This window comes from Rattus norvegicus, chromosome 6, assembly GCF_021556685.1.
Source record: "Rattus norvegicus strain SHRSP/BbbUtx chromosome 6, alternate assembly SHRSP_T2T, whole genome shotgun sequence".
In the NCBI taxonomy this organism is placed as follows: domain Eukaryota; kingdom Metazoa; phylum Chordata; class Mammalia; order Rodentia; family Muridae; genus Rattus; species Rattus norvegicus.
Genome location: NC_141539.1, coordinates 81,848,441 through 81,920,529, shown reverse-complemented (window position 1 = coordinate 81,920,529; position 72,089 = coordinate 81,848,441). Strand labels below are relative to the sequence as shown.

Here is a 72,089-nt window from a genome sequence, read left to right as displayed (position 1 = left end):
ACTAGCTCAATGACTGAGCATTTCCAAGCCTCCCCGCAGCTAGCACACACTCCCGTCCGGTGTTCCTGAGTGAACACTTTCTAAATCTGTGTTTTACCTGTGCTGCCCTGCTTCCTTCTGGGCAGCCCTCCCATGGCCGCTTTCCGTTTGCACCCTCCACTTCAGTCATCTCACTGTGAGAAGGGCATCCTTGTGCCTAAGCCACCCAACTGGTATTGGAGCCATGTGCTAATTCATTCGACCTTGTCCTTTACCCTGGCTTTCAATTTCTCCTTTTAACAGTAACACATGTCAGGGTTCATATCCTAACTACTCATGTTCTCTGATTAAAAGTGGCCTGTGATACTGTCATCAAACTCATAGTTTGCGGGTAATTATTCAGAGTGTCCATGTAGTGACTTTGGAAACTTTGCTTGGAAATCCTATAAAAATGATTCAACTGGATTCGATTCCTCTTTTTAAATTGCCAATTAGAAGCTGACTTTAGCTGGTTTCTTTTACAAAGCTTCTGGGTGCTTTTTCCTTATTCGGGCACCTTATGTAACAAACAGCTAATTAGAGCTATCTCACTCTTCTACAGAACGGTAGTACATGGCCGAGCTGGTTGTACAATTGCATTTAGCCTTACTAAACAAAACTTAACTTTGTCTCTTAACGTTCCCCACGAGGCTGTTCAATTACCTCCTGACTTATGTTCTGGATTTGTGCCGTCTGTGGAGGTGTACTGAGGCCCCTCGGATAGCTTATCCTCTGGGACACTCTAGCTGCTACCCTTTCTACATTGTCCCTTTTGTCGGCTCAAAGAGAAATCTGTACCCCAAACTCAAGGCAATTAAGGTAACCTCTTAAGGGGCGGATCCCACTACACCCAACTCATCCCTCTTCCTCTGGGCATTGTTTCAGGACTCAGAACTAAAACAACTAGACAGTAACTACCTTCTCTGTCTCACCAGACTTCAAAAACCTTAAAGAAATTTCAGATCACATCAGCATCCTTCAGGACCAAGTGAATTCTTTGTGCTACAGTGCACTAAGATTTAACCTGACCACACTAAGGATGTGATTTGGGTCTTCCTCCATGAGCAAAGTGCTTCTGCACCAACATATTTTTGTGCCCTCCTCTGAGGAAGGTGCTTCTTCCACACCAACAAGTTCTAACTTGTTTGAGAAGGGGCCCAAAGATACAGGGACTCGATGAAAACCACAGCCTTTTTCTGTGACTGGGCTTTTAGCTCCCTCCCACTCCAGCTTCTCTGCTGGATCATGCCTTCCCTGCTTATCACTCATTTTCACCCTGGCTTTTAAATGTTTTACTTACTGAACTTCCCCCACTATCCAAGCAGAAGGTTTTACATAAGCTCTTCCCACGACTCTTGACATACAACAGTCTCCCGAGCAACTGCGTGAGGCTCCAACAAGTAAAACGTAACCAACTCCATCAGAGTAATGGAGACTTGCTCTTGGTACAACAAAGATAGTCACCCAACAAAATCAAATAGATCACTGGGCTAAAGTGGTCCTCCAAAATGGCTGTAGGCTAGACTTAATGCCTGCTTGAAAGGAACCTGTGCCTTCCTAAAATGAAGAACTCTTTTTTTTAATGCAAAGCAATCTGGTCTAGAATGGAAAAATATGAAACAATTATTAGAAAGATTTAAAAGCTGAAAGGATAGACAGTACTCTCTGGAAGGATGCCTGTGTGGTTGGGGACCGTGGATTACCCCCTTTGCAGTCCAAATCACTATGATTGTACAAGCTTTACTCTTTGGTCCTTGCCTTTTCCGCTGTCTCACAAGTTCTGTCAACAAAGACTATTAACTTTAACTACCCAGAGAGTCACTGAATTCTTCATAACCAAATCCTACCAGCCGGGAAAAGACCTCAATATGCCCCTTTCACCATCGGAACTGCCACCCTGACCTCTGTCCTCCAGCAGGGAAGCAGCGTCTACAAAAGGGCCCCTCCATGACCCACCCTCCTTTTCTTCTTATCCTTCCAGAGTTGGGATATGATGGGTAATAACCTCAGGTCATGAGAAATTGAGTCAGGGAGTCAGGTTATACTAGGCAATAGCCCCTAGTCATAAAAAAAAAAAAGTCATATCCCCAGGCTAACAGTTCTGCTCCGTCTGCAGAAACAATATGCCCTGATGTCGAAAACAACCCACCCTGCTCCGAGTCAAACCACAAAAATAAAAAATAAATAAATAAATAAATAAAAATAAACCTGTAACTTCCTGCTGGCTGGCTAGCTATGTATGCCTACACATCCCCGCCCCGCCCCCGCCGGCCCCTCTATTGTGCCCGACCTTCATCCAGTGGAAAGGCTGGGGCCACTCACTGTTCCAATAAAGCAGTCTCAGCCTATTGAAATGGAGTCTGCCTCTCCACCACATTTTTCTTACAGTCTCTGTTTATTTGAGACACGAGATTAATAAAATGTATTCTTAGAGGTTTCCTATTCACACGCGTTCCATTATCTCAAAATCTTGATGAAGGAAACACCACACACCTCAATTCTTTCATGCCCTTTTCTCCGTGTCACTTGTCAAACCGTTATTGGAAATGAGCCTCTGACCTTTTTTTCTCCTGCACAATTTCTAGCAAAGATGCTGCCACATGGCCGTATCCTAGTAACGAGGTTTTACACTGAGAAGCATGATTAAGAAAGAGGCCAATATAGCCTGGGTCTCCCCATCAGCAAAGGTGATTTTTTTTTGCCTTGCTCTCTTTCTCAGTTTCCTTAATTTAGATGAATAACTGATCTAAATTTAATGTCCTTTATGATGAAAAAATACTGTCCTTTAGGCCCAAATTAGCAGCTTTGCTTTTGATTACCTTGCAGAATTCTATTTGCTCTTTTCTTAAGCATATAATAATTCATGTAAGGTTCCCGAGGAATGAAACCACCCTGTGCCCGAACACCCCCAGTTCCCCTGCTAAGGTTAAACTGCAGGCTTCAAGGAATTTTTAAAATAAATAATCGAAAGTGATACTTCATCTTGTCTCTGAACTGCTGCATAAGCAGTGCCTTAGCCATCCTAACGGCAAAGACGTGAAGAATCAGCACTGGCAGCACTCACACGAGCCGTGCTAGACACCAGGCAGACTCTCACCAAAGAGCAGAGACAGGAACTACCACAGAGGTGCTTGAGACTGGGAACCCTCTACTTTCAGTGCAGTAGCTGGCCAACAGGAAAGCACAAACTCACAGGGGAAAATCTGCAAACGTCTAGGTAGAGCCCAAGTTTGAGGGGAAGACAGGGGAGTACACAGCGCCCTAAAGAAAGGCGCCCTTGGAGTAGTCTGCATGGTAGAACAGGGAAGGGCTGCATAGCAAGCAGGAATGGCTTCACTTATTTCCACAATAGGACATGATTTTTTGCTTCCTGGGTCACAGAGGAAGCCAGGAGCCCACTGTGGAGCATCCTTACCTCATCTCTGCCTAAGCATGACACTCGTCGTCACCTGAGGTATGGATGCATATTCAGGCAGAACCCCGGAAGCGTTAGAATGTGAGCGCAAAAGGAGCCATTTTAGGGTATGACTTCCTGCCACCGGATACCTTTCCTAACTCAAGCGTGTTTAGTCACAGTGACCCACTGAGAGGTCAAAGCTGTAGGAGTGTCGTCAGGTGGGCAGTTAGATTTGCTGAGCACAGGAATTGTATTTCTCCAAAGCACTGATCACTTTAATGTAAATTTAACTCTGCAGAAACGCAGCGAGTCCTTCTAGAGGTGTGTGTATTCACATCTATGGGGTGAGCCAACTGAAAATGATGTATTTTTTTTAATGCTTTGGGTGTGTACATGTTTGTTACTGTGTGCACCTGTGTGGGGCGTATACATGCATGTGTGTGTGTGGAAGCCAGAGGTCAATCATTCACCACTTTATAGTTTGAAGTAGGGTGTCTCACTGATCATGGGGCTCGTGGAGATTGGTTTGACGGCAAATCCCAGGAATTCTGTTTCTGCCTCCCCAGTTCTGGGATTGCAGGCATACATTGCCTCTCTAGACAGTGGAAGGGACTCAGGTCCTCCTGGTGTGGCACGCTCTACTGACTGAGTCATTATTCCAAGACACTTATTTTAAAGAATTTGTAATTTCGCTGTATTGAACAGGTTCAGGCATTTTTGTGTCACACTTACCTAAGTAATATAATTGTTTCTATAAGTTTATATTGTACTAGATATCACGGATAATATAAAACTTATTTCCAACATCAGCGGATGTGCCTAGGTTATATGCAAATATCGCAGTGTTGTGAGTGATGAGCTTGAGCACCGAGCCATTTGATATCTGTATGGGCCCTGGAGTCAACTGAAAAGCAAGTGTACATTTTAGTCCTGTGTCACATTGTTCTTTCCATGACTCCAACCCGACCTTTGATTTACAAAACTCAGAGCTGTGAACAACAGTACACTGGCCAGCATTCCAGCTATAGTAGGGTTTCTTTCCTAAATACACGAAGCATCTGCTTCCTTCTTTCTCCCCCCCCCCACCTCTTTTTTGACGCTAAAGGACTCCATATGTCTTACTCCATCACTGTGTGTTCACAGCCAACACTAGGTTAAACAATGCCGGCTGAGAACCAAATGGTGAAATATGAAAATCCTAGTGGAATTTCTTTTCAATTTATCCCCGCATGGATCACCAGCACAGCTTTCCATGTCTACCTTTCACTGGTGGTATTTAATAGCTTTGCCTGAGTTGATACGTAATTTTTGCATCATTAATTAATTAATATCAAAGAAAGGACTACCCATGTAGCCAATCACCGTAGATTAAAAACAGAATAAATTATATAATCACTAAGATAAAGTTTCATTGCCCCTGAAAATCATTTTGCAAATCTAAAGCAGATTCTACATTTTGAAAATGTCTTTTATAGAAGTTTATCCTTCAGATATGTCTCCAACTTCTAGACGTTCATTTCACAAAGTTATACAAAATTGTCAAATTTGCCATAATCGAACTCAGTTTTAAAATGTGAAAATACCTACTGGCTCCAAGAAAGTGGAATTCCATTTTGAAAATGGGAAAACAGCCTATATCTATCTGGCTTTAAGAAATATAATCCTAAAGAGATCCTAAAGTTAATTTCCTTTGAGAACCTTATTTAATATTGGCTTTGCTTTTTGATCCTTTTTGTGTCCACATGTGTGTGGTTTTGTGTGTGTTTGTGTGTGTGTACGTGTGTATGTGTGTGTGTCTCCACATGTACACGAGTGCATGTCCATGTGTACTCACCGGCTAGCCTGCTCTAGGAGTGCCCTGGCTTCATTTTCCAACTCTCTCATTTGCAAAGCAAGTGCTCTAACTACGAAGTCAGCCCTACCCACCACCACCTCATATATTTCCCACAGGTTATGTGACTTTTCCATAGTCCTGTGGGTTAGGAGTTTAAAGCACCCAAGGTTTTCCATTGCAGTTCTTGTGGTTAAGACTCTGCTTACCTGCCCCTAAGGGTTATCCTTATAATTCCTGGATTTTCATTCCTCTACGATTGTGCAAATTTTAATATATTTTAAATAACTGAATCCTGAAATTTTTTCAATAAATACTTGTTTACTTGAGAATTTCATAAAATGAATTTTGATCACATTTACCTCAACTCCTCCCTTTTTATGTCCCCAACTTCATGTTGTCTCTTTTATAAAAAAAAATAAAATAAAATTTAATCCATTACATGCAGTTTGTGCTCTCAACATATTTCTGGGTGTGGGACCATCCATTATTAAGAACCATACTTTTAAATTAAACTGACTCTCCCTCCCCTAGAAGCCATCAGCTGTTCATGGGTCATTAGTTACAGGTAGGAGCTTGTGAACTCCCCATTGCATTCTGGGATGTTGAATGACTTGGCCTTGTGTGGGTCTGTACACAGCTGTCATGAGCTCATGAGTATAATGGTCTTGTCATACCCAGGAGACACTGTTCTGCTCTGTCCTCCCTGACCTCTAGACCTTACAATCTTTCTTTCCCTCCCCCTGCACAATGGCTTCTGAGCGGAAACTTATATAACATGACATTTTTTATTTGGTAAGGCAAATTACTTTGCACAGTGTAATAAGGATATCTATAAATCTGGCTCCTTTCATCATTGGCCACCCTGACAATCTATAAAGATATATTTAAATAACTATTACACAAAACTCCACAGAAGAGAAATAAAATGAATTATGTAAACATTTAATTAGGATTAAATGTCATAATAGTTTTTCACTGATGAAATTGTAATCATTTAAAGCAAATGCTGAGTTTGCACTGCAGACAGCTTTAAAACATGGTGTCACAATGGCTAGTATGCATCAAACACTACACAAATTGAAGCTGAAAATAGTTTTCTGTAAATTCCTCATGCTTCTATGAATATTACGTTTTCAATTCTAAATTTACTATATGAGCACTTTTCTCTGACAGAGAAGGAATAAACATTTCTCTCCCTTCATCATTCCACTCCTTTTCTCATCTCATCTCATTTGTCAGAGGCAGTTATTAGAAACATTCCATGTACATATGCTCATCAGTAAAAGTCTGGTGTGTGTGTGTGTGTGTGTGTGTGTGTGTGTGTGTGCGTGCGTGCGTGCGTGCGTGCGTGCGTGCGTGCGTGCGTGCCTGCCTGCCTGTCTGTCTGTCTGTCTGTGTTACTTTTACCTCTAGGCAAATAGAATTCCCAAATATTCACACTGCCACTACTTTGAGTAGTTTTTCTTGATATTAGACACCTTTTCATGCCATCACACGAACGTTTTCTAGCCTCTTTCAATGGCAACAGTGCTCCACTGAATGTAGAATCAACTATCGACGTCAGGAGTTAGCCATGGTTTTTTCCTCCAAAAGCTCACATGGTAAATTTCTCATTCTTTCTTAATTACATTGTTTCTGTCAACTACTCTTCTCAGCCATAGCCAGTATGTTACTGATCAGTGTGACTGTATTCTAATAAAACAGGAGAGAGGTAGGCTTCAGGCTGGGCCCATAAATCATAGTTTACTAACCCCTGATCCATATAATCAACCATGTATGGATGAAGATGCAGGTTATTCCTGGTTGCCATCGTAAGACACAGTGCTATGGAGTCCTGGGATTGTGTTCCTTTGCTGGAGCAAGGGAGAGCAAAGCGACCATCAGGTGCTTGAAATGCTTCATTGACAGGGAGGACATAGACATGCATCATGACTTCCTTACATCAAGTCCTTATTTACATGGACTAGTGGATATCCTGTATCCTGTATCAACTATTCCATACTCAGATGTAGCTCTTTTCTACCCTAATAGGAGTAAAAGAAAAAATTCAGACTTAAACAATTCAAGAAAAGTTGGAGAGTTGAAGGAAATGTTGGCCCTTTCTGTGTACCACCTTTGCCTACCACCCACACCCGCCCCCATTATGTATTCATTTTATTATTGCTGCTGTTGTTTGGCTTTTTGTTAGTTGTGAGACAGGATCTTACACATTATGCAGCCCAGGCTGGTTGAAACTCACGTTCCCAACTCTACCTGCAAAGTGCTGGGAAGCTAGGCATGTGCGTGGATTCTCTTCTGCAGTTCTCTAATATTCTTCGTGGAAAATAGACCAAACAATGGCAAGTTTCTGAATCAGCTTTTCGCTATCCGCCACTTGCAATACAACAGAAGTGGATGCATCGGATCATCCCCTTGTATGTTTTCAGAGGATTGGACGTGGTTTCCTTCACCTCCTCCCATGTTAACTGTTTATACTTTTTTATGTCTACCAAGACATACAGATGTGGATCTACGCAGGATCCAGCGCCTCTACATTTGTAGAGGCCTCAAGATTAGATCCTGCAGACACACAACTCACTTTTGCTTCCTTTATGTCTAACATGCTCATTGGGACGTCATTACTATCCAGAGGACCTTCATGTCTCATTTTACTAGTACTTAAAAATATAAAGTCCCTTGTCCTTGATCCATCATTTTCCCAGCAGATTTTCAGGCTGAATTTCTTGAACAAATATCTTTGTGCTTGAGATTTATTGATTTTATGACTGAATGCCTTGTCTTCAGAAGGGAGCACTTATCACCTGGATGAGGGTCCCAAAGTAGCAAAGGAGCTATAAACCCATGAAGACTTACTGATCTGGCAGTTAATATTAATCTGGGTTCAAGATTCAGCTAGACGGAAATCTAATCAGGCTCACTGGACTCTGGCTGTCATGGACGTGTGGTTGAGGTTTTTTTCATAGCTAGCTCAATCTAAGCAGTAGCACCAGCCACATCTCACCCCATCAAATAAGGCTATGTTCAAACTAACATTCAAATTAATCTACACTCTTACTTATCTGGAGAAAGTCTTTTTCTTTTACTTGCATATTTCTTGCTTTCTTTTCATAACGGCCAAGGGTATTTTCTCAAATGAACAGGGTCAGGCCCAGCTATTTGTGGTTCAGAAAAAAGAAAGAAAAGAAAAAAAAGAACCAAAAACAAACCAAACAAAGAAATCAGAAAGCTATATCAATCTCCCCAAAATCATCCTTCTAAAGTATATTTGAGTATAAGAGTCTAGCAGTGGTGCAGACATAAGCTATTAGAGTAAGTATCTGCTTCCTCGGGGGGAGGGGAGGGGTGGTAGACAGACAGAAAGATAGATCATCGATAAATAGAATTTAAGAAGAAAAGGTCTTCCTTAGCATGGCTCCTGGGATTAGAAGTCTCTCTAGGAAACTGAACTACAACCCTGAAACAGGCTTGGGGAAGGGAATGAATCTTGTCTGTCAAATTAGTCTAACAAAAGAAAAGAGTGGGCAGTTTGTTCAGCCTGAAGCAGAACATCCCAAGGTTCCTGCACCTCAGGGGTCCCGTTGGCACTAACTTCAGCTTGAAACAGGGAAGTGATTGCTTAGACAAACATAAAAGAACTTTTGCTAAGTCCCCATGTTGACTCAAGAAATCAGTTTTGGGTATAGACTAGAAACATGTACTCTGACAGTGGTTTCGCGCTTCTCACACACATACACTCACAGAAGTCCTCATCTATTATGTATAACCTGTGCTGGACTTGATATTACCTGAAACTACAAGGGATAAAAGCATGCTGCCCAGCTGCTGTCCACAGTCAAAGAAGCCTGCCATCAAAGGAACGACAGCAACACATCACCCTCAGGGCATTGCTGGGGCTTGACAGGTGACAAATTGTATAACTAAGATACCCCCCCAAATTACAATTTTGTCTCTTCATCACTTGCATGTACACACACGCACACACGCGCGCACGCGCGCACACACACACACACACACACACACACACACACACGAGAGAGAGAGAGAGAGAGAGAGAGAGAGAGAGAGAGAGAGAGAGAGAGAGAACATCCTGATGGCAGAATTCAGACCTTTCGGTGAATTTCAAGCAGGTCTAACCCTAACAGACCTGATCAAACTTAATTATTTTCCAGATTTATCAGGAAGTGGTCAGGAGCAGCAGCACCATGGTCAGCACAAAGGGTTTGTGCCTCTTTTGTCCTGTTGCCATTTTAAAGTCACTCCAGCAACTTTAAAGTGCAGACTGTAAAAACTTAGAATATTCATAGGTATAGTTCTGCCTGTTTATGTCTATTACCTAAAGACACAGAGCTATTAGACTTCCCAAACAAAGAGCTCTCCATAGTGTGCTGGAGATCTGATACCTGGGACCCTTCATGGGCACATCTCTTTCAAACCCACATGCAATTTTTTTCTAATGTGTCATCCCAAGGCTTTTCAATGTACCACAGAATTAGGTAGATATTTAACATTCCTCCCAAGTGCACGAATTACAATAGATGAAACTAGCAGAACAGAAATCAGCATCTTTGCCACTAAGAGTAGATTTGTCTTCCCCATTGAGTCAGTCATCTACTCCGTGCACCACACGGTGGTCATCAGAGCTATTGGTTGCCTTTTTATTCTTCTCTCTCTTCCTTATTATAGTTTTCTCTCACTACTTTCAGGGGCTCAAGCTGACTATGGGGGAAACAGAGGCCACTTGAAATGAACCCAACTACACAAAGGCTTATTTTATGACTAGATTGGAAGCTCTCTGTTGCATGGTGACAGTTCAAAGATCCATGGGCCAGAGCCTGCACTCAAGAAGCTTGCCCCTTGCTGCTGTGCTGCTTCAGTCTGCGTTCATCTTCATCTGGACCTTTGTTCTCTTTCATCTAGAGGGAAGTCTTAGCTGTGTCCTTCCCCCTCTCTCCCTGTACCCTTTCTTTATCACGTCTGAGTTCACCTCTACTAGTTTACCGACTTTGTCCTCAACACCTTCTCCTCAGATTTTAAAAGGTATAATCATCTACCTCCCAGAACTGCCACATCACCTCCCTCTTTACAGACAACCTCTAGAGTTCATTTACTCATTGTATTACTTCTCCACTTCTCATTCACTCTACAAACCAGTTCTATCCGGACTCACATCCACCACTGGATTATAATCTGATTTTTTTTGCACAGTGCAAAACCTTGAAAGCACAGTTGTCCTTGCATGTAGCCATTATGTGGATGATTAGGAATATAAACCCAGGCATGCATATCCGGGAGCCAGTGCTTTTAACAGAACCATTATACTTTAGGACAAATTTGTTATATCTTCCTACCATGTACCTAGAAAATAGAACTATGCTGGATGATTTCAACCTGAGCTGGGATTCTCATAGCTGTCCCTATGCCTTTTAAAAATAGGATAAAAGGAAATGTATGAGAGATAAAGAAACAAGTACTCTCTACTTGGAAATTATATGATTTTTAGGTAAGAAATTTCTACTAGTCCCTCCCTAATATGCTATGGTCAACAAGCAGGAAGAAGAAATGAGAAATCATAGTCCAGGAGACTCTCTAATCCTGTTACACTTGTACCTAAGACCAGCCCCAATTCTTTTTTTTTCTTTTATTTATTTTTTTATTACCCTGAGTATTTCTTATTTACATTTCGAATGTTATTCCCTTTCCCGGTTTCCGGGCCAACATCCCCCTAACCCCTTCCCCTCCCCTTCTATATGGGTGCTCCCCTCCCCATCCTCCCCCCATTACCACCCTCCCCCCAACTATCACGTTCACTGGGGGTTCAGTCTTAGCAGGACCAAGGGCTTCCCCTTCCACTGGTGCTCTTACTAGGCTGTTCATTGCTACCTATGAGATTGGAGCCCAGGGTCAGTCCATGTATAGTCTTTGGGTAGTGGCTTAGTCCCGGGAAGCTCTGGCTGTTTGGCATTGTTGTTCATATGGGGTCTCGAGCCCCTTCAAGCTCTTCCAGTCCTTTCTCTGATTCCTTCAACGGGGGTCCCATTCTCAGTTCAATGGTGTGCTGCTGGCATTCACCTATGTATTTGCTGAATTCTGGCTGTGTCTCTCAGGAGAGATCTACATCCAGTTCCTGTCAGCCTGCACTTCTTTGCTTCATCCATCTTGTCTAATTGGGTGGCTGTATATGTATGGGCCACATGTGGGGCAGGCTCTGAATGGGTGTTCCTTCTGCCTCTGTTTTAATCTTTGCCTCCCTATCCCCTGCCAAGGGTATTCTTGTTCCCCTTTTAAAGAAGGAGTGGAGCATTCGCATTTTGATCACCCGTCTTGAGTTTCATGTGTTCTAGGCATCTAGGGTAATTCAAGCATTTGGGCTAATAGCCACTTATCAATGAGTGCATACCATGTGTGTTTTTCTGTGATTGGGTTACCTCACTCAGGATAATATTTTCCAGTTCCCTCCATTTGCCTACGAATTTCATAAAGTCATTGTTTTTGATAGCTGAGTAATATTCCATTGTGTAGATGTACCACATTTTCTGTATCCATTCCTCTGTTGAAGGGCATCTGGGTTCTTTCCAGCTTCTGGCTATTATAAATAAGGCTGCTATGAGCATAGTGGAGCACGTGTCTTTTTTATATGTTGGGGCATCTTTTGGGTATATGCCCAAGAGAGGTATAGCTAGGTCCTCAGGCAGTTCAATGTCCAATTTTCTGAGGAACCTCCAGACTGATTTCCAGAATGGTTGTACCAGTCTGCAATCCCACCAACAATGGAGGAGTATTCCTCTTTCTCCGCATCCTTGCCAGCATTTGCTGTTCCCTGAGTTTTTGATCTTAGCCATTCTCACTGGTGTGAGGTGAAATCTCAGGGTTGTTTTGATTTGCATTTCCCTTATGACTAAAGATGTTGAACATTTCTTTAGGTGTTTCTCAGCCAGTCGGCATTCCTCAGCTGTGAATTCTTTCTTTAGCTCTGAACCCCATTTTTTAATAGGGTTATTTGTCTCCCTGTGGTCTAACTTCTTGAGTTCTTTGTATATTTTGGATATAAGGCCTCTATCTGTTGTAGGATTGGTAAAGATCTTTTCCCAATCTGTTGGTTGCTGTTTTGTCCTAACCACAGTGTCCTTTGCCTTACAGAAGCTTTGCAGTTTTATGAGATCCTATTTGTTGATTCTTGATCTTAGAGCATAAGCCATTGGTGTTTTGTTCAGGAAATTTTTTCCAGTGCCCATGTGTTCCAGATGTTTCCCTAGTTTTTCTTCTATTAGTTTGAGTGCGTCTGGTTTGATGTGGAGGTCCTTGATCCACTTGGACTTAAGCTTTGTACAGGGTGATAAGAATGGATCGATCTGCATTCTTCTACATGTTGACCTCCAGTTGAACCAGCACCATTTGCTGAAAATGCTATCTTTTTTCCATTGGATGGTTTTGGCTCCTTTGTCAAAAATCAAGTGACCATAGGTGTGTGGGTTCATTTCTGGGTCTTCAATTCTATGCCCCAACTTTTGCTTATAGTATGTTCCATGAGTTATAATTTTCCATCTTAGTTAAGACTGGTTTGATTTATCACTAAAACAAACGTGGTCCTGTTTCATAGTGACCTTTTATTCCTTCACGTGCATTAAACATTTGGAATTATTGAGTATGGCCTTTCTCTGTGAAACTCTCTTTTGTACCATTTCCACATTGGTAGCCGTTTTCTCCTTCACTGACCCATAAGCGATAGTGACTGTAAAGCCTCCACTCTAGCCCTTGGCCCTTTCATTTCTATGCCTGAGCTCTGTGTCTTGTTCATACAGAGTCAACAACAGTGAAGAGTTTAAATGTTAATGGTCCCCACGTTAACATTTATAATCTACTGTGTCCTCAGTCCCACAGACCCCTCCTGCCAAATGTTCAGAATGACCTCAGAAAGTGTGTCTTGGCCTCAAATCACATAAAAATTAATTCAAGATCTAACCTAGCCTTAAGCACAAAACCTAAAACCATAAGATTTTAAAACAGAACAGTTACTCTGTCTTCTCATTTCCTTTAAGTTGCTGTGATGAAGCATTCTGGCCAAAAGCAATTTGAAGAAAAAAACGGTCTGTTTGGCTTAGACTTCTGGGTTTATAGTCTGTCGTTGAAGGCATTAGTGCAGGAGCTCAAACTGGGACTTGAAGCAAACCCATAGAGGAGGGCTCTGTGCTAGCAAGCTCACTTGGTGGCTCATGCTTCGCCATCTTTCTCCCTCAGGCTAGGATCACGTGCCCAGGAACTGGTGCTGCCACAGTGTTCTGGGCTCTCCTTCATCAGGTAACAGTAAGTGATCCCCTGCAGACATGCCCACTGGCCAATCTTGTATCTCTCAACTGAGACTCACTTTTCCAGTCATTCTGGGCTGGGTCAAGTTGACAGTTAAACCTAAGTTGGATTCTCAGAATCCAAGATGATTTAGTCTACAAAGTCTTTGTGTGAGGATTCGTAAATAAATTAGTAACTGTTTAAAATCTTAAATATTAAACTTGATCAAAATAAATACTTCCAATCATAAAAATACGTAATTAGAACAATGAATAGAAAAAATGAATTACAATTACCTCCATACGCTGGGATAAGTGGTTATTAAAAAAAGACCAACAAATAACCACTAAGCCACTCACTGAAAAGTTGTTCCACATCCCCAGTCATATGGAGACAAAATCAAATGTTGGTGGAGATGGCATTACACATACGTGACTAAACGCAAGATCGGCCATATCAGCTAAAGATATGGTATAATCAGAAAACACTGTCTGGGAGTGACAACACACAATCTCAATTTCAAAATTCAAGAGGCTAAGGCTAGAGGGTCATGAGTTCAACCTATGCTATATGGTGAAAGTCTCCCAAAAACAATAGGGAAAAGTACAGTCAATTTGGATAATTGATTGAAAATATCTATTAAAAGTTAAGTACACATTTATCCCTTTACCTCATAATTCACTTCTATATATTTGCAAATAAAATGCTTAGCAACATATACAGGGCCTGCATGGGTCTGCAACAGATAGGGTCTTACAACAGAAAGGACTGTTCACATCTACATTATACCCCAAAATTGACATAAAGGAGAAAAGTGCCTAGTTTAGGAACATACCATCCTTACAGTATGAGTGAACTTCATCCTTACCATGTAACTTGTAGTTGGCATAAAAGGGCCCAAGGGCTAAAGTTATCAATAAGGATGAAATCAGAAGAGAAAATATCAGAACACACATGATTTGCTTACTAGACTTTCCATCCATTCTCCCCAGTCACTCCTCACCACCCCTTTTACTGTCTACTTTCCTCTCCTATTGGCCATCCAGTCCCATCATTGCTCTTGGATGACAGCCATTTAACCTTTCAAGCAAAGGCACAATCAGGAGTCAATGCATTTAGTGTCAGAGCATTTCAGTGCATATCAATCAGATCTTTATAGGGGTTGTGGAAATGTAGCAGTGGTACCCAGGGCAGGGAACAGCAATGTGAGAAAAGGAGGAAACAAAATGAGGATGACAGAATGTCGACAATTATTGAGCCTGAGTCATGGGTATCTGGAGAATAGTCATAGTGCTTGCTTATTCAGGATATGATTGGAATTCTCATTTAAATGACTTTTCAAATAGACGTTTCAAGTGGAGGGTCATAAGTACACTAGCTCTTCCTCATCATTCACTAACTGGTCATTTTAATTCAAATAAACGAGGCTTCTTCACATACTGCTCACATGTTGTGGTGGATTCCAATGCTGGGTATAAAATGAAACCATAGAGGTACATCTGCACATAGATACTGACATTTCAGATTTTTTCAATATCATTTTACTCATTTACATTTCAGATGATATCCTCCTTCCCAGTTACCTCTCCACAAACTACCCCATCCCATCCTCCCTCTCTCCCCTCTCCTTTGCCTCTGTAAGAATGTTCCACATTTTATTTTGAATTCTTTGGTAAATGTAATGAAAAATACCCACTCCTTTAATCATTCCTTCGCATTCTTTTCAGCTTTATTTCACCCAGTATTTGTTTTAGCCAAGATAAACACTTTGACCTCCAGTCTCCTCAAATGAGTTCCCATGGCCTTTACTTTCTCAGGCTTACAGATATTAACTGCCTCTGTCTAGAAGGACACCTCTATACCCCAGGTGTCTCGGTTATTTCTACTGTATCTTATCATTATAAAAGAGCACTCCAGGATATTGCTGTCTTGCCTGATTTCCACTCATTTGCCTTTTCTGATAGACTAAGATCAACTCCCAGGCTAGGACTGTCTACTCTCAGCACCATCCCAAGTTACATGTAACTCTCTACATTTAAGTATTTATTGAATCAATTGAAAAATACGTACAGAGAAAAATCTAGACATGCATGTACCGTTTGAAACAAATACCTGGTAAGACTAGGAAGTAATAGAATATCCTCTTCCAGACATTTCCTTAAATAAAAATAATTAGAGTCTAATAAGAAGCTATTTCAGAGAATACATTGGAGGTCATGAATAGCAATGGTTCCAAAATCCCACATCTTCTCTCTTATTTAGAATAAGCAAACAAATATAAAATGTAAAGTTTGGAGCAGATAAAAGGCATTGGAAGGGGACAGTATTTTAGTGAAGACTTAAAAGAAGAAGAAGAAAATCCTAGTGGGAAGCTAGGATTGGAAGACGATTAGAACAAAGAGAGTGAAAAGAGGGGAGGCTGCAGCTAACAGTGATGGGACTGGGATGACAACCCAACCACAAAACCTATAATCTTTTCTGCCTGCAAGATGTGCTAAGGTAATGAAGGACTTGTGAGTCTGGCCAACCAATAACTAGTCTAATTTGAGGCCCATACCAGTAAAGGAAATCCATGCCCAACACTGCTTTGGGTGACCAGAAACTGGAGGCTAGATAGCCCCAAGACCTGCATAGAAAATAAACCAACAAAATGATTCCCAATGATAGTTTGATATACTCATAGATCAGTGCCTAGCCAATCACCATCAGAGAGGCTTCCTCCAATGAGAGAAGATGCAGAGAACAACAACTAAAGATTAGGTGGAGAAATTAGGCCCATATTGGAGATCTCCATAAGGTCCCTCCCCTTGAAACTCACAGAACCCATGGAAGAGGGGAAGGAGAGAAGTGTAGGAGCCATATTGTCAAGAACACAGCCCACAGAATCAATTAAGCAGGGCTTATAGGATTCACAGAGACTGAAGGTGCAATCACAGAACCTACATGCATCTATGCTGGGCCCTCTACGTATGTTACAGTGGTTAGCTTGCATTCTTTATGAGACTCCTAACAGTGGGGGCAGGCGTGTCTATTATTCTTTTGCCTTTTCTTGGGAGCCTTTTCCTCACCTGGATTGCCTTGGTTAGCCCTGACATAAGGTTTCGTACCTAGTCTCATTATATCTTCTTATGCCATGTTCAGTAAACATTCCTAGAAGGCCTCTTCTTTTCTGAAGAGAAGCAAAGATCTTCTTCTTGTGGATCTGGGGGACAGGAGAGGTGGGGAGTGGAACTGTAAGGAGTGGAGAGAAAGGAAATGCTACTTGAGATGTATTGTGTGAGAGAAGAGTAGATAAGATAGATGAATTGGATAGATTATAGATAGATAATGGATAGATAGATAGATAGATAGATAGATAGATAGATAGATAGATGATAGATAGATAGATAGATAGATAGATAGATAGATAGATAGATAGATAGATAGATGAGTAGACAGACAGACAGACAGATAGACATACAATAGAGGAAAGCCTAGAATGGACAATATGGGTAGTATGAATTTTTGTCCCTAGAATGAAAAAGATAACTTTCTTTGAGTTCCCAAAACTCAGTTTTTGACTTTTCTTTTTAATTTGTTTTGTTTTTTTGTTATAAAAAAATCAAACACTGCGAAAAGTATGTTTCTGCATGCCTGTAATTTAGTAGGTGGAGACAGAAGGCTTGAACCTGGCCAACCTGGCCAATCTGGCCTTAATTTTATTTTTACAAATAAAATTAAAAATTATTAGGAGCAGTGATGTTCTGAGTAGGGATCAATTAAGAATCCCTAGGAGAAGAAACATGAATAGAAGGAAAAGGATTTCTGAGCAGGTTCCAGAAAATGAGGAGGAGGATGTACCCAGGATCCACCACTGCTACTTCCCAACTGGTCCTCAGTGGTATAGGAAAGATGCAGAAGGAGGAGGTAGTCATTACCTGCCCCTTGCTATATTATGATAGTCCCTCTCCTCTACCATTTCACCTTCTCTAAGCATCCTGTAAGCAGCACCAATGAATATAAAAACCAGGATTAGTAGGTAAACTCTGGTGCTATCAGTCACTGGACAGAAAAGAGATGAGTGAACTCTTTTTTGGCTCTGACCAAATGACCTTCCTACGATAAGACATGAAAAATGAAAATGTGGTCCTTAGGAGTCCAAGTAGCTGTTGAGTTCACCGACACCTCTCAGCAATGGCAGTAACTAACAGGATGGTCAACAATATGGGCACAGGGACCCAAAATTAGTCTGTGACAGAGAGAAAGTATGCTGATCTCTTAAACAGTTGGAGAAATCAACAGAGCAGCAAGAATCAAATAAAGATGACAGCTCTACCTAATGGCAAGGTCATAAGGACATAGAAAAACTGCACCACAGAAGGAAAATCATTCATTGTGCAGGGTGGGCAATGGTACAATTCCGACTCCTACTTGATCTCTAAGCACAAACCAAGCCTCAACACCCAGTGTCTCCTACATGAGAATCGTCTACTAATGCTCAAAGTATCTCCGGTTGCTCTGGATGTGGGCAGAAGAATCAGTCTGCATATGCTTAATCTTGATGGGCTTCTCCTTTTCCTCTGTGAAATGAGAATAAAAATAAAATATTATAGTGCTTAAAACAGAGCCTGGACCATAAAGAAATGCAGTGAGATCTGCTATTTTGACTCTATCCTTTTCACAGTCACGCTTCGCAATCCTTATTGACTGGCTCTCCCATGATGCCTAGTTTTCCTTTCTTGCTTGTTTCTTCTTCCTTAACCACTTTGCCCCATCTGCTTATCCACCTTGCCTTTCAAATCAGTCTATTCTCTTATTTTTCATTCTGTTTCTTCTGCCCTGTCTGTCAACTGGAGAGGCTTCCACTTCCTTAGCTGCTGGTGTCAAATACTCCTGCATGCTCCGCTGCCTCTAAAGTTGAGTGGGCAGGTCAAAGCCCTGACACCTCCTGAGAATAGATAGCTCAAAAATCATTCTAATAAACTGTTCCTGAGTGGATAGCAGGGGACACTTTGTAGAGGGAGCACAGAAGTGAGAGGTTATGGAGATTTACAGCAGATGCTGTTTCTGTAGTGGCCAGGAACCCTGGAATAATTCCGGAATAGTGATGAGCTCTCTCCTGAGCTCTCATCCACACATGATTGCTCAGACACTGACAACATATATGCCAGCTAGCGTTTCAAGCTAACTAAACCCATGTTCCCCTGCCTTATCTACATTTTCATCCCTTCCTGCTTACCCAGACCAGATAAACCCTGTCTCCTCAGAATGAATCTTACACACACACACACACACACACACACACACACACACACACACACACACACACATGGTTTACATACTTACACAGAGGTCCTGGCATTCTTTCTACAATTCCCCGGTCGTTGATGACATAGATCATCAAAAGTAATATTCATTCAAAATTCCTTGAAGAAATTCTCTATTTTTTACAATTAAAACATCATAAAAGCATTAATATATAATATGTTTATAAAAACATATGTATTTTTATACATACACATATATGGGTATATGTATGTGTATGGTGAATGTATATATGTATGTGTATGTCTATGTGTATATGTACACCAGAAGATTCTAAAATATAAGTCCTTGAACTTCATCCAGCATGAATTTTATTACATTTTTTTTTGCAAAAACCATGATGCATTCCGCATCACAGTTTTGTTGAGCACAGCAATGTGGAAATCTGCCTATTGACCATTCAGTACTCAGCCACACTCTGTGATGGTACACATAGTCAACACCTTACTTCAAAAACTCCAGAAATAGTTCTGGAGTGGCAGTGGAAATAAATCTTGAGTATTGGACCATTTGTCTTTAGTACCCAAGCCCTGTGTACCCAGCTCATCAACTTCTAATCTTGTGAAAGCTCAATAAAATCCCGGCCAAGGGCAATGACCCTAGTGATATAAAGACCTTTGATGATAACAGTGTACACAGGGGCTTCAAACTCAAATGTTGCTGGAGCCAAGATGTAATAAATACAAGTGGAAGGGATCAGAATTGCAAAAACACTTGAGTGCTTGTAGCCCTTCCAAGGACGGAGACGTTCTCAGTGCAGACTGATGCTCAGTGCTCAGAAACACAAGACTAAGTCGTCAGGGGCTCCTTTACTTTTTCATTCTTTATTCAAAAGAAATGAAACATGGACATAACTGTCAACCAGTAACTGGACTTTTGAAAAACATCATATAAGTTTTAAACAAAACATATTTGTAAACATGAATCATCTGACTATCCAAGGTCTAAGAACTTGGTTAGTTGTAAAATCATATCACCTTTCATTTCTATCCCTCTATCTGTAAAATGAAGCTAGCCATGACAAAACAATTTAAGAGAGTAAACAAGTTGCTACATGGTAGAAAAACACGAACTATTGGTCACATGGTAAGTATCGTTACTCAAAGGTCTATTTTATGCTTTCATGCAGTTCTATCTGAATGCAAAAGGATTCGGATGGAAATATCCTGTACCCGAGCTTTCCATATTTGATAGCATCCAATTTCAATTAAAAGCCGTGTACATCTCTCAAGTTACATGGAAAAGGAGCTATCTTTCCCTGTTGCAATTCATGACAGTCAAGAGTGTTACCCAAGAGAGTCAATGTGCTGGTAGGATTTGTCGAGTTAGCATTGACAGATAAAGGAAGTGTCTTTGTGTCAGCCCCAGAAATTCCACTAATTAGAATGGCCTCTGCTACTGCCTCACTGTGCTCAGTTCAAGATTCACCATGCTTTCACTGTATCCAAAAGACAAGGTGATCAACTTCAACCCGGAGGAAGGTTTCAGCTGTAGGCACAGTCACATTGTCCATTAGTATTCACCGTGTATCTTTGCAGCTAATTCACAAACTCCACCGGGTATTCTACAAAGCATCTTCTAAGGACGTATTTTCAGAGTGGGTCTGGCAAAGTAAACATCATAGAAAAAAAAAACTAGTCTACACCCCAGAGTCCTTCTGAATCATGGTACGCAAATGAAACATCCCCTTGTTTGTCAAAGTGTTCCCTCAAAGTGTTAGCCTTGGTGTTAATTGCAAAAAAAAAAAAGAAAAGAAAAAGGAAAAAAGAAAAAAAATTCGGAGCCTTGGACCTCACCCCAGACACTGGTTTGGAATGATTGCTACCAGGCTGTGTTCACTGAAGTTTGAGAATCAATTAGCAAATGTATCCTTCTAATTTCCTGGACTGGATATATGATCAGGAAAGGACCAGGGAGAAGATTTTACTTGTGATATCATAGAAAAGTACTTTACTGTTTGATAATTTATTCAAGGAATAAATATAAAAAGAATTTTTGAAATGTCAGAAGCCAGCCCTAGGCATACTTAAAGATTCCAAAAATGTCAAAAGAAAAATAGAAGTATTCCTGGATTCAGGCCCAACTCATTGAGAGCTGCTTTAAGATGAGACTCTGGCTTCTGGCTGATGCATTGATGTCAAACAGCTTAGCTGCTGGGACTCACTGCCGACTCCTCCGGAGAGCCAGTGAGAATAGCACTATGTTGGTATAGCAACAACATCCGAGCAAGTTGCTGAGTCCAATTGGCCAGAAAATATCTTATCACTGGCAGCCTTGCTCATCTCAAGAGACAAAAGAAGCAGGCAAGTTAGCCATACTCTGGGGGATAAAAAGAATGGAAAAGAAAATGGGGTAAAAACAAGGACAGGAAATAAAGGGAAAGAAGATAGGAAAGAAAAGGTGGAAGGGAGGAAGGGAGGAAGGGAGGAAAAATAATTTCCAGGATGTTTCCTTGTATTTCCCATTTTCATCCTTTTTTCTAGTTATTGAAAAGATTCTTGGTGCTGAGCCAACCAGGACTTAGCATACAGCAGGAGAGAGGAAATCTGCCAATGAGGCTCCTGGAGGGAGGTGAGGAGAGGCACAGCCCTTGACAAGTGGGGGCCCACATCCAAGTGAGTAAATTCTGCTCCAAGTAATTCTCTAGCTTCTTTAGAGCCCACCTAGGCAAATTCTATGCATTGGCTGAGAGCCTCCTCTTCTAACTGTAGTCAGGCAAGAGGTAGGTGGGGGATGGGCTACTGTATGGTTCACACTTCCCTGCCTCAGGCATCTCTGTCCTGCTGACAGAGCTACAAAAGAGTGACCATGCCCAGTCAGAACAGCACAAGGTTCTTGATATTAGAAGTGTATTGAAGTTCACAGAGTAAAAATAAGCTTACAAAATTAATTTCTCTACTTTCTCAAAAAGACTTAACTTTGGCTATAAATTTTCTCTTTATGAAGTAATATATTTTTGAAAATAGTACATGTGCAACACACACACACACACACACACACACCATTTGAAAAAGTCTCTTAAATAATTTATTTGGCCAGGCATGGTGGCTCATGGCATTAATCTCATCACTGAGAAGGCAGAGTCAGAAGGATTTCTATGAATTCTAAGCCAACCATGTCTATAGAGTGCAAGCCAGCAATGCCAAGCAACCAGAGCTTCCAGGGACTAAGCCACTACCCAAAGACTATACATGGACTGACCCTGGACTCTGACCTCATAGGTAGCAATGAATATCCTAGTAAGAGCACCAGTGGAAGGGGAAGCCCTTGGTCCTGCTAAGACTGAACCCCCGGTGAACTTGATTGTTGGGGAGAGGGCGGTAATAGGGGGAGGATGGGGAGGGAACACCCAGATAGAAGGGAAGGTGGAGGGGTTAGGGGGATGTTGGCCCGGAAACCGGGAAAGGGAATAACATTTGAAATGTAAATAAGAAATACTCAAGTTAATAAAAAAAAAAGAAGGAGGAGGAAGAAGATAAAAAATTATTATTCATTTGAAATGCAGCATCATGACTTAGTTCGTCTCGTCATGCTGTCTGGGCTATGGCTCAGAGCTGTCATTCTTCAAGGTCTTCAGATGTCATAAAACACATTAAAATATTTTAAATACACCTGAGTGCCCAGCACCCCATTAATTAACCTAAACCTGTAATACTAAAAATCCTAGAGAGGAAAAATCAATTAATCATGTTAATCCAGTCATTATGGGACCAGAACGGGAGTATCTGTAATGCTTGTTCATGGTGGGACAACCACAAACGGTACTTAAAACTACAATCATAACATGTTCTCAGAGTAATTTTTCATTCAATAATTGAACCTTCAGGAAAACTTCCATAGCAGGCATTGTCTCTGCACCATAAGTCATTGAAATTGAAGAAAAGCCTTTTGTCAGCTCAACAGTGACTCCGAATGCATTACCCTCTTGCAGGAAAGCCAAGCTCCTGTCTGGAAGCTAAAGAGCAGAAAGTTGAGGTCCCTGGAGAACCTCTCAAGTGTGCACCGTTGCTTCATCCGTCAGTTTTTAAAGCAACACTTTCCAGAGACTCTCTCGAAGCATGAGGAGGTGGCCTCACCCTGACCAAGAAGCTCTGGGAGCAGAAATGCTCCTTAATTCTCCCTTGTGGGTGGCTATGTCTGCTGCTTACTTTCTCTTTAATACAGACCACAGTTTGAAACCATTTTATTTTCACCTCTGTTTGTTCATTGTGAATTATCTCCCACTTCGTCCTGACTAGCCAGCAAAGGTTCCAGGAAGTTATAAATCGCAGTTTATTCCACTTTATCTTGAATGCCTAGCACAGCTTATGACAGGGCTCAACAGATAATTTTGATTAAAATTAATGAATGTTCTTCCAAAGCAAACCAGAGGAGAGGAGAAAGCAAGGCTGTGGCTAGCCTTTCAGCTTCTGCTCCACCTGTTTTATGTTCCAGCCCCTTGACTTACTCTGGTGGTTATTAACAAGTGACTGGACACCATTTCCACTCTCTAGCAAAACCCCGGAATGTAGTTCAATTACTGTGGTTGCATTTAAAGCTGTGATGTAAAATAACAGACAGGAACTACTTCTTCAAAGTACAACCCTGGGATGTATATTTTCTAAACATTCCTTGTGACTAGCATAGCTGCATTGTTAGGGAAAAGACTAAAAAAGAGCCACTCTTGGACACTGTCCTACACCCTCACAGCATGCCTTTTTTGGCACAGACTGCATTATACACTCTGGAGTATCAAGGTCAGATTTTCCAAGGGAAGCCAAAAAGTGCTGTCAGGAAACAAAGATCTCTGAGCATTGTTTACTCAGTGGTTCTAGCAGCCAGCTCAGCACCTGGCAAGATCATTGCATGCTGGGCAACTTGCCTGTTAATGAACAAATTAGAATGTGTTTTTCAACTCCTGGACATAGACCTAATTCTTAAATGTCTAAAACAGTATGCTAGAATGTTACACTTAAAATATATAAAAATGTTTTTATGGGAATAGTGGGAAATAGATAATTTAGTAAAAATAGTTGAAGTAGCATCTCTAAAAATTAAAATTAAGAACTTTTTAATTCCTGGAAGCATTAAAGTTGCAATGCCATCAAAACTATGCAAGCGAATCGGCTATACCATATGCTGTTGAAACCTTGACTTCTTATTTACTAGACCACTTAGAATAATGTTTCATATTGGACAAGACCGACTTTCTTTTTCTTTCCTGGTTTCTAAGTAAATACAAATGGTTTAGCAATTTACTTTTATTTTTATTCCTCCCTGGCTCAGGTTCTTGCTCTTGTGGGCCACGTCACTCCTATCTCCAAAGAGGAACTTCAGTATGTTCCAGAGAGCAAACTGTGGAGTCCTGCGGTTAGGACCAGTTAGCTTATTAACTGACTAGATGTAAAGAGCATAGGACGTCTTCTGCCAAGATGTTTATGCCAAATCCTACCAGTGTACTAAAAGAAAGTGTATGCTGAATAAACCGTCTAAGCACAAGGAGGGGAAGAAAAGGAGAAGATGACAATTCTCATTCCAACTTGGGGACGATGCCTGTTGAGGGGCAACGCTTGAAAGATTAAGGCTCCGAGTGAAGGATTGACTAGAGGAGCCTCCTGTTATAGCCTTGCCCTTACAGGGTTTCCTCTCTGATTTATGAAATATGCCAGTACACAGACGAGAAGCTTGATGTGGCCACATGCCCCAACACACAAATTTAGGCTACAGTGATCCAACTGATACTCATCCAGAGTCCTGAGTTCCTGGAAAACAGTTAGCATTTCTACTATAATCTGTGTGCTACTGTTTCCTTGACTATACACGAGTATAGTAGCTCCTGGGATGACTGTAGAAGTCAAACATGACCCTTACAGAAGTGTGGGAGGACATAAAAAGAGTGGTATTTGTTTATTACTGAAGTAATGGTCAGGATGGTAATTTCTTATCAATAGAAGAATGTGCTTTCATTGAAATCTGCAATGAAATATAAACCAAACTTTTTAAAATTACTAAGACATTATGTAGGTTGTATTATTAATCCAGTTCTTTACCTCTACTCTGTATTCATGTCTGACTGTTTCTACCAGTGGAATAGGTTATCAGGAGTAATACTGTCAGCTCTTTGCTAGACCCTTTTCACCCCTAACAGCATGAGAACATGCCTTAGGAAATCTTAAGAACCAAGGAAATGAGGATATACATGAAATAGAAAAATACTAAGAGTATATGTATAGCGAATGGTATCATCTAAATATACCTCAAAACCAAGTTTTCAGCACAAAGGCTATTTATTTGCCTTGTAGAGACAAAGAACAGGGAATAGGAGACAAGACAGGAGATCAAGGACAAAGGAGAAAGGCTGGGTGGGGAATGGATGAAAAGAAAGAACTGTTCCTGGTTGATGCCGCTGCAGAGAGCCCCTGGGCAGTACCCCACGAGCGAACTTGAGCCTCGGGATCACAGGTAAGACCAAATTTTCTGCTGCAAGAAAGCTGCCTGGTGAGCTTGGGACACACGGAAGCAGAATTTCTCTAGAACCGGGCACGTTCTGTGTTTACCGGAAGTCCCACACCCGCGGATCCCGGCCCGCAGCAGCTCTCTGCTCCCAGACCCGGTGAGAGAGAGACCCAACCGCCTGGTCAGGTGGGCACTCCTGAGGCTGCAGAGCGGAAGAGACCACCAACACTGCTCACCCCTGCCCACATCCCTGGCCCAAGAGGAAACTGTATAAGGCCTCTGGGCTCCCGTGGGGGAGGGCCCAGGAGCGGCAGGACCCCTGTGCCTAAGACACCACCGGACCCTGAAGGAAACAGACCGGATAAACAGTTCTCTGCACCCAAATCCCGTGGGAGGGAGAGCTGAACCTTCAGAGAGGCAGACAAGCCTGGGAAACCAGAAGAGACTGCTCTCTACACACACATCTCAGACGCCAGAGGAAAAAGCCAAAGACCATCTGGAACCCTGGTGCACTGAAGCTCCCGGAAGGGGCGGCACAGGTCTTCCTGGTTGCTGCTGCTGCAGAGAGCCCGTGGGCAGCACCCCACGAGCGAACTTGAGCCTCGGGACCACAGGTAAGACCAAATTTTCTGCTGCAAGAAAGCTGCCTGGTGAACTCAAGACACAGGCCCACAGGAACAGCTGAAGACCTGTAGAGAGGAAAAACTACACGCCCGAAAGCAGAACACTCTGTCCCCATAACTGACTGAAAGAGAGGAAAACAGGTCTACAGCACTCCTGACACACAGGCTTATAGGACAGTCTAGCCACTGTCAGAAATAGCAGAACAAAGTAACACTAGAGATAATCTGATGGCGAGAGGCAAGCGCAGGAACCCAAGCAACAGAAACCAAGACTACATGCCATCATCGGAGCCCAATTCTCCCACCAAAACAAACATGGAATATCCAAACACACCAGAAAAGCAAGATCTAGTTTCAAAATCATATTTGATCATGATGCTGGAGGACTTCAGGAAAGACCTGAACACACTTAGGGAAGCACAGGAAAACATTAATAAACAAGTAAAAGCCTACAGAGAGGAATCGCAAAAATCCCTGAAAGAATTCCAGGAAAACACAATCAAACAGTTGAAGGAATTAAAAATGGAAATAGAAGCAATCAAGAAAGAACACATGGAAACAACCCTGGATATAGAAAACCAAAAGAAGAGACAAGGAGCTGTAGATACAAGCTTCACCAACAGAATACAAGAGATGGAAGAGAGAATCTCAGGAGCAGAAGATTCCATAGAAATCATTGACTCAACTGTCAAAGATAATGTAAAGCGGAAAAAGCTACTGGTCCAAAACATACAGGAAATCCAGGACTCAATGAGAAGATCAAACCTAAGGATAATAGGTATAGAAGAGAGTGAAGACTCCCAGCTCAAAGGACCAGTAAATATCTTCAACAAAATCATAGAAGAAAACTTCCCTAACCTAAAAAAAGAGATACCCATAGACATACAGGAAGCCTACAGAACTCCAAATAGATTGGACCAGAAAAGAAACACCTCCCGTCACATAATTGTCAAATCACCAAACGCACAAAATAAAGAAAGAATATTAAAAGCAGTAAGGGAAAAAGGTCAAGTAACATATAAAGGGAGACCTATCAGAATCACACCAGACTTCTCGCCAGAAACTATGAAGGCCAGAAGATCCTGGACTGATGTTATACAGACCCTAAGAGAACACAAATGCCAGCCCAGATTACTGTATCCAGCAAAACTCTCAATTAACATTGATGGAGAAACCAAGATATTCCATGACAAAACCAAATTTACACAATATCTTTCTACAAATCCAGCACTACAAAGGATAATAAATGGTAAAGCCCAACATAAGGAGGCAAGCTATACCCTAGAAGAAGCAAGAAACTAATCGTCTTGGCAACAAAACAAAGAGAATGAAAGCACACAAACATAACCTCACATCAAATATGAATATAACGGGAAGCAATAATCACTATTCCTTAATATCTCTCAATATCAATGGCCTCAACTCCCCAATAAAAAGACATAGATTAACAAACTGGATACGCAACGAGGACCCTGCATTCTGCTGCCTACAGGAAACACACCTCAGAGACAAAGACAGACACTATCTCAGAGTGAAAGGCTGGAAAACAACTTTCCAAGCAAATGGTCAGAAGAAGCAAGCTGGAGTAGCCATTCTAATATCAAATAAAATCAATTTCCAACTAAAAGTCATCAAAAAAGATAAGGAAGGACACTTCATATTCATCAAAGGAAAAATCAACCAAGATGAACTCTCAATCCTAAATATCTATGCCCCAAATACAAGGGCACCTACATATGTAAAAGAAACCTTACTAAAGCTCAAAACACACATTGCACCTCACACAATAATAGTGGGAGATTTCAACACCCCACTCTCATCAATGGACAGATCATGGAAACAGAAATTAAACAGTGATGTAGACAGACTAAGAGAAGTCATGAGCCAAATGGACTTAACGGATATTTATAGAACATTCTATCCTAAAGCAAAAGGATATACCTTCTTCTCAGCTCCTCATGGTACTTTCTCCAAAATTGACCATATAATTGGTCAAAAAACGGGCCTCAACAGGTACAGAAAGATAGAAATAATCCCATGCGTGCTATCGGACCACCACGGCCTAAAACTGGTCTTCAATAACAATAAGGGAAGAATGCCCACATATACGTGGAAATTGAACAATGCTCTACTCAATGATAACCTGGTCAAGGAAGAAATAAAGAAAGAAATTAAAAACTTTTTAGAATTTAATGAAAATGAAGATACAACATACTCAAACTTATGGGACACAATGAAAGCTGTGCTAAGAGGAAAACTCATAGCGCTGAGTGCCTGCAGAAAGAAACAGGAAAGAGCATATGTCAGCAGCTTGACAGCACACCTAAAAGCTCTAGAACAAAAAGAAGCAAATACACCCAGGAGGAGTAGAAGGCAGGAAATAATCAAACTCAGAGCTGAAATCAACCAAGTAGAAACAAAAAGGACCATAGAAAGAATCAACAGAACCAAAAGTTGGTTCTTTGAGAAAATCAACAAGATAGATAAACCCTTAGCCAGACTAACGAGAGGACACAGAGAGTGTGTCCAAATTAACAAAATCAGAAATGAAAAGGGAGACATAACTACAGATTCGGAGGAAATTCAAAAAATCATCAGATCTTACTATAAAAACCTATATTCAACAAAATTTGAAAATCTTCAGGAAATGGACAATTTCCTAGACAGATACCAGGTATCGAAGTTAAATCAGGAACAGATAAACCAGTTAAACAACCCCATAACTCCTAAGGAAATAGAAGCAGTCATTAAAGGTCTCCCAACCAAAAAGAGCCCAGGTCCAGACGGGTTTAGTGCAGAATTCTATCAAACCTTCATAGAAGACCTCATACCAATATTATCCAAACTATTCCACAAAATTAAAACAGATGGAGCCCTACCGAATTCCTTCTATGAATCCACAATTACTCTTATACCTAAACCACACAAAGACACAACAAAGAAAGAGAACTTCAGACCAATTTCCCTTATGAATATCGACGCAAAAATACTCAATAAAATTCTGGCAAACCGAATTCAAGAGCACATCAAAACAATCATCCACCATGATCAAGTAGGCTTCATCCCAGGCATGCAGGGATGGTTTAATATACGGAAAACCATCAACGTGATCCATTATATAAACAAACTGAAAGAACAGAACCACATGATCATTTCATTAGATGCTGAGAAAGCATTTGACAAAATTCAACACCCCTTCATGATAAAAGTCCTGGAAAGAATAGGAATTCAAGGCCCATACCTAAACATAGTAAAAGCCATATACAGCAAACCAGTTGCTAACATTAAACTAAATGGAGAGAAACTTGAAGCAATCCCACTAAAATCAGGGACTAGACAAGGCTGCCCACTCTCTCCCTACTTATTCAATATAGTTCTTGAAGTTCTAGCCAGAGCAATCAGACAACAAAAGGAGATCAAAGGGATACAGATCAGAAAAGAAGAGGTCAAAATATCACTATTTGCAGATGACATGATAGTATATTTAAGTGATCCCAAAAGTTCCACCAGAGAACTACTAAAGCTGATAAACAACTTCAGCAAAGTGGCTGGGTATAAAATTAACTCAAATAAATCAGTTGCCTTCCTCTATACAAAAGAGAAACAATCCGAGAAAGAAATTAGGGAAACGACACCCTTCATAATAGACCCAAATAATATAAAGTACCTCGGTGTGACTTTAACCAAGCAAGTAAAAGATCTGTACAATAAGAACTTCAAGACACTGAGGAAAGAAATTGAAGAAGACCTCAGAAGATGGAAAGATCTCCCATGCTCATGGATTGGCAGGATTAATATGGTAAAAATGGCCATTTTACCAAAAGCAATCTACAGATTCAATGCAATCCCCATCAAAATACCAATCCAATTCTTCAAAGAGTTAGACAGAACAATTTGCAAATTCATCTGGAATAACAAAAAACCCAGGATAGCTAAAGCTATCCTCAACAATAAAAGGACTTCAGGGGGAATCACTATCCCTGAACTCAAGCAGTATTACAGAGCAATAGTGATAAAAACTGCATGGTATTGGTACAGAGACAGACAGATAGACCAATGGAATAGAATTGAAGACCCAGAAATGAACCCACACACCTATGGTCACTTGATTTTTGACAAAGGAGCCAAAACCATCCAATGGAAAAAAGATAGCATTTTCAGCAAATGGTGCTGGTTCAACTGGAGGGCAACATGTAGAAGAATGCAGATCGATCCATGCTTATCACCCTGTACAAAGCTTAAGTCCAAGTGGATCAAGGACCTCCACATCAAACCAGACACACTCAAACTAATAGAAGAAAAACTAGGGAAGCATCTGGAACACATGGGCACTGGAAAAAATTTCCTGAACAAAACACCAATGGCTTATGCTCTAAGATCAAGAATCGACAAATGGGATCTCATAAAACTGCAAAGCTTCTGTAAGGCAAAGGACACTGTGGTTAGGACAAAACGGCAACCAACAGATTGGGAAAAGATCTTTACCAATCCTACAACAGATAGAGGCCTTATTTCCAAAATATACAAAGAACTCAAGAAGTTAGACCGCAGGGAAACAAATAACCCTATTAAAAAATGGGGTTCAGAGCTAAACAAAGAATTCACAGCTGAGGAATGCCGAATGGCTGAGAAACACCTAAAGAAATGTTCAACATCTTTAGTCATAAGGGAAATGCAAATCAAAACAACCCTGAGATTTCACCTCACACCAGTGCGATTGGCTAAGATCAAAAACTCAGGTGACAGCAGATGCTGGCGAGGATGTGGAGAAAGAGGAACACTCCTCCATTGTTGGTGGGATTGCAGACTGGTAAAACCATTCTGGAAATCAGTCTGGAGGTTCCTCAGAAAATTGGACATTGAACTGCCTGAGGATCCAGCTATACCTCTCTTGGGCATATACCCAAAAGATGCCTCAACATATAAAAGAGACACGTGCTCCACTATGTTCATCGCAGCCTTATTTATAATAGCCAGAAAATGGAAAGAACCCAGATGCCCTTCAACAGAGGAATGGATACAGAAAATGTGGTACATCTACACAATGGAATATTACTCAGCTATCAAAAACAACGGCTTTATGAAATTCGTAGGCAAATGGTTGGAACTGGAAAATATCATCCTGAGTGAGCTAACCCAATCACAGAAAGACATACATGGTATGCACTCATTGATAAGTGGCTATTAGCCCAAATGCTTGAATTACCCTAGATCCCTAGAACAAACGAAACTCAAGACGGATGATCAAAATGTGAATGCTTCACTCCTTCTTTAAATGAGGAAAAAGATTACCCTTGGCAGGGAAGGGAGAGGCAAAGATTAAAACAGAGACTGAAGGAACACCCATTCAGAGCCTGCCCCACAGGTGGCCCATACATATACAGCCACCCAATTGGACAAGACGGATGAAGCAAAGAAGTGCAGACCGACAGGAGCCGGATGTAGATCGCTCCTGAGAGACACAGCCAGAATACAGCAAATATAGAGGCGAATGCCAGCAGCAAACCACTGAACTGAGAATAGGTCCCCTATTGAAGGAATCAGAGAAAGAACTGGAAGAGCTTGAAGGGGCTCGAGACCCCAAAAGTACAACAATGCCAAGCAACCAGAGCTTCCAGGGACTAAGCCACTACCTAAAGACTATACATGGACTGACCCTGGACTCTGACCCCATAGGTAGCAATGAATATCCTAGTAAGAGCACCAGTGGAAGGGGAAGCCCTGGGTCCTGCTAAGACTGAACCCCCAGTGAACTAGTCTATGGGGGGAGGGCAGCAATGGGGGGAGGGTTGGGAGGGGAACACCCATAAGGAAGGGGAGGGGGGAGGGGGATGTTTGCCCGGAAACCGGGAAAGGGAATAACACTGGAAATGTATATAAGAAATACTCAAGTTAATAAAAAAAAAAAAAAAAAAAAAGAAAGAAAGAACTGCCACTGGATAGAGAGGAAACAGATGTGGCCCATAGAGAAATGATAGTTTAGAAAGGCAAAAGGGGAAACCCCGTGTTACAATGAAATGTTTAATTTAAAATGGACATGTTAGTTAGGTGAGTTGAAGGAGACCTTGGTGGTCAGCCTCAGGAGGAAAACAAAGCCACCCAAGGGAACAGACCTCTCTGTCTAGCTTTGGGAACATAATCTAACAGTTTTTAGCACATCAGAGAGAATGGGGGAAAGGGCAAGGCCTGCTAGAGCCTTGTTTGCTGTGCGCAGGATGGCTACAGTCCCTTCAATGTGCATGTGGTAACAATCCACAGAGATTCTCTTGCACATTCTCCTGTAGCTATCTCAGCCATATCTACATAATCATGAAAAATAGATTTGAGCAATGACAGTGATACAGCCAGGACAATAAATGCAAATTGTTGTTCAGCTTTGGTTGCGTGAGTAAATTTATATGTCAGGGCTGACGACATTTTATCTTCAGAAGTAAAAAGAAACTAAATATGCTTCATCTTCAATGTGTTCACTGTGGTTGCTTAGAGTTTGTTTGGTGAGCACTCTAAAATTAAGTAAGAAAATGATTTCCAAAGTGCCTGGTCAATAATGAGCAATCAATATATATTAGTTAAAAGTTATTGAACAAAAACAAAACCAAGCAGTATTTTGTAGTTTCATTTCGCTGAATGAAATTATGCCCATACATAAATCGCTTGCCTTTGCCTATAATTAATATTATACATTATTTATTACTATACGATTTTGTAAGCAAACTTCTGTGTATATGAGAAAATGGATAGAGACTTTATTCTGGGGGTAACATATGGTCCCCAGCTGATTAATATTTAAAACCTAGGAATTCTGTTTCTGATGACATCTAGAAATATCATTTGGCATACTCAAACCCAAGTAGTTATATTATGTTCGATACTTAGAGGAAAGTCTTCCCTCTTCTTCTCAAAGCAGAACAGTAATATGGTAATGTGCTCTATTTTCTTCATTCTCCAAATGTGTAATGGGTCTAAGCATTGCTTCTTTCTCATCAAACACATGGATGTACTGTGGATATTCCCAAAGTCAAAGCTCTGTGGTGATGGAAGATTCAGAGACAGTGAACAGAATCTTGGATTTCTTTCTCATCTTTTCAGCTGGAATTTGTGCTTATGCTCTATTATTTAGATCTGATTCATACCTTAGGAATGGACTAAGAAGAAATCTGCTCACTTCTCCGGACCATTTGTTCCATGCAATCCTCACTGTTTTCTCGAGCGTATGTTTGTGAATTTACCACATCTCCATATCCTCGTGTGGCTTCTCTAAAACAGATAGTCCCAGACTGAAATCTCCTGCCTACAAACACAGTCTGACTCTCCCTGTTTTATTGGCCACGGAGAGGTCTGCTATTAAGAAAAGAGCAAGCGTTGCCATAAAGCTCTCTCTTGATGAGCACAAAGTACATTCATTTTAGTAATCCATGTTATTTCTAAAATTATATCAACTCGAATTAGCTGTTATTTCTCCTTTGTTAAAGAAAAAGAACAGAGAGGAATTTGTTCCATGTGCCTGTTTCCTTTTTAACCTGACAAAGCCTGTCCTCAAATAGCATTTGTAGGCTTTTTACCTTTCAGCCTACCACTTGCATGTGTCTCTTCATGCCTAAAACAACCTATCTTTTCAATGGAGAAAGAATTGACAACTTGAATGCACATACATATTCACAGTACTCATAGTAAGACTTAGTACAGCTTTCTCCTGATGTCCAAGTATCTGGGTAATCTTCAACAGCACTACTATTGCCAGGGAAGTAAGTAAAAATGATGGCAGATTAGAGTTCAGTGTTGCATTAGAGATATTTCCTTCCCAAATCAAGACAGTAAATTATTTTTACCTTTTGTCCCCTTCACTAATGAAGTCATGGGCCTCAGGTGCTACAATACAGTTGTAAAACCAATACACATATCTAGAGTGGAAATTTCTAGCTGTCACGTAATGCAGACTCGTGTGATGTTTTGCTGAAGAGAGATCTGTGAGAGGACACCTGATGTTTGGAGAGAGTACAAATAGGACTCAGTGGACAGTGATGAGGGACTTGTATAGCTAGCCATGCAACTCTTCCTTGGTCTCGCATCTTCACTGATCTTCACTTCACTGAGAATCATAGCAGAGAACTCCCAGCATTTTGGATGGTCCTGCTTGTTCCCTCTGACCCGTGACAATTTGGAGGCCTCTCTGTTTCTGCTGGATTGTGCCTCCATGAATTGTGCTGATTTGTGTTTGGTGAAACTTTTGAACTAGACTTCTGGTATCCTGATACTACTTTTTTAAAAAAAAAATTACTTGGCTAGATTAATTTCTAAACCTATACATTTAAGGTGCTATCTTTAGCTATCTGATTCAAATGGTACATTGCCCATTGATTTAAGTGTAAGTTAAGAATCTTTTACTGATGTTAACAAACTTGGTGTTGTTTGGTCTTTGTAATAGCCTCAATAGAAGTTTATGTGGACTATTAGTGTATACTATAAGTACTGAAAATGAGGGTCCAATGTCAAATATTCCTCTAGTTGATCTTCCTAATGCTCAGCCAGTGTGTTTTAGTTGACCAGCATTTTCCAAGTGCTCCTGTAGAAAACAAACATGTAACCTGAGAATGATGTTGCTTCTGTCTTAATGACAGGTGTACTCTAGAAGATAAATGTTAGAGCGAATTATCCAATGTGATCCTCTAGGATCAGGAATTAGGCAGACTCCTGGATAGGCAGTGGTTGCTTAAACAATAGGGCCATGACTAGGTAATAAAGATGGTCAATTTACAAGATGTCCAACTTCTCCCTCACCCTCCTAACCTGAGAAAAAAGCCTGGTACCTAAAAACAAAGGCCTTCTGGGCTTTTTCTCCAGTCAGTAGAGCCCTTGATTGCTAGATGGTTCTACAAGTTCAAGGTCAAATTAGGATATATTTACACAACAGTTGTAGGCCCATCAGCCATCTTGCCTTTCTTCAAACTAACCAACCATAAATTAGGTTTATGGAAGGTCCTTCAGAGGCTTAGAAAACCCCAGATGGAGTGAGAATTCTGGAATTTTGTGTTCTGGAAAAAACACAGAAATACTCTGAAAATGTGTTTTTGCTTTAATCTCAGGTGTGGGAATATAGGTTGCTTTGGACTGTCTGGAGATTATGATTTGCCTCATGCTCTAGCAGAAGCATGGTTTTGCTAGCTGCATACAATTTCTGCAATTGTGTGATGTTTGGAATTCTGGGAACTTTTCTTAGTGTAAATAAGTGCTGGGACCCCAAGAGGTATGGTCAGTGGTTGTTGGTTGTTTAGGAAACTTGGCAGTTTATTAATAGCCATGGTCAAAGAAGAATCAAATGAAAAGAAATTAGATTCAGAGATCTTTTTTGATTCCTCTTTCTCCTCTAATCATATTTCTCTTCTATCTGGTGTTAGTGGGTGAAACTGGGGAGATAAAAGGAGAACCCAAAAAGTAGCAAAGACTAGCTACACCCAGCCTTTGAGAAGAGACTGGACTTTTGGCTTGCCAAGTCCCCTCTCTGCTGTGAAGAGTCTTCCTCTTTGGCCCTGCTGCATGTGTGTATTTCCTCATCCCCAATAAAAGTCTTTCTTCAACTGCTGATTCCATCTGCTCCTGTCTGCTATGTTCAAGATTTATCTGCTTCTACCTGTCAAGCTCAAATTTTTTCCTGTCTATTAATTCTTTAACTGACAGAGAAAACAAACCTAGTTAAGACCCATAGATGGTACCAGCAGTATTGAGGTAAGGCTTTGGGAGCAGTAAGTTCTGAGTAACGAAGGAAGGAAGGAAGTTCAGTAGTCATGAATGGGACTCATGACATCATCGTGAAAGAGGTCTAGGGAGCTGCTTTGACTCTTCTGCCATTTGAATAGCTGTCATGAAGTGCCCATGCTGAACACAGAGAACAGCTCTCATCTAGGGTCTTGATCTTAGACTTTATGTCCTCCATAACTAGGAGTAATAAATGCCCATGTCTTTAGGATATTCTGTGTATGATATTTTGTTCTACTATCTTGGATAGACAAAGACAAGGGCTATATAAGATAGGTTCATATTTTAAGACATGCTTTAAAAGGAAGGAAATTTTAAAGCTACTTCATTCAAAGAAAATCTATACATTTAGAGAAAATATGTTCAAAGGACTCATCTGTTAAGAAGACTTTTATGCAAAATAGACAAAGAACTCTTCAAGTTCAATAATACAAGAAGAGACATGATTTTAATATATACCATAGTCCTCAACAGACATCTCACCAAAAAACTATGTTGATATCAACTAAGCATATAAAAGGATGTGACAAATCCTGCCACCAGGTAATTGAAAAGTAATCAAAATGCTACTAGATATCTGTTAGAACAGCCAAACTCCAGAGCACAGGTAGCACCATACCCTGGCAAAGATGGGGAGCAACGATAACTTTTGTTCATCATGGGTAGGAATGCCCGCCGAGGCCTAGGCTTTGGAAGAAAGCTTGGAACTTTTTTACAAAAATGGACATGTAGCTATCATGTGACCCAGCAATGCAGTTCCTTGATATGGACTTAAAGAGTTACAAAGTATATCCACACAAAACTTTCACATGAATGTTTATTTCACCTTTATTCATAATTTTCACATCTTGGAAACACTTAAATGTCCTTCCATAAGTAATGAATGATTAAACCATGGTATATGCTGACAGTGAAATATTAGCATTCGCGGTAGCACTAAAAAGACATGAGCAATCAGTTGATGAAAACCATGAAGAAAGATGCAGATGCATATCTCTAAGTGGAAGAAGGTGACCTGGAAAGACTGCATAGATAACTTTCAAATACTGGATATTCTGAAAAAAAATTAGAACCCAGAAGATAATCAAAATAGCAGAATTTTACTGGAGTCAGAGAAGATGATAGGACACGTGTCACACACCGTTGAATTAAGGTCAGTTAACTATTCTGTGAACTCAGATGTTGGATACACATTATTGTGCATTTGTCTAACCCCTTAAAATGTAAAATGCCAACAGTAAAGCCTAGACTGTGTTCTCAGGGTAATAATGGTGTGCAATTGTGAGCTCATATATTGTTACAAATGCACTGCATTATAGGGGACACAGACAGTCGGAGAGGTTGTGTTTGTTTGGGGTAACAAGTAAATGTTTCACTCTCTGTTTCACTGTGAGTCTAAAACCACTCATTTTAAAATTTGTATCCTGTAGTTGAGATTTTAATATAATTACATCATTTTTTCCTTATCTTTCCTCCTTGCAAAACCTCCTATATACCTCCTCTAGCTTGCTTTCAAATCCATGGCCTCTGTTTTTACTATTATTATATGTATATATGTATTGTATCTACATATATGTTGCTCAATACAACCTTCTCAGTGTGTAGAATGTAACTTACATGTATGTCTTCAAAGCTGGTCATAGGTGCTGGATAATGTGTCCTCTCTTTCCCTGACTCTCAGCATTCCTCGGGTGCTTGTACTTCCTTGTCTAGGCTTGAGACCTCCTGAACTTTTCTCTTAACAACAGTTAGAGGAAAAGAGGCCATGAATTAAAAGAAAGAAAAGCAAGGTGGGAGTAAATGGAGAGATTGGAGGGAGGAAAAGGGAGGGGGGAAATTATTAATTTATAATCGCAAAAACTAGACATGATTTTTAAATAAAAATAAATGCTAGCTAAAATATAAAATTCTTTAACTGAACAAAATCCATATGATACAAAATTTTTGGACTACTTTAGGGATCATGCTTTAGAACTTACTGATCAAAGGCAAGGTCTGTGTAATGGTATGGGCTAGTGCTCAAAAACTTAATATGTTGGCATGTTTACCCCCAATACATCAGGATGTGACCTGACCTCAAAAGAAGACCATTACAGACCTCTAATTAGTTAAGATAAAATCATATCAATGTAGCCTCCAGGTCAGCAAGGCCACAAATTCCTGACATAGAAACCATGCTGCATGTGGTACTGTATTACCTTAGGAAACTAACAAAGATGAGAATACAGAAGTGTAAAGATTCCTTTAACACATTCAACAAATACTTACCTAATGCCTCTCATCCCTTCTATGTGGAAAAAAGAATGTCATAAACTATTGTTTCTGTGTACATAATATTCTAGAAAGATGATACTTTAATCAAAGACAAATATTATGTATCTTTATTTTTCAGAAGAAAAGTGGACTCAGAGAGATTCAGCCAGAAAACAAAAAGCATGTCTCATCCATGAGTACAATTAGAAATTCTGTAAGGATGATTTCTGTCAGAGTAAGATTATATGCATCTAGGGTGACAATACTTTCCACTCTATGTATTGATCTTTTATCCTCAAACTTTTCTAAACTTACTATTTTAGTTTGTTTTAGTTTAGTTTAGTTTAGTTTAGTTTAGTTTAGTTTGTGCTTTCTTTGGGCTTTATTAGATTTTTGTATTTATAGGATTCCATCTGGGGTCCCCATTGGAGGAGTTAGAGAAAGGATTGAAGGAGCTGAAGGGGCTTGCAACCCCATACAAACAACAATAACAACAACCAGACCTCCCAGGGACTAAACCACCATTCAGAGAGTACACATGGACAAACCCATAGCTCCAGCTGCATATGTAGCAGAGGATGGCCTTGTTGGGCACCAATGGAAAGAGAAGTCCTTGGTCCTGCCAAGGCTTGACACCCAGTGTAAGGGAATGTCAGGGCAGGGCAGGGAGGGAGGAAAGGGGTGGGTGGATGGGTGGGAGAGCACCCTCATAGAAGAAGGGGGATGGGGGTTTATGGATAGGAAAGCAGGAAAGAGAATAACATTTGAAATGTAAATAAAAATATCCAATAAAAAAGATTCTATTGTTTTTTACTGTTGTAAACCTGAGAGTATTCTTTTTTTGTAAATTTTATTAGATATATTTCTTTACTCACATTTCAAATGTTATTCCCCTTCCCGGTTTCCTGTCCATAAGCCCCCACCCCTCCCTTCCCCCTCTCCCATATGGGTATTCCCCCTGTAAATCCCCCTTACTGACCCTCCCATATTCCCCTGCACTGGGGGTCCAACCTTGGCAGGACCAAGGGCTTTCCCTTCGACTGGTGCCCCAACAAGGCTATTCTCTGCTACATATGCAGTTGGAGCCCTGGATCAGTCCATGTATAGTGTTTCGGTAGTGGTTTAGTCTCTGGAAGCTCTGGTTGGTTGGCATTGTTGTTTTTATGGGGTTGCAAGCCTCTTCAATTCTTTCAGTACTTCCTCTAAATCCCCTCAAGGGGGTCCTGTTATCAGTTCAGTGGTTTGCTGCTAGCATTGACCTCTGTATTGGACATGCTCTAGATGTGTCTCTCAAGAGAGATCTATATCCAGTCCCTTTCAGCATGCATTTTTTTAGCTTCATCAATCTTATCTCGTTTTGGTGGTTGTAAGTATATTGGAGTAACAAAAAACCCAGGATAGCAAAAACTATACTCAACAATAAAAGAACTTCTGGGGGAATCACCATCCCTGACTTCAAGCAGTATTACAGAGCAATAGTCATAAAAACTGTGTAGTATTGGTACAGATACAGGCAGATAGATCAGTGAAATAGAACTGAAGACCCAGAAATGAACCCACACACCTATAGTCACTTGATCTTTGACAAAGGAGCTATGACCATCCAATGGAAGAAACATAGCATTTTCAACAAATGGTGCTGGTTCAATTGAAGGTCAGCATGTAGAAGAATGCAAATCGACCCATTCTTATCACCATGTATAAAGTTTAAGTCCAAGTGGATCAAGGATCTCCAGATCAAACCAGATACACTCAAACTAATAGAAGAAAAAGTGAGAAGAGTCTCAAGCACATGGGCAAAGGAGAAAATTTCCTGAACAAAACAGCAATGGCTCATGCTCTAAGATCAAGAATCGACAAATGGGATCTCATAAAACTGCAAAGCTTCTGTAAGGCAAAGGACACTGTTGTTAGGACAAAATGGCAATCAACGGATTGGGAAAAGATCTTTACCAATCCTACATCTGATATATCCAAAATATACGAAGAACTCAAGAAGTTAGTCTCCAGAGAGCCAAATAACCCTACTAAAAAATGGGGTACAGAGCTAAACAAAACATTTTCAGCTGAAGAAAATTGAATGGCTGATAAGTACCTGAAGAAATGTTTAACATTCTTAGTCATCAGGGAAATACAAATCAAAACAACCCTGAGATTCCACCTCACACCAGTCAGAATGGCTAAGACAAAAAACTCAGGTGACAGGAGATGCTGGTGAGGATGTGGAGGAAGAGGAACACTCTTCTATTGTTGGTCTGATTGCAAACTGGTACAACTACTCTGGAAATCAGTCTGGAGGTTCTTCAGAAAATTGAACATTCCACTACCTGAGGACCCAGCTCTACCTCTCCTGGGCATATACCCAAAAGATGCTCCAGCATACAACAAAGACACATGCTCCACTATGTTCATAGCAGCCTTATTCATAATAGTCAGAAGCTGGAAAGAACCCAGATGCCCTTCAACAGAGGAATGGATTCAAAAACTGTGGTACATCTACACAATGGAGTACTAGTCAGCTATCAAAAACAATGACTTCATGAAATTCATAGGCAAATGGAATGAACTAGAAAATATCATCCTGAGTGAGGTAACTCAAGCACAGAAAAATGTACTTGGTATGCACTCATTCATAAGTGGATATTAGCCCAAAAGCTCGAATTACCCAAGATGCAATCCACAGACCACAGGACACTCAAGAAGAAGGATGACCAAAATGCAGATGCTCCCACTCCTTCTTAAAAGGGGGAAAATATCCATAGGAGGGGATATGGAAGCAAAGTTTAGAGCAGTGACTCAAGGAATGGCCATTCAGAGCCTGCCCCCCCCCCAAAAAAGCTTCTATCTTAGAACAAAGTCTATTTACTTACTCTTTTCAAATCTGCATACTTTTATTCCTTTACTATTGAATAGGATAGAGCTAACAACTTTTTGGAGGAAGGGGCAAAGCGTCTCACTATGTAGTCCAAGCTGGTCTGATTTTATTATCCACCCTTAAAAGTTGTCCTTTGAAAATTTTAATACCTGAGATGTAAAGAAGTAATAAAACCTCCTTTTCAAATAACAATCATTATCCTATAACCTTAATTTCAAATGGAGCATTAGGAAAAGTTATATTATTATTGTATTATATCAAAGATTAATTTTAAAATTCAGTAACCCATATGGTACATAAAAGCTGTCTTCAAGAAGCACCAGAAGAGTATGAATGTGTTTTTCCATTTTTTAGGATTTACCCACACATGGATTTCTTGTTTTAATCTACCATCAACCAATTGTAATTATTCTGTTTTTTTTTTCGGTTTTTTTTTAATTTTTTTTTTACATTTTTTTTATTAACTTGAGTATTTCTTATATACATTTCAAGTGTTATTCCCTTTCCCGGTTTCCGGGCAAACATCCCCCTCCCCCCTCCCCTTCCTTATGGGTGTTCCCCACCCAACCCTCCCCCCATTGCCGCCCTCCCCCCATAGTCTAGTTCACTGGGGGTTCAGTCTTAGCAGGACCCAGGGCTTCCCCATCCACTGGTGCTCTTACTAGGATATTCATTGCTACCTATGAGGTCAGAGTCCAGGGTCAGTCCATGTATAGTCTTTAGGTAGTGGCTTAGTCCCTTGAAGCTCTGGTTGCTTGGCATTGTTGTACTTTTGGGGTCTCGAGCCCCTTCGAGCTCTTCCAGTTCTTTCTCTGATTCCTTCCACGGGGGACCTATTCTCAGTTCAGTGGTTTGCTGCTGGCATTCGCCTCTGTATTTGCTGTATTCTGGCTGTGTCTCTCAGGAGCGATCTACATCCGGCTCCTGTCGGTCTGCACTTCTTTGCTTCATCCATCTTGTCTAATTGGGTGGCTGTATATGTATGGGCCACATGTGGGGCAGGCTCTGAATGGGTGTTCCTTCAGTCTCTGTTTTAATCTTTGCCTCTCCCTTCCCTGCCAAGGGTATTCTTTTTCCTCATTTAAAGAAGGAGTGAAGCATTCGCATTTTGATCATCCGTCTTGAGTTTCGTTTGTTCTAGGGATCTAGGGTAATTCAAGCATTTGGGCTAATAGCCACTTATCAATGAGTGCATACCATGTATGTCTTTCTGTGATTGGGTTAGCTCACTCAGGATGATATTTTCCAGTTCCAACCATTTGCCTACGAATTTCATAAAGCCGTTGTTTTTGATAGCTGAGTAATATTCCATTGTGTAGATGTACCACATTTTCTGTATCCATTCCTCTGTTGAAGGGCATCTGGGTTCTTTCCATTTTCTGGCTATTATAAATAAGGCTGCGATGAACATAGTGGAGCACGTGTCTCTTTTATATGTTGAGGCATCTTTTGGGTATATGCCCAAGAGAGGTATAGCTGGATCCTCAGGCAGTTCAATGTCCAATTTTCTGAGGAACCTCCAGACTGATTTCCAGAATGGTTTTACCAGTCTGCAATCCCACCAACAATGGAGGAGTGTTCCTCTTTCTCCACATCCTCGCCAGCATCTGCTGTCACCTGAGTTTTTGATCTTAGCCATTCTCACTGGTGTGAGGTGAAATCTCAGGGTTGTTTTGATTTGCATTTCCCTTATGACTAAAGATGTTGAACATTTCTTTAGGTGTTTCTCAGCCATTCGGCATTCCTCAGCTGTGAATTCTTTGTTTAGCTCTGAACCCCATTTTTAATAGGGTTATTTGTTTCCCTGCGGTCTAACTTCTTGAGTTCTTTGTATATTTTGGATATAAGGCCTCTATCTGTTGTAGGATTGGTAAAGATCTTTTCCCAATCTGTTGGTTGCCGTTTTGTCCTAACCACAGTGTCCTTTGCCTTACAGAAGTTTTGCAGTTTTATGAGATCCCATTTGTCGATTCTGGATCTTAGAGCATAAGCCATTGGTGTTTTGTTCAGGAAATTTTTTCCAGTGCCCATGTGTTCCAGATGCTTCCCTAGCTTTTCTTCTATTAGTTTGAGTGTGTCTGGTTTGATGTGGAGGTCCTTGATCCACTTGGACTTAAGCTTAGTACAGGGTGATAAGCAAGGATCGATCTGCATTCTTCTACATGTTGACCTCCAGTTGAACCAGCACCATTTGCTGAAAATGCTATCTTTTTTCCATTGGATGGTTTTGGCTCCTTTGTCAAAAATCAAGTGACCATAGGTGTGTGGGTTCGTTTCTGGGTCTTCAATTCTATTCCATTGGTCTATCTGTCTGTCTCTGTACCAATACCATGCAGTTTTTATCACTATTGCTCTGTAATACTGCTTGAGTTCAGGGATAGTGATTCCCCCTGAAGTCCTTTTATTGTTGAGGATAGCTTTAGCTATCCTGGGTTTTTTGTTATTCCAGATGAATTTGCAAATTGTTCTGTCTAACTCTTTGAAGAATTGGATTGGTATTTTGATGGGGATTGCATTGAATCTATAGATTGCTTTTGGTAAAATGGCCATTTTTACTATATTAATCCTGCCAATCCATGAGCATGGGAGATCTTTCCATCTTCTGAGGTCTTCTTCAATTTCTTTCCTCAGTGTCTTGAAGTTCTTATTGTACAGATCTTTTACTTGCTTGCTTAAAGTCACACCGAGGTACTTTATATTATTTGGGTCTATTATGAAGGGTGTCGTTTCCCTAATTTCTTTCTCGGCTTGTTTCTCTTTTGTATAGAGGAAGGCTACTGATTTATTTGAGTTAATTTTATACCCAGCCACTTTGCTGAAGTTGTTTATCAGCTTTAGTAGTTCTCTGGTGGAACTTTTGGGATCACTTAAATATACTATCATGTCATCTGCAAATAGTGATATTTTGACCTCTTCTTTTCTGATCTGTATCCCCTTGATCTCCTTTTGTTGTCTGATTGCTCTGGCTAGAACTTCAAGAACTATATTGAATAAGTAGGGAGAGAGTGGGCAGCCTTGTCTAGTCCCTGATTTTAGTGGGATTGCTTCAAGTTTCTCTCCATTTAGTTTAATGTTAGCAACTGGTTTGCTGTATATGGCTTTTACTATGTTTAGGTATGGGCCTTGAATTCCTATTCTTTCCAGGACTTTTATCATGAAGGGGTGTTGAATTTTGTCAAATGCTTTCTCAGCATCTAATGAAATGATCATGTGGTTCTGTTCTTTCAGTTTGTTTATATAATGGATCACGTTGATGGTTTTCCGTATATTAAACTATCCCTGCATGCCTGGGATGAAGCCTACTTGATCATGGTGGATGATTGTTTTGATGTGCTCTTGAATTCGGTTTGCCAGAATTTTATTGAGTATTTTTGCGTCGATATTCATAAGGGAAATTGGTCTGAAGTTCTCTTTCTTTGTTGTGTCTTTGTGTGGTTTAGGTATAAGAGTAATTGTGGCTTCGTAGAAGGAATTCGGTAGGGCTCCATCTGTTTCAATTTTGTGGAATAGTTTGGATAATATTGGTATGAGGTCTTCTATGAAGGTTTGATAGAATTCTGCACTAAACCAGTCTGGACCTGGGCTCTTTTTGGTTGGGAGACCTTTAATGACTGCTTCTATTTCCTTAGGAGTTATGGGGTTGTTTAACTGGTTTATCTGTTCCTGATTTAACTTCGATACCTGGTATCTGTCTAGGAAATTGTCCATTTCCTGAAGATTTTCAAGTTTTGTTGAATATAGGTTTTTATAGTAAGATCTGATGATTTTTTTAATTTCCTTTGAATCTGTAGTTATGTCTCCCTTTTCATTTCTGATTTTGTTAATTTGGACGCACTCTCTGTGTCCTCTCGTTAGTCTGGCTAAGGGTTTATCTATCTTGTTGATTTTCTCAAAGAACCAACTTTTGGTTCTGTTGATTCTTCTATGGTCCTTTTTGTTTCTACTTGGTTGATTTCAGCTCTGAGTTTGATTATTTCCTGCCTTCTACTCCTCCTGGGTGTATTTGCTTCTTTTTGTTCTAGAGCTTTTAGGTGTGCTGTCAAGCTGCTGACATATGCTCTTTCCTCTTTCTTTCTGCAGGCACTCAGCGCTATGAGTTTTCCTCTTAGCACAGCTTTCATTGTGTCCCATAAGTTTGGGTATGTTGTATCTTCATTTTCATTAAATTCTAAAAAGTTTTTAATTCCTTTCTTTATTTCTTCCTTGACCAGGTTATCATTGAGTAGAGCATTGTTCAATTTCCACGTATATGTGGGCATTCTTCCCTTATTGTTATTGAAGACCAGTTTTAGGCCGTGGTGGTCCGATAGCATGCATGGGATTATTTCTATCTTTCTGTACCTGTTGAGGCCCGTTTTTTGACCAATTATATGGTCAATTTTGGAGAAAGTACCATGAGGAGCTGAGTAGAAGGTATATCCTTTTGCTTTAGGATAGAATGTTCTATAAATATCCGTTAAGTCCATTTGGCTCATGACTTCTCTTAGTCTGTCGACATCACTGTTTAATTTCTGTTTCCATGATCTGTCCATTGATGAGAGTGGGGTGTTGAAATCTCCCACTATTATTGTGTGAGGTGCAATGTGTGTTTTGAGCTTTAGTAAGGTTTCTTTTACGTATGTACGTGCCCTTGTATTTGGGGCATAGATATTTAGGATTGAGAGTTCATCTTGGTGGATTTTTCCTTTGATGAATATGAAGTGTCCTTCCTTATCTTTTTTGATGACTTTTAGTTGGAAATTGATTTTATTTGATATTAGAATGGCTTCTCCAGCTTGCTTCTTCTGACCATTTGCTTGGAAAGTTGTTTTCCAGCCTTTCACTCTGAGGTAGTGTCTGTCTTTGTCTCTGAGGTGTGTTTCCTGTAGGCAGCAGAATGCAGGGTCCTCGTTGCGTATCCAGTTTGTTAATCTATGTCTTTTTATTGGGGAGTTGAGGCCATTGATATTGAGAGATATTAAGGAATAGTGATTATTGCTTCCCGTTATATTCATATTTGGATGTGAGGTTATGTTTGTGTGCTTTCATTCTCTTTGTTTTGTTGCCAAGACGATTAGTTTCTTGCTTCTTCTAGGGTATAGCTTGCCTCCTTATGTTGGGCTTTACCAATTATTATCCTTTGTAGTGCTGGATTTGTAGAAAGATATTGTGTAAATTTGGTTTTGTCATGGAATATCTTGGTTTCTCCATCAATGTTAATTGAGAGTTTTGCTGGATACAGTAACCTGGGCTGGCATTTGTGTTCTCTTAGGGTCTGTATGACATCAGTCCAGGATCTTCTGGCCTTCATAGTTTCTGGCGAGAAGTCTGGTGTGATTCTGATAGGTCTGCCTTTATATGTTACTTGACCTTTTTCCCTTACTGCTTTTAATATTCTTTCTTTATTTTGTGCGTTTGGTGTTTTGACAATTATGTGACGGGAGGTGTTTCTTTTCTGGTCCAATCTATTTGGAGTTCTGTAGGCTTCTTGTATGCCTATGGGTATCTCTTTTTTTTAGGTTAGGGAAGTTTTCTTCTATGATTTTGTTGAAGATATTTACTGGTCCTTTGAGCTGGGAGTCTTCACACTCTTCTATACCTATTATCCTTAGGTTTGATCTTCTCCTTGAGTCCTGGATTTCCTGTATGTTTTGGACCAGTAGCTTTTTCCGCTTTACATTATCTTTGACAGTTGAGTCAATGATTTCTATGGAATCTTCTGCTCCTGAGATTCTCTCTTCCATCTCTTGTATTCTGTTGGTGAAGCTTGTATCTACAGCTCCTTGTCTCTTCTTTTGGTTTTCTATATCCAGGGTTGTTTCCATATGTTCTTTCTTGATTGCTTCTATTTCCATTTTTAATTCCTTCAACTGTTTGATTGTGTTTTCCTGGAATTCTTTCAGGGATTTTTGTGTCTCCTCTCTATGGGCTTCTACTTGTTTATTTATGTTTTCCTGGAATTCTTTCAGGGATTTTTGTGTCTCCTCTCTATGGGCTTCTACTTGTTTATTTATGTTTTCCTGGAATTCTTTCAGGAATTTTTGCGATTCTTTCAGGCATTTTTGCCATTCCTCTCTGTAGTCTTCTACTTGTTCTCTAAGGGAGTTCTTCACGTCTTTCTTGAAGTCCTCCAGCATCATGATCAAAAATGATTTTGAAACTAGATCTTGCTTTTCTGGTGTGTTTGGATATTCCATGTTTGTTTTGATGGGAGAATTGGGCTCCGATGGTGCCATGTAATCTTGGTTTCTGTTGCTTGGGTTCCTGTGCTTGCCTCTCGCCATCAGATTATCTCTAGTGTTACTTTGTTCTACCATTTCTGACAGTGGCTAGACTGTCCTATAAGCCTGTGTGTCAGGAGTGCTGTAGACCTGTTTTCCTCTCTTTCAGTCAGTTATGGGGACAGAGTGTTCTGCTTTCCGGCGTGTAGTTTTTCCTCTCTACAGGTCTTCAGCTGTTCCTGTGGGCCTGTGTCTTGAGTTCACCAGGCAGCTTTCTTGCAGCAGAAAATTTGGTCTTACCTGTGGTCCCGAGGCTCAAGTTCGCTCGTGGGGTGCTGCCCACGGGCTCTCTGCAGCGGCAGCAACCAGGAAGACTTGTGCTGCTGTTTCCGGGAGCTTCAGTGCACCAGGGTTCCAGATGGTCTTTGGCTTTTTCCTCTGGCGTCCGAGATGTGTGTGTAGAGAGCAGTCTCTTCTGGTTTCCCAGGCTTGTCTGCCTCTTTGAAGGTTCAGCTCTCCCTCCCACGGGATTTGGGTGCAGAGAACTGTTTATCCGGTCTGTTTCCCTCAGGTTCCGGCAGTGTCTCAGGCGCAGGGGTCCTGCCGCTCCTGGGCCCTCCCCCACGGGAGCCCAGAGGCCTTATACAGTTTCCTCTTGGGCCAGGGATGTGGGCAGGGGTGAGCAGTGTTGGTGGTCTCTTCAGCTCTGCAGCCTCAGGAGTGCCCACCTGACCAGGCGGTTGGATCTCTCTCTCACAGGGTCTGGGGGCAGAGAGCTGTTGCGGGCCGGGATCCGCGGGTGTGCAATTATTGTGTTTTTTACAGTTATCCGTTCTTGGGTCATTTAGTCAGTCAAGATCCCGAAGTCACTTGATTTATGTTTGTTGGGCAGCACAAACATAAGAAAAGAAAGAGGACATATTGAAATTACTAGCAACTCTGGAACCAGATGGCTTCAATCTCAAATCCACTATGTATATGTGAGACTTCTAGACAATTGGTTTATATCTCTGTATTTTGTTTCAACAAGTCTAAAGATTACACATATCCCATAAGGCAGTTGTATAATTTTCATAGCAATCTATTGAAAGCACTCAGAATCTACACATCAGTTTCTGCTATTACTGTTACTATTGTTCTTAGTGTGGTTAAAAAATAAAAGGATTAATGAATGTTATTTCACTCAAGAGTTCTTAAGGGATGATAGAATTTACCAAGTAGTGTTGTATTAGAGAAATTCTTAATTATCAGCTTCTACATTTCAGATGCTACAGCTTTCTAGTAGCCTTGAGGCTTATGATTTGGCCTGAAGGGAAATATAACCAAAGCAGTTGACACAAGTCTGTGGCTTCGGGCTTAAACCCTTGGGCTCTACGGATTTTCTTGTTTTAACTACTTGAGAGATTAGCAGTTAACAGATGAATCTTGCTGGGTTTTGGCATTTCTTTTAAGAGCAAAACAGCTTTGAGAAACTTTCTGGAATCGCGGGTGCTCCCATTTCTTTCACCATTGGGCTATTCAATATGAGGGGAATGGGGAGAACTTCTGGTAGCTTCTTCTGTCCGGAAGGTAGCAATTGTAATTTCATTTATTGAATGCTAGGCACTGTTAACATACTAATTCTTCAAATAGTCTTCAAAGCTATTGACCTAATGGCATTAATGTTAGACTACTAAGCCTCTTTCCCATATTGGTAGAATTTGTCCCCCTTGGGTAAGGTTTCAAGCCAAGGCTCTCAATGAATATGAAGGTTAAAGACAACTTCACACAGCAAATCCATGTAGAGGCTCATACTACAATCGTATGAAGCAGTCAGTTTTGAGATGAAGAGAGATCAGTTATAGCTAAACAGGAGGCTGAAGCTCAGAGCAGATACTGATTTTATCACTAAATTGCACAACTCCTGAGGTAGTCAGCTGTGAATGGTACCCAATCTATCATAAAAAGCTGAACTCAAGCATCTTCTTTCTACTCCTAGGAGCCATTTCTCACTTACTTTTCTCTTTTACTCTTGGAAAGGAAAAGAGATAATGGAATAAACATTAGGGGAAGAACAGAAAAGGAAAATGCTCTGAGTTTTTCTTAAGATGAAAGATTCAGTCAACGTACAGTCAACAGGTAGGTGCTCAAATTTGAATAATAAAGCAAATGCAAGTGGCCATGGATGCTGTGGGGAAAGCAGCTCTCTCCAGTTCAGTGCCTTCTGCTGGAGCATGAAAGGGGGTCATTTGCTTTTCTTTCTGAGTCCTAAGAACTCATGGCCCAAGCCTTGCCTGTTTCCACTTCTCCCCTTGGCTTCCTTTGGTTTTCTTATCTGTATATTTTTCTGGATTATAGCACTGTGAACTTAGGGTTGATTTGCAGAAGATAGAAGCTACTTTCAGAGCAAAGGAGACCCAGGTTTCCTCAGACAAGCAGGCTGGATGTTGGGCTTTGAGAAATGGCTGTGATGAAGCCTCTTCTGAGCTTCTCTGCCTGGGCACCTGCTTGCCTTAAGGAAGTGTGGTAATTATGTTTTGCATGGTATCTGTCTTCAAGAACTCACTCCTAACTTTGCTTCAAATCCTGACTCCCATTTGCTATAAAATTATCAGTTCGATAGAAGAATTCTGCTGGGGTTTGGGGTCTGATTCCCACAAATAACTACAGAAAAATATTAAAACAATGTTTTTACTTTAAAATTTTTAATTTTAAATTAAAAATGTTAATAAAAGTGCATTTGATTGTCTAGATTAAATAATATTTGTACTGGGAGTGCAAGTGAGTATATGAAATGAAAATCTTAGTATTCTGGTATAGTTTGCCATTCAGGAAACATATTAGAACATTCATTCAGATTCCTTATAGCAAATTACTTATGGGTTATAAAGTCAATTTATTTAATGGACCATGAATTCAATTGATTTTTAATAAATTATAACAGAATGAAACAGAACATATATCACTAGATTTGAGCAGATAATGAGGTTGATTTTGTAAAGACTCTTATTATGCAAAGGAAGCATGTAGACCACATGTATTAGATCAATATGAAATGGAGATAAAATACATTTGAACATCAATATCCAATGTAAACTCTGTGAAGATGAAATAATATCTAAATTAACTGTATGTATTTTATGGTTACCATGGTAAACTCACAAGGCTGGTGCCTTAAAGCAACATGAATTTAGACTATACTCCAACAGTCAAGAAGTCTAAACATGAGTCTCAAGCTAAAATCAAAATGCTTTCACATCTGCATTCCTGTTTAGAGGTTTAGCAGATGGGACAGTCCTACTGCCTTTCCAGTTTCTGGAGTTTTGGGTTTGGTTTGGTTTGGGTTTGTTTGGTTGGTTTGGTTTGGTTTTTTAAGACAGAGTTTCTGTGTAGTCCTGACTGTCCTGGAACTTCCTCTCTGGAACTCTCTCTGCAGACCAGGTAGGTTGTTCTCAAACTTACAGAGACCCAGCTCCAGAGTGCTGGGATTAAAGGTGTGCACCACTGCTGCTTAAAGGTCTCAGTCTAGAATCTTCATTTCTACATTTCCAGCTAATCTTTCTCTTTCCTGTGCTTCTGTCTTACTGGTCTGTGGATTCCAAGTCCCCACTGCCTCCCTCCCAACCTTCGTGGAGCTCCCTCAAGCAGTGGCACTTGCAAAGTCCACTTCTGTTCTCAGGAAAGCTGTGGGACTCTGGCTTCTCAGAGCTTGCTGGTTTCAGAGGAGCCTCTCTTTGCTTGCTTGCTCCCCTCTTTTGAAAGATTGCTAGGCAACACGGTTTTCATGGCTTTACTCTTTTGTTATTTGGATTTTGTGTTTCATAAGTAATTCATCCCTTACTGTAGAGATATTCAGTTTCTGTTGGTGATGGTACTTTTTCTTCTAAATAATTAAATGTAATAAAAGGAACTTTCATTTATTCTTCTAAACTTTTTCTCATTATTCCTAAGAATTTTGTACAGTGAAATGTGGTTATTTGTGTCCCCTCCCTCATTCAATTTCCTTCTCATACCACATCACACCTCTTTCCCGATTTCATGTTGTTTTCTTGTTTTCATAATCCATTAAGTCTGATTGGTGCTTCTAATACATGCATAGACACGAGGCCATCCATGGGAGCATGGAGATCTACCAGCAGCAACACCCTCAAAACAGAACAATTCATCCTCCCCTGGCTACTGTGGTTAAAAATGCTCTAAGAAAACGAAATACTTTGTATACTAATTAAAATTTTAAAATTAAAAAGTACTTCATTTCTTATTTGTTTTATTTCCAGGACCTGAAACTTCATCAAAACATATCCCATGGCCACCAAAAAAAAAAGACACAGACCATCTCCTACCCACTTCGGATAGCTACTATTTAAAACAAAAGGGAAAAGGGAAAGCTGGAAATAACAAGTGATAAGTAAAGAGAGAGAGAACGATTTGGGATGCTGTTGACAGCGATAGATGCAGTGCAGACAGGATAGAAAACAGTATGCTGGTTTCTGTGAGAGCAGCAAATACAGCTACCGTGTGTCTTACAGTTTCGTTGCTGTGAAGAGGTACCATGACCAAGGCAACTCTTATAAAGGACACCATTTAATTGGTGCTGACTTACAATTTCAGATGTCCAGCCCATTATCGTCATGGTGGGAAACATGGCAGCATTCAGGCAGACATAGTGCTAGAGGAATAGAGGAGCCAAGAGTTCTACATCTTGGTCCAAAGACAACAGAACAGGACTGTCTTCCACAGGCAGCCAAGAGGAGGGTCTATTCCACACTGGGTGCAGCCTGAGCTTAGGAGACATCAAAACCTACATAGTGATACACTTCCTCCAACAAAGCCACGCCTCTTCCAATAAGGTCACACCTCCTAATAGTGCCACTCCCTGTGGGCCAAGCATTCAAACACATGAGTCTATAGGGAACAAACCAATTCAAATCAGCAACTGCATTTCTGAGAATTATAAGTAATCTACTAAAGATATATCTGTAAACCTATGCTTATAGCTCTATTATTCATAATAGCCAGAAGATGTTTAAAACACGCACGAGATCTGGAGTTTCCTTCACTATGCTCCCCCAGTGAGCTGCTAATTCAATCACCACAGTACATCCAGATAAACACAGAATGGATATTATTACGTCCTTAGGAAAATTCAAACATCTGAAATAGGGTTCACAAACAAGAGCTACATAACCCAGCCATGTTCCTCCCCATCCCATCAACCTTACTTCTAGCCAACTCACCCTGGAGCCAGAGGGACTGCCTCTGGGCTCCAGGTCAATCAATTCTCATGGTTTTGAAAGATGTTTCAACGAAAGGCCATCGCTCTTCTACCCTCTTGCACAATTCAGCTCTAATCTTCATTAAATGCTTTTTGATTTGTTCTGCAAAGTCCTCAGCCATGATTCACCAGCCCTAGCAAGTACATTAATATCAAGAAAAAAAGCTATTATGGGCTTTTAACAATATGAGTCCCCAGAAAAACAGAACATATTTTAGCTTCTGAAATGTCCATCTTTTTAAAATGCAGTAATGAAAAGATAATTTGATCTCCCAGACATTCCAATCACATTTTCTCATAATCTACTCGCTCATATTCTCTATTGGCCTTGCTCTCATATATTATTAATAAAAACAGTAATAAAAATTCTGTCTCTTATACTCAAATCTGCACTGCTTCAGCTCAGGGGGTGTTTTGTTCTCTTCTGTTTTTGTTTGGTTTGGTTTGTTTGTTTGGTACTTTTGTCTTATTTTTCTTGGGCTTTACACTCTTTCAACTTTCCATTACTCAGAATACTCTTCTGAGCACTGCAGCTTTAAGGTCAATGTGTCTAGTGGGGAACAGTAAGGGACTTCTGTTATCTTGCCCTTTTTCTTTCTTCTCTTGGCCTCATGAAGCTACTATTACTGTTTAATGACAAGATAAAGAAAACACATCATATAAATTAGGAAATCACTCAAAGTTTCTGGGCCAATGTAAGTTCCTAAACTCAGTAATGTGTGTGTTTAAACAGCACTGTTATGAGTGCTGACAGATTATATTCAAACCTTCTACCCTTTTCTCATTCATTCCTCATTCTCATAGACCTTACCCAACCTCAAGTTTCAGCTCCATCGAGTCAATCATTTTTTATTCTCATTTGGCCTAATGGAATTCAAGATCAACTATTTCCATCAAAATTTATGGTACTTCTCTGTGAGGTTCTTGTCATTTCTTTAAAGACAGAATTCCTAAATTTTATTTTCCCCCAGCTAACTTCTCCATGCATTGTCACAATAATAATATTCTTCAGGTTATCTTACTAAGCACCTGATATTTGCATTAGTTCTAGGGACAGAGAAATGGTCTGCAGTCATCTTCACTCAATGTACCTCCATATCAGCCGGGAAGAATGACAAGGAAGCTGAAGGTAGTCTGAAATCTATGACTACAAAATTAGTCACCTCTGCCTTTCATCCTTGATATTCAACATTTCACCAAGTGATGCTGTATTTAAGTCTCATATTTATAAGACTCATCTTATAAACACCATTCTTCTCCTCAGTTTGAGACCTTAAAGCTGTGTTTCCCCTGTCTTTCATGAAACCAGTTTCCTTTCACAGGTTTATTCCCACTCCTCATGGGGCTGCCAGGATATTAAGTCCTATCTCAGGTGTTTGGGAATCCTCTTCTTACTATTTCCACTTGTTCCAGTCCATTGAGGGTGACAGAGTGAATTTCCTGGAGTGTTCTACTCTCATAGTCATTTCTGTACTCGGAAACCTTCTGTAGAATCAGTCTTCCTCAAAATGGCTCACCTTCAGACATCATCCCTCCCTCAACAGGGGCTGCTCCATCCCAACAAGTCTAGCACTGCCTATCTCTCTCCAAAACTTTACACATTTGCAAAGATTAACCTTGTCAACTACCCTTAGCCTCTAGCTCTTATTAGCAAACTCAAATCCTGCCTCAATTTTAAGGACAATCTTAGATTTTTCTTCATCTACTGACTACTGTTGTTAAGCCTAATTCGTCATCCCCTGACTTCGCCCATCACTTCTCCATGTTGCGTAGATCACTCAGGGCTCAGGAAACTCCACTAAGAAAGCACAATACATCTATGTATGTGTACAGGTGCAGAAGTGGAGCATCTTGTTATCTTTTTGTTGTATAAGTACTTTTAGCAAACTTTGAATATGCTAGTTAGTGGGAAAAATAAAAGGTAAGGAAAAAAATAAATAGTTTGGTATTGAAAAAGACAACCACATAATTTTGAGCATAAAGTACATAAAACAATATCAGGTACCTACAAGGTACAAGTGGAATCAAGAACACGCTGTGCTGCCAGCTCAATTCCCAGAATACTTATTATAGCATTAATCTCAGCATTGTCTCCAGCCTTTGTCCCCTTGGGCAAACCTTTTCTTTCTTTCAAATCCTATTGTCATGAAGGGACCTGTGAGCAGAGTACTAGGAGCTCTGAGTTTAGGCTGTGTTCTGATGCCAGTTCTGATAAAAAGAGTCATTGAGAGAAGCCATTTCACTCCTATATCTCATTTTTCCTGTCTGTAAAATAAGGCATTTGAATGAAAAATTCTTTGGAGTTCTTCCCAATGCCGAGGTTTTTGCAAAGGCAGATCTATGTGGGGAGTGAGAAATCCCCAGTTGTCATTTCTTCTCTGAGGGATTTTGTTTTAGCACATTTAACGCTTTAAGCAAAATAATGAATTGAAATACACTTCGAAGCTCTTCTAGTGATGAATTTTATTAGGAAAAGGAGTAAAAGTAGAATTCACCAGACAGAATCCTCTTCATGAGGTCAGGCTGCCACCTGTCTGTGTTTATCAGCTTGTGGATATAAAATGGCCACCAGGTTAAAAATAAATAAAAAGTCAAGAGTTCAGGCATAAGAGAATAGAAATAAAAAAAACAAAAACAAAAGCACTTTTTACCTTAAACATCTGTTTGTTCAACTATAGCTCAGTGTTTTTCCTGAAACCATTAAACAGACTTATTGGTTGAGCTGAGATGGTCTGTAATTATTTTCAAAGGCTATATGAGAGCTTGAGGATAGGCCACTGCATTGTAAGAACTCACTAATTAGTGATCCAAAGACCAAGAGGTCAGGAAATTGAGGGAAAAAAATCCAAAATAGAAATGTCAAGTCACTTTGCATTCCCCAAGCAACAGAAAAGGCCAGTAAAGACAGGTGTTTGGCCTCTAAAGAACAGAGAAATCCCAATTCAAGCACTGAGCAATGTCTCTTGAAAAATTAAACATTCAGTGACCTATGAGGGGCAACCTGAATCCAACATCCTGGCCTGACAGCAAAGGGCAGGGGTACTTTGTGCTTCAACTAAGTGTTGGGTAGAGATACTCCCCACCAAAGCCATCATGTTCAATCACATCTCTCTTTATTATCCCCATGTTACATGGGCAAAATCGTGATCATAAAACAAAAGAGATTATAGGAAAATATTTTCAATCAAGAAGCATCCAATGAAGCATGTAATTAAGTAGAAAACTGTCAGAGATTGCTTATTGTCTCTGCACAGGGCAGGACACTGGTTTAATGGCTTTGTCTAAATGAGAAAAGACAACTTGGTAATTGACTTAGTACAACAGAACAAAATGTAAGAAATGATACTTCTGGATGCAGCAGAGCATCGAGTACAATCCAACGGGTGCTGAACACCAGAAGAAAATGAATGGTCTTGTTTGGAAATCATTTTTTAAGTAATGAATATATCAAACCACAATCTTCCAGACTTTGCAAAAAATAGGTTGATGTTATTAGAAATAAGGAAATGCACTTCCCTCATTTCCAACAACAAACCACATTTTCTTAATTCTAGAAGAGTGAAAAGCAAGTTTGTCTGAACAGTTTTGTAGGACTGGATGTAGTGTGTTAAAGGGAAAAGAGCCCAAACTGAACGTGCTTGGCCTATCTCTGCATAAACTTCACATGAATATAGTTTGGCCCTGTAAGTCACATCTCATTGTAATTCCAAAGGACACTATACATTTTATAAAAATTTAGGTATTTTTGAAAAAAGAGAAAGAGAGAGAGAGAGAGAGAGAGAGAGAGAGAGAAGAAGGAAGAGGAGGAGGAGGAAGGAGGAAGGGAGAGAGGGAGGGAGGGAGGAAAGAAGGAAGGAAGGAAGAACAGAAGGAAGGAAGGAAAAGAGAAAAGAAAAATTCTGCTACATTTAATAAAGTACTGCGTGCCTATAGGTAGAGACTATGACACAAAGTGGATGAACTTAAAGTTTGGCTCTGTGCTCTCTCAATCTACAGTGAACCAATGTTGCCAAAGAGAAACATGTGTGTGATATGCTATGTATGTGGGGTTTTCCATCTACATACATCCATCTCATTTAAGACTATTCACCTTTCCATTTGCCCCAGGCACAAATTAACCAATGTTCAGTTGTGTGCAATGTCAAGAAAGGAGCATGGCAGGGCCTATGTTGTCTCAATATAAAATCTGTTTTATAGCAGAGATAGACATGGAATTAATCCATCAGAGAGCATAAAAGACTTCATGTGGTGGAGTTATTATTGTATTACTCTTTATCCCTTAATTTTAAAGCCCCAGCTTCCATATCCTCACAACAAAGGTAAGAAGTAATATTAATTCATTAAACATACCTTTCTTATTATTATGCATGAAACTCCTCAGCCATTATGAAGACGAAGCTCATTTCTCTTGAAAGGATTTACATGTTAGTAAGAAAATTCAGGCTTTCTTTTAAAGCAGAAGTCGTGTCTTCCAGCCGCCATTGTCATCAATCTATTTTGCTGGCCACAATTTTCTAAATGTGCCTTTTAAATGCATTTCATTAGTGTTTTCAAACATCTTACATTATGTGATATCTTTGAGGGAACATGTTTTCTCTGAGACTTCAGGTATCTCATTTGTATAATTTACTGGCCAATCTAGACATTGGAGTGCAACTGTTTATTAAATTCCTGTTTAATGCCATTTCATTTCTGTTCCAGCTCATTCCAAGTCATCTAAGCATGAATGTTTCAAAGGCATCTGCCTCTTAAAATATCTAAAACAAATTGTTTCCTAGCTCTTTCTCCTGTACTTTTCTCTTTCTCTACTCTTATTTTCATTTCTTCCAAGGTCAAGATGTAAGATGAGAATTCCAATGAAAATTGTTGTTTTTTAGATGATGGTTCAGAAGAAAGTATACAAATATTGGAAGCATGAGGCTAGAAAGGAAAAGTAGCCCAAAAGGCTTAATTAGTTACCTGCCAACTTAACACTTTGACAAACTCCAGTTAAGCCACTGAGGTCTCTGGAAGTAAAAAAGAAGCTTCAGTGATCCAATCAGTGGCTCAATGGTAAAGAAATGTTGGTGCACAACCTCTTGTCAGACAAGGGCTGAGGGTAGTTGGCCTTGTGCTCCACCATTGGAGTGCAGTCCTCAGGTAAGTGGTGAGGTTCAGCTGAAAGGTATCACACAGTCTATGGATGAGACACCAGAAGGATCTGCTCACCAGCAGAACAAGCAATTGCTGTGGTCATCTATAGAAATCATGTTTCCGTCTTTACACCAAATCCCATTGGTTTTATACCCACCAGGGTATTTTGTTTAAACTTCACAATTCTTTTGACCATAGGTCATACTTACCAGCTCAATATTTCTCTTAAAATACTGCATAAATTGATTCCTTTCTAGTCTTTCAGCCTCCATCATCTTCCTTTCACCTGCCAGACAAATCATGATTTAAAATAATAGCCCATGTGTATAAGACGGTATCTCCGTGTCATGCAAGTGGCCAAGCAAATGACAGGCATCATCCCATATATTGTTCCCGACAGATTTACAAGCTAGGCAACACTTTTTAATCCCTACTCTATACAGGAGTAGACTGAACCTCAAAGAAGCTAAGAAGGTCAGAGCAAAGATTAGGGAAAGAATCCAAGCAGAGGCAACTTGACCCCAGAATGCTTGTGATTAAAAAGCATATCTTACCATCTCGATTCCACTTGTGTTTATATGGCTCTAATTATGTCATTTCCTTCATTAAAAAGCTAAGCCTACCCATGTTCACCCAACAACTTCATGAATAAAGACTTACCTTGTAAGTATGTCAAGATAACACGTTATATATTAGCCCCAGGTCCCCTTTCTGGTTTATCTTTCTCCGCCTGTACCCAAAATTAGCTCATAACCTCGAGTGAGTAGGAACAGTAAGCAGTGTGTTTGATTCAAACACTGAGAGCTTTGAGGAGAGTCATGGGAGATAAGTCTGAGTTCTTATCACACAGGCCTTTTACAAGGCACTAGTTCAAAGAAGCTCTATATCTCTCCAAGAGCTATCCACCTGCCTCTGCCGTCAGCATTTCTGCAAAGGCAATCAGCACTTCTAACCTGTCAGTCAGGAACGGACAGAGGCAGATGGGAGGCAGCAACCTACAGTTCTGCAGATTGGTCCCTTATTCTCACCAGCAGGTGTTGGATAGCTTCCTGCTAAGCCTGGCTATTTAGACTCTCCAATTTCTACACTTCTTCCTTAGCCATTTCAACCTTTTTTCCTCTGCTTGGTCTTTGCATGCTGGACCCATTGATCTTGTGCTATGAGCTTCAGAGAGTTCCAGGTTCTGTCAACTTTCTGCCTTCTTTTATAGTATCATTTCGTCTTCTCCTCCACCCCCTGCCACACAAGTCGACCCTAAGTACATAAGAGAATAACAGGCTTTACACCCTTCCTTCACTGTATACCCACCAGCACCCAGCATAAAACAATTTCCCATAGATTGTTGGATGTCTAAGCTAGATGCTATATCAAGGCCTGTACGTCAGTTCCTAGCTTCTCACATTTTGAAGGACCATTACTATGTAAAGTTCATGCATTTTGAATACTAAATGCTAAAGATCAACTGAGATCTAGTGAGTAATAAGCAGTAGGCTATATTTCATATATGAAAGTGATCCACTATCAGTAAAGCAAATATAGCGAAAGTTAAATATTCACAGGGTTGGCCTTTTATCAGCCTAAATGGTGTTATAGGTGGTTAATATTTCACAGAAAAATCCTATGGTCCTTTCACAGGATACTAATCACCTGGCACATAACCATGAGTCCCCAGCCTTGCCCTTCTTTACTATGTCATTAACAAGCACTTTGTATGGAGGTAGACTGGGTGATAGCTATTTTCCATCAAAGATGTAAAGCTCGGTGCTGGATAAATTGAAAAAATATTCTTTATGAAAGAATTCATTTCTCAGAGTATATGAAATTACTGTATATTTGTCATTTATTCGATGCTAACATGTTCAGATTGGGTGATAAAACTTTCCATCTGTAGGAGAGAGTTAGATGGAAATAAAAGTATATTTTCAACCTAAGGTCAATATTTTATCATCAATATGGAGCAGAGAATTAAGTTATGATGGAGAGCATATATTTCTGCCATGAAATATTATGCTGCATAGAGGTGGGAGCCATAGAAATTGACTATCATTTAAATGATGGTGTCAACTAAGAAGTGAAGCTGGAAAGCCACTTTGACATCCAACAGGGACTGTCATTGATGAGTGGAAGGTAGAGCTCTAGGTGGCCAACCCACAAAACACTGCAGCATAATTAAATCAGTTCCAAGTTTCCTTGGCTTAAAATCAATTTTAGAGAAAATTCTATTTCAGTGAAGATAGCTCTTCTCCCCTGTGCTGCTGCGGCTAATGTAAAATCAAATACTCAGGGACACACTCAGCCAACTCTTCAAATTAGGGACATGTAAGAAAACCGCTCTGTATCTTAGCATGTCACATGATGATACTCATATCATGTGGTTTTCATTATCATGAAAATTCCCTGTCTCATTATAAAATGTTTGTCCCTTTGTAAATATTAGGAAAATGAAAAGCACAGGATACAGGTTGCTTTGTCTCTCTCTTCTCTCCCCACTCCAAAAGGAAATCCTCACAACCGATGGTTAATATGTTTGTTTATGTAACTATGTCTCGTGGTATTAAAAATAATTTAAAAAAATAGTAAGAAGAAAATGTGGTGATAAAATTGAAAACATGTCAGTAAAAAAGAATTTGTGTGTGAAGGTTAAATTACTAAATATTTCCAGATGAGAAAGAAAACTGAAAAGTTCATGCAAGTTATAAAGTTCTGATTAAGTTACTTCGGTTTGTAAAATGTATGAGACTTAGAAATGACATACATGCCCTTAAAATGTCTATGGTCAAAGTTCTATTAAATCTCTACTTAAGTCAATGGAACTATTGATCTGTTCTTCATAATTTTAAGGACCAACTTAAAGAACAAAAGCATACCACTAATCAAAGTTTATTTTAAAGTTTTTGGTTGTTGTCCAAGCTTTATCTAAATATTACACTGTAGCTAAAAGTAGTAGACCGCAGCAATTGACCTTCTGGGTGTTCAATAACCACACTTGGAAAACTATACTAATATTGTTAAAGAGATTAAATGGGATAATATGTTGCCTCCTGCCTGCTACCTCAATTAGGCCCCAGGGATCTATGAGGCATCTCTTTAAATGTCCTGTAACAATAGGGTGTTACTCGATCTCTTGTTACAAAGGCCTTGGAGAGCCCATTGGGTGGACTCTAACCCTTATCCGGTCTACAAAGAAGGTCAGCAGAGAAGAAAGTCAACCTCCATACTTGCAAGTGAAGATTTTGGCTCATCCTCAGATGCCTGACCAGGCCCTAAATTATTTTAGGGTTACCTCTTCACAGTGGGCATCATAGAGTAGAACAGTCCCATTAACTTAAAAAGAACCTTCTGGTGAAGAGAATAGACTCTCTTGCCTGGGTGGAGACTTAACATTTCACTTGGGTGGATTAGCAACCTGGCCAGAGAACAGCAGGATCATTCTGAACCATGCTAATGTGACAAAAATAAGGATTTCTTTCTGGGGTTAGCAGCCCCAGTGCATTGCCAGTGAGCTGCCAAGAGGTTCAGCAGGGTCAGCCTACCTTCCTGAGGACTGAGTCACAAAGGGATAAAATTCCTTTATTTTTCTTTTTTTCTTCTATTCTTTTTCTTTTCTCTCTTTTTTGCTTCTTTTCTTCCAGACACTGGCCAGAACCTAAGTGTGCCTTTCTTTATACTTTAGGCTTCGTTATGTTTTCTCTAAAGCTCCCTCCCATCACGTGTGCTGTTCTCCATGTGTCTGACCTCCAGGCCAGCATAAATGACACATCCTGTTTTCATTCTGTCCTTTATTCTTCTCAAGGAAGCTGCTGAGAGTTACAACTGGCCTGCCCTGCAAGCTTTTGTTTTAAACTATTAAATTTTACTTGAGCTTAAGAAGTAAAAAAAAGTTTGAATAGATCGTCCAAATCATAAAGCCCTTTTGTGATCTTTATCATAGACCATATGTCTCCAAGTCAAGAGTCGTGTATTTTTATATTTTAAATAGCTTGAATTCTCAACTAAGTAAGGTTAAATTGTATATTAGTATAAATTTTACCTATCACATTAAACTGCTTTATCCCTTTAAAAAGAACATAGTCTCATTCAATCTTTTGCAGAAAGAGACTTGCACTTGATGTTGGTTTACTTCTGATGGGAATGCTCTTTACTATTTCAAATTTCACAATAGATACTAACATGACAATATCTATTTGAAAGAATTTTTAACAATAATTTAATAATACTCTTTTTTTTTTTTGGTTCTTTTTTTCGGAGCTGGGGACCGAACCCAGGGCCTTGCGCTTCCTAGGTAAGCGCTCTACCACTGAGCTAAATCCCCAGCCCCTTAATAATACTCTTACCTCCAAAAACTGCATACTCTTGAATATAAAGTACATTGACAAAGTTTTAAGAATGTGCTACATAGAAAGGTGAGCTCTATGCTGCCCCTTGATGTCCATCATCTAGTCCATGATTCTACCTGCCTTCCCAAGGAAGTGTTCAGGGCCCCAAAAACATTCAGGTCCACCAGATATAAAGGTGAGTAGCATGCTATTCTCTGAACTCCATTGCCAGGTCAAAAGGTCTGTCTGAATCAGGACATGAAGTCATGCCAGAATCAGGACCATCCAGCCAATACTAAGGATAATCAGATGACTAACAGCCAGCATAAAACACAGCCAATAAGAGTCATGGCATGACCAGAGGCCATGTATTTTACCACAGCAATGCCTAGAGTTCCTAACACACCTAAAGTATAAGAAGGTAACCTTAAATTCAGTCTCATGAAGATAATAGAGGCCTTTAAAGAGGAAATAATTGAATCCCTTAAAGAAATAAATGAAAATATAATCAAACAGGTGAAGAAAGTGAATAAAACTGTCCAAAAACTAAAAAAGGAAATAGAAACAATAAAGAAAACACAAACTGAGGTAATCCTTGAGGAAAACCAAAGAAAGAGACTGGAAACTATAGATTCAAATATCACTGACAGAATACAAGAGATGGAAGAATCTCAGACATAGAACATATGGTTGAAAAAAATCAATACATTAGTCAAAGAAAATGTTAAATCTAAAAAATTCCTGATATAAAATATCAAAGAAATCTGAGACACCATGAAAAGACCAAACCTAAGGATAATAAGAATAGAAGAAGGAAAAGATTCCCAGCAAAAAGGCCCAGAAAATATTTTCAAAAAATCATAGAAGAAAATTTCCCCAACCTAAAGAAAGTGTCTATAAATATACAAGAAGCTTGCAGAACACCAAATAGACTAGATCTGAAAAAAATGCCATCTCCACATAATTGTCAAAATACTAAATGTGCAGAACAAAGAAAGAATATTAAAAACAGCAAGGAAGAAAAGCCAAGTAACATATAAAGGCACACCTAACAGAATCACACTATGATGATTTGCATATGCTTGGCCCAGGGAGTGGCACTATAAGAAGGTGTGACCTTGTTGGAGAAGTGTGTCACTGTGGAGGTGGGCTTGGAGACTCTCCTCCTAGCTGCCTGAGGATGCTCAATGTTTTCCTGGCTTCCTTCAGGTAAAAATGTAGAACTCAGATCCTCCTGCATCATGCCTGCCTGGATGCTATGATGCTGCCATGCTCCTGCTTTGATGATGATGGACTGAATCTCTGAACCTATAAGCAGCCCTAATTAAATGTGGTCCTTTCACAGCCACAACATATCAAATACAGAGGCGAATGCTAGCAGCAAACCATTGAACTGACTCCAATTCCCGTTGGAGGAATTAAAGGATTGAAAGAGCTGAAGGGGCTTGCAACCCCATAAGAACAAAAATGACAACCTACCAGAGCTCCCAGGGACTAAACCACTACCCAAAGACTATACATGAACTGACCCATGGCTCCAGCTGCATATGTAGCAGAGGATGGCCTTGTTGGGCACCAAAGGAAGGAGAAGCTCTTTGGTCCTGCAAAGGTTGGACCCCCAGTGTAGGAGAATGTTTGGGGAGGCAGGAAGGAGGGATGAATGTGGAGGGGGAGGAAATAGGGGGCTTATGGACAGGAAACCAGGAAAGGGAATATTTGAAATGTTAATAAAAATATATTCAATAAAATTGAAAAAATAAATTTTGTCCTTTATAAAACTTACATTGGTCATGGTGTCTGTTCACAGCAATAAAACCCTAACTAAGACACACACCTAACTTCTTAACAGAGATTCTAAAAGCCAGAATGATGATGATGTCTTCCAGACTCTAAGAGACCACAGATGTCAGCCTAGACTACTATACCCAACAAAACTTTCAATCATCATAGATGGGGAAAGCAAGATATTCCATACAAAATAAAAGGTATCTATCCACAAATCCAGACATATAGAAGGTATGAAAAAAACTCCAACCTCAAACTACACCCCCCCAAAAAAACAAACCCCATGGGAAATAAATAACTCCATGCCAGCAAACCAAAGGAAGGGATGTATACACATACAGAGAGAGAGAGAGAGAGAGAGAGAGAGAGAGAGAGAGAGAGAGAACAAGAAACAAGAGAGGGAGAGGGAGAGAGAGATGCACAGATTGCCAACACTAAGAGCAAAATGCCAGAAATTAACAATCATTGGTCATTAATATTTCTCAACATCACTAGACTCAATAACCCCAATAAAAAGACACAGGCTAACAGAATGAAAACAGGATCCATCATTCTGCTACATACAAAAAAAATAATCTCAGCAACAAAGATAGACATTACCTCACAGTAAAGAGCTAGACAAAGGAATCCAAGATAAACTTCCAATAAAATTGATTAAAAGAGATGGGGAAGAAAATGGCATACTCATCAAAGCAAAACTTGTCTAAGAAGACATTATAATTCTGGTTATCTATGCCCCAAATGCAAGGCCAACCATATTCATAAAGGAAACATTACTAAAGTGTAAAACACACATTGAATCTTACACATTAATAATAGGCCCTGCAACATCCCCCTCTCACCAATGGACAGGTCATCAGAACAGAAACTAAACAGAGGAATAATGAAACTAACAGAGATACTGAATCAAGAGTACCTAACAGATATCTACACATTTCCCCCAAATACAAAGAACATATATTCTTCTCAGCACTTCTCCATAATTAACCGTACATTTAGTCACAAAACAACCCTTAGCAGATTCAAGAAAAATGAAATAACCCCTTGTTTCTTATCAGACCACCATGTATCAAAGATGGAATTCAACAACAACAGAAACAAAAGAAAGCCTACAAACTCCAACTCATGAAAACTGAACAATTCTCTACTCAATGGTCAAAGAGAAATAAGAAAGAAATTAAAGAGTTTTAGAATTTAATGTAAATGAAGATACTGCATACCCAAACTTACGGCACACCATGAAAGCAATCCTAAGAAGAAAATCATAGTAGTAAGTGCCCACCTAAACTTGGAGAGATTCCATATTAGGAACTTAAAAATCACATCTGAAAGCCCTAAAACAAAAAGAAGCAAACACACGCCCCAAAGAAGTAGACAGCAAGAAATTATCAAACTCAGGGCTGAAAAAAGTTAGAAAAAAAGAACAATACAAAGAATTCAAGAGCTCATTCTTTGAGAAAATCAATAAGATAGTCAAACCCTTAGCCAAAGTAACTAAAAGGCAGAGAGACAGCATCTAAACTAAGAGAATCAGAAATGAAAATGGACAACACTGAAGAAATCCAAAGAAACATGAGGTCTTGCCTCAAAACTCTATACTCCACAAATTGGAAAAACCTAAGGGAAATGGACAATTTTCTTAAAAGCACTTATCAAAGTTAAATCAAGATCAGGTGAACAATTTAAATAGTTCTATTACCCCTAATAAAATAGAAGAAGTCACCAAAAGTTTCCCAAACAAACAAAGCTAAGAGCCAGACACTTTTAGAGCAGAATTCTACCAGAGTTTTAAAGAACTAATACCAATATCCCTCAAACTCTCCCACAAAATAGAAACAAAAGTAACATTGCCAAACTCAATTTATAAGGCCACAGTCACCCTGATACCTAAACCACACAAAGACTCAAGAAAGAAAGAGAATTTCAGTCCAATTTATCTTATATGCATTAATACAAAATTACTCAATAAAGTGCTCACAAACTGACTTCAGAAACATCTCAAAAGCATCATCCACTGTGATCAAGTAGGCTTTATCTCAGGGATGCAGGAATGGTACAATATATGAAAATAGATCAAGGTAATCCACCGTATAAATAAATTGAAAGAAAAACCACATGATTATCTCAATAGATACTGAATAAGGCTTTGAAAAAAATCACACAACCCTTCATATTAAAGGGAAACATCTGGAACACATGGGCACTGGAAAAAATTTCCTGAACAAAACACCGATGGCTTATGGTGTAAGATCAAGAATCGACAAATGGGATCTCATAAAACTGCAAAGCTTCTGTAAGGCAAAGGACACTGTGGTTAGGACAAAACAGCAACCAAGAGATTGGGAAAAGATCTTTACCAATCCTACAACAGATAGAGGCCTTATATCCAAAATATACAAAGAACTCAAGAAGTTAGACCGCAGGGAGACAAATAACCCTATTAAAATATGGGGTTCAGGGCTAAACAAAGAATTCACAGCTGAGGAATGCCGAATGGCTGAGAAACACCTAAAGAAATGTTCAACATCTTTGGTCATAAGGGAAATGCAAATCAAAACAACCCTGAGATTTCACCTCACACCAGTGAGAATGGCTAAGATCAAAAACTCAGGTGACAGCAGATGCTGGCGAGGATGCGGAGAAACAGGAACACTCCTCCATTGTTGGTGGGATTGCAGACTGGTACAACCATTCTGGAAATCAGTCTGGAGGTTCCTCAGAAAATTGGACATTGAACTGCCTGAGGATCCAGCTATACCTCTCTTGGGCATATACCCAAAAGATGCCCCAACATATAAAAAAGACACGTGCTCCACTATGTTCATAGCAGCCTTATTTATAATAGCCAGAAGCTGGAAAGAACCCAGTTGCCCTTCAACAGAGGAATGGATACAGAAAATATGGTACATCTACACAATGGAATATTACTCAGCTATCAAAAACAATGACTTTATGAAATTCGTAGGCAAATGGTTGGAACTGGAAAATATCATCCTGAGTGAGCTAACCCAATCACAGAAAAACACACATGGTATGCACTCATTGATAAGTGGCTATTAGCCCAAATGCTTGAATTACCCTAGATGCCTAGAACAAATGAAACTCAAGACGGATGATCAAAATGTGAATGCTTCACTCCTTCTTTAAAAGGGGAACAAGAATACCCTTGGCAGGGAATAGAGAGGCAAAGATTAAAACAGACACAGAAGGAACACCCATTCAGAGCCTGCCCCACATGTGACCCATGCATATACAGCCATCCAATTAGACAAGATGGATGAAGCAAAAAAGTGCAGGCCGACAGGAGCCGGATGTAGATCGCTCCTGAGAGACACAGCCAGAATACAGCAAATACAGAGGTGAATGCCAGCAGCAAACCACTGAACTGAGAATAGGACCCCCGTTGAAGGAATCAGAGAAAGAACTGGAAGAGCTTGAAGGGGCTCGAGACCACATATGTACAACAATGCCAAGCAACCAGAGCTTCCAGGGACTAAGCCATTACCTAAAGACTATACATGGACTGACCCTGGACTCTGACCTCATAGGTAGCAATGAATATCCTAGTAAGAGCACCAGTGGAAGGGGAAGCCCTGGGTCCTGCTAAGACTGAACCCCCAGTGAACTAGATTGTTGGGGGGAGGGCGGCAATGGGGGGAGGATGGGGAGGCGAACACCCATAAAGAAGGGGAGGGGGAGGAACTAGGGGGATGTTTGCCCGGAAACTGGGAATGTATATAAGAAATACTCAAGTTAATAAAAAAAAAAGTATTAGAGAGATCAGGGATACAAGTTGCATACCTAAACACAATAAAGACAATGTACAGCAAGCCAAGAGTTGATATTAAGTGGAAAGGAATTTAAATCAATTCTACAAAAATCTGGGATAAGACAAGGCAATTTACTATGTATAGCTATTCAATATAGTAGCTGAATTGCTTGCTAGAACATTAAGACAACTAAAGGAGATCAGGAAGATACAACTCGAAAAGAAGTCAAAGTATTACTATTTTCAGATAATATGATAGTATAATAGGTGACCTCCAAAACTATAGCAGAGAACTCCCACAGCTGATACACATCTTTAGCAGTATGCCAGATACAAAATTAACTCCAAAAAATCAATAGCCCTCCTATATACAAACAACGAACAGGCTGAAAAAGAAATTAGTGAAACAACACTCTTTACAATAGACACAAATAATATAAAATATCTTGGTATAACTCTAACTAAGCAAGTGAAAGACCTGTATGGCAAGAACTTCAAGTCACAGAAGAAATTGAGTAAGATATAAAAAGATAGAAAGATCTCCCATGCTCATTTGTCAGAAGGATTAACATAGTAAAAATGTCCATCTTGCCAAAAGGAATCTACAAATTTAATACAATTTCCATCAAAGCTCCAAGTTACTTACAGACCTTGAAAGAAAATACAATTCTCAGCTTCATATGGAAAAGCAAAAAACCCAGTATAGCTAAAAAATAAAATCCTGTACAATAAAAGAACTTTTAGACATATCACCATTCCCTATTTCAAGTTGCACTGCAGAGCAATAATAATAAAAACCACATAATATTAAAAACAGACAGGTTGATCAATGGACTGGAATAGAATGGAATAGAAAACCCAGAATAAACCCACACACCAAACACAATTGACTTTTAACAAAGAAACCAAAACCATACAATGGGAAAAAGAAAGCAATTTCAACAAATGGTGCTGGTCTATCTGGATACCTGTGTGTAGAAAAATGGTATTACCCTGCACAAATATCAAGATGAAGCGAATCAAAGACTTCAACATAAAACTGGAAACATTAAGTCTAAGTCTAATAAAAGGGAAAGTGGGGAATAGCCTTGAACACATGGGCACAGGGGACAACTTCCCAAACAGTACCAATAGCTCAGGCACTAAAATCAACAACTAATAAGGGGATCTCATGAAACTGAAAGCCTCTGTAAGGCAAAGGACACCATCAATAAGACAAAACAGCAGTCTACAGGACAGGAAAGGATCTTTACCAACCCTACATCTGACAGAGAACTAATATATAAAATAAAGACCTCAAGAAAGTGGACACCAACAAACCACATAAACCAGGGTACAGAACTGAGCAGAGAATTTTCAACGGAGACTCTCTAAGGGCCAAGAAACACTTAAAAGTTCAAAGCCCTTAGCCACCAGGGAAATGCAAATCAAAACAACTCTGAAATTGATAACTTTATACCCATCAGAATAGCTAAGATCAAAAACTCAAGTGACGTCATATGCTGGTAAGGATGTAGAGAAAGAGGAACACTCCTCCATTGCTGGTGGGATTGCAAACTTATACTACGACTCCAGAAATTGATTTAGTAGTTTCTCAGAAAATTTGGAATCATTCTACCTCAAAATCCAGCTATACCATTCCTGAGCATATACCCAAAAGATGCTCCACCATACCACAAGGACACTTGCTCAACTATGTTCATAGAAACTTCATTTGTAATTGCCAGAAACTGGAAGCAACCCAGAATGCCCCTCAACCAAAAATAGATTTTTTAAAATGTGGTTAATTTACAAAATGGAATACTGCTCAGCTATTAAAACAAACATCATGCAATTTTCAAGCAAATAGTTGGAACTAGAAAATATTATCCTGAGTGAGGTGGTCCAGACCCATAAAGACACATATGATAAGTACTCATGTGTAAATGGATATTAGCCATAAAGTACAGGATGACCATGCTCAAATCTACAGAATCTACAGACCTAAAGAAGCTCAGTAACAGGAAGGGCCCAAGGGATGATGCTTGAATCTCATTCAGAAGGGGATATAAAGTATACATCAGAGGTAGAGAGAGGTTAGGAGCTGGATGTGAGAGAGGGTAAGAAGAGGACCCGGGATGGCGAGAGCACATGGATCAGGGGAGAGGGCTAGAAGAGATAATGGAAATCTCCAGGTGGCAATCTCAAGGGCAAGCTGGAGACCTGGGACAGGGGAGGTAGTTGGGAGTCTATGGAGTGGCCATAGCTGAGACTCCTAGCACTTGGGGATATGGAGTCTAAAGTAGTCACCTCATGTAGCTAGGAGGGACTTCTAGTGGAGGGAAAGGAACACCAACCCACCCACAAAACCTTTGACCCAAAATTTGTCCTGCCTACAAGAGATGGGCAGGGATAAAGACGGAGCAGACTGAGGAAATGGCAAACCAAGACTGACCCAACTTGAAACTCACTCCACGGGAGAGAATCAACCCCTGACACAATTAATAATACTCTGTTAGGCGTGTAGACAGGAGCTTAGCATAACTCACTTTTGAGAGGCTTCATTCAGAAGCTAATGGAAACAAATGGAGAGACACACAGTCAAACATTAAGTAGATCTCAGGGTATCTTGTGGAAGGGTGAGGGGAAAGACTGAGGGTGCCAGACGGGTCAAGCACACTACAAAAGGACCCGTGAAGTCAACTAACCTGCACCTGTAGGTGTTCACAGCGACTAAACCAGCACTGGACCCATACACATTTATAGCAGATGCGCAGCTTGGTCTTCATGTGGGTGCTCTAGTAATTGGATGAGGACCAGTCTCACTCTGTTGCCTGCCTTTGGATCCCCTTCCCCTAGCTGGGCTGCCTTGTCTGGCCTAGGGAGAGGATGTGCTTAGTCCTGACTTGTTGTGTCATAGCAAGTTAGTACACAGAAGAAGGGGTATGTGAGGGTGGCACTGGGGGGAGAGGAAACAGCAGGGTTGAGATCAGGATGAAAGGAGAATTTTAAAAAAGAATGTTACATAATTGTTCTATAGACTCTTGTCAAATACAAACTGATCATAAATTTTAAAACACCAAAAGATGGCCATAAGAATGATTTATGTCCTTCTTACAACTAGACAGTTTTAAGTAAATAAATCATAGATGTTGTTCTAACACTTGGTGTAACTATTTGGAAATATTAAATATTACACGATGTGTGTAGAAATATTTCACCCATAATCCAGAAATTTTATTCCTTAAAACTTAAGAAAATAATAATGGCAGCACAATAGTTGATGAAAACAATCTCTAAAAGGTCCAGCTACCATTCAGCCTTACTGCAGAGAACATTCAACTGTAAGAAAAATACCCATACCAAAGGTTTTCCTGGTTGCTGCATTCTAAAATCTATTATTGCACCTCCCCTGGAAAACACACCTCGCAAGACTTGCTCCCAACTGAGGACCCAGTAGATGAGACTCCCAGCCCAACTCAGTCCTGGCTGCAGTTAAAGGGGAAAATATCTGCCATGCCAGCCAGTTTTGGATCCCTTCCTAGTTTCTCTAACCCAGGCACTTCTAATAAAATCTTTCGGGTTTAATCCTATCTTGGCTTCTGCTCCTTAGACGACCCAGACTAAGATAAATAGAAATATACTCTGAGAACATAACTTAATTCCACTTGTTAATTTGAAATTAAATGCTCATGAAATATTGCTTGTTTGAATCAAAATGTAGACAGAGTGTCCAAAATTAACCCTACCTATATTGTGGCAAAATAAGAAAACTTCATGGAGTTGGATACGTGCTCATGAAGATGGATATCGCTGAACAAACAAAACTATATCACAGGAGTGAAGATATTTGCTTTGGGGTAGTGATTTTATACCTGATTTTAACATTTTTATGTTTCTAAGTATTGGAAATTTCCTAAAATGAGATTTTTATTAAATATCACATCGTGAAAGAGAACAAAATTATAGGGTGTCAGATAATAAACAATCTGGCTAAGCATAAAATGGGATGGGATGGAGACACAACACGTTCATAAAAAAATTTAATATGTTCCATTTGATCTTTTAAAGTGACGCATCAAAGAGAAATGTAAACTCATGATTTCCTGGTATCTTGATAAATTTAAATATATGGGTTTAAATCATTGTGGTGTTTAACAATGAACTCATATAAACTATCTGCTGAATGTTTATGAGAAACTGTGTTCCTGTTAGGGGAGTAAGAAATAAAAAAGGACTTTAAATTTCATCCATAATCCAGACTTTTAATTTTATATCAAAGAACTGTGTGCTTGATTTGATTTGATTTAATTTATCATAGATTCCTAATTTCCCAAGATGTTACTTTAATATGAGTTTCAAGTCCTAAGGACTGTTGTTTCTGAAGCTTGGCTAGGGAGGGAGGGAGATTCGGAAACCGGGTGAGGTAGGGGTGGGACAGTCTTCTTGACTGGCAAGGGGCGGGTAGCTCGGCGGTGCCCTTTTTTGATAAGGGCCTGATTTGCTGATTTGACGTGAGATCTGAGCACAGCACCTGCTTCATGGGGACACGTGTCTGCCATCTTTGGAATCTGAGAGGACAGAGCAAAGAGAGCAATGCAGCATTGACCTAGGACTTTTTATATCAATATATTTTGCAACTTCCATGTACAACCTGCACTTTGATCTCTGTCAGCCCACTATTGATCAAAAACATGCTCTGTATTTTATTGAAAATATGTTAATTGTGAGGATGGCGTATCATACCAATTAGTGTATTTAAGGATTTGGTAGTACAGACTGTGCCTTGGTTGCAGCTCGTAAATAAGCCAACAACCAAGGACATTTGCAAACTAATGAGCTGTTTGGGGAATTGATCATTTTTATGAAGGCAAAGTT

At 40.0% G+C, this 72,089-nt stretch overlaps 1 long non-coding RNA gene across 1 annotated transcript; it reads right to left on the bottom strand.

Annotated features, from left to right (window-relative positions):
- Window positions 1–44,715: 44,715 nt before the first annotated feature.
- LOC148005260 (uncharacterized) lies at window positions 44,716–58,833 on the bottom strand. The gene is made up of 3 exons (XR_015623057.1): window positions 58,023–58,833; window positions 57,572–57,648; window positions 44,716–47,844 (listed from the first exon to the last, which is right to left on the bottom strand). It is a non-coding gene; the product is annotated as an uncharacterized LOC148005260 (long non-coding RNA).
- Window positions 58,834–72,089: the final 13,256 nt, after the last annotated feature.